Genomic DNA, 72,089 nt, shown 5'->3' with positions numbered 1-72,089 from the left:
GCTCAGAACTGCCCTCATGACCTGTCCCACCTGTCAATCTTCCTTCCAACCTATCCACTCCACCCTCCTCTCTGACCTATCACCTTTACCCCCATCTCCATTCACCTATTGCACTCTCAGCTACCTTCCCCTCCTCAACCCCACCCCCTCCCATTTATCTCTCCACCCCCTAGACCTCAGCCATGCCTATCTCTTTGTCGGCTACGTAGAACAGTCCATCTTATGGAGTTACACGGCACCTCTTCCTTTGCTACATTGATGATTGCATCAGGAGGTCGAACAGTTCATCAACTTCACCAACACATTACACCCCGACCTTAAATTCACCTGGACCATCTCTGACACCTCCCTCCCCTTCCTAGACCACTCCATCTCCATCCACGAAGACCAACTCAACATCGACATTTTTACAAACCCACTGACTCCCACAGCCACCCGGATTAAACCACTCCCCACCCTACCTCCTGCAAAAATGCTATCTCGTATTCCCAATTTCTCTGCCTCCGCTGCATCTGCTTCCAGGAGGACCAGTTCCACCACAGAACATACCAGATGGCCTCCTTCTTTAAAGACCGAAATTTCCCCTCCCACATGATTGAAGATTTTCCTGCTTCTCGGATGCTGCCTGACCTGCTGTTCTCTTGCAGCAACACACTCTCAACTCTGATTTCCAGCATCTGCACACCTCACTGGCTCCCACATGGAAGATAGTTCAATAAAGGGTATGTAGGTTAGTCTGATCTTAAAGTAAGATAAAAGGTCAGCACAACATCAAGGTCCGAAGGGCCTATACTGTGCTGTACTGTTCTATGTTCTATGTGCATGGAATAAAAGGGACAGTAAAAGCATCACCACAAAACTGGCTGATTGATAGGCAACAGAGAAAAAGTTGATGGCTATTTTTCAAGCTGGAGAAAGGTTTGCAATTGAGAATGTGCCTGGAGCTTGGACCAGGGGCCTGCCAGGAGCGGTGAGTCACTGATTTGAACCTTTAAAAAGTTACCTCCAGCACAGGAGTCCTCCATTTCTGTTTTTCAGCAACAGCAGCAGCTCAAAGGGCAGGAGCTTGGACCAGGGGCCTGCCGGAACGGTGAGTCACTGATTTGAGCATTTATATTTGAAATCAGGTAGCAGAGGTTTCTGGGAAAGGAGGGACTTCTTTTTATTTCGGTCCAGCTATATAAGTCAGTGTTTTCTAAACCCGAGACCCTACCTTTGTAGGGCCTCCCACCCAACCACCTCCTCTAACCTTAAAGACCAGGCACACATCAGGCAAGCATCTCTTCTTTTTTACTTTGTGATAAGAGGACTAGCAGGGATGGTAGTGCAGGGAAAGGAATGTTCCTCCTGCATGATTTTTGAGGTAAGGAATACCATTAGTGTCCCATCCAAGTACGCCTGTAGGAAGTGCACCCAACTCTCGCTCCTCCAAGACCGTGTTAGGGAACTGGAGCGGGAGCTGGATGAACTTCGGATCATTCAGGAGGCAGAGGCTGTGATAAATAAGAGTTACAGGGAAGTAGTTACTCCTAGGCATGAAGAAAGCTGGGTGACTGTTTGAAGGGGGGAGAAACAATCAGTGGAGGGATCCCCTGTGAACCAGGCCAGGTGTTTGATTTAGTTGTAGTTGAGCACTTTGGAGAGAGTGATCATAATTCAGTTGCGTTTAGTTTAGCGATGGAAAGGGATAGGTGCATGCCACAGGTCAAGAGTTATCGATGGGGCAGGGGCAATTATAATGCGATGAGGCAAGAATTAGGATGCATAGAATGGGGTAGTAAAATGCAGAGGATGCAGACAATGGAAATGTGGAGCTGGTTTAAGGAACAGATATTGCGTGTCCTTGATAGGTATGTCTCTGTCAGGCAGGGAGGAAGTGGTAAGTTAAGGGAACTGTGGTTTATGACAGAAGTTGCATCTCTTGTTAAGCGGAAGAAGGAGGCTTATGTGTTGATGAGGCAAGATGATTCAGATGAGGCAATGGAGAGTTACAGATCAGCGAGGAAGGATTAAAAGACAGAGTTAAGAAGATCAAAGAGATGACACGAGCAGTCTTTAGCAAATAGAATAAAGGAGAACCCTAAAGCTTTCCATAGGTATGTGAGGAATAAAAGGATGATTAGGGTAGGAATAGGGCCAATCAAAGACAGAAGTGGGAAGTTGAGTGTAGACCCTGTGGAGATCGGAGAGGTGCTAAATGAACATTTCTCATCAATTTTCACTCAGGAAAAGGAGAATATTGAAGAAGAGAAGAATGAGATTCAAGATATTAGACTAGAAAGGATCGAGGTTAGTTACAAACAGGTGTCATCAATTCTAGAAGGAGTGAAAGTAGACAAGTCCCCTGGGCCGGATGGAATTTATCCAAAGATTCTCTGGGGAGCTAGGGAGGAGATAGCAGAGCCTTTGGCTTTGATATTTGAGTTGTCATTGTCTACAGGTTTAGTACCAGAGAACTGGAAGATTGCAAATGTTGTGCTCTTGTTCGAGAAGGGCAGTAGAGATGACCCAGGTAATTATAGACCAGTGAGCCTTACTTCTGTTATAGATAAGCTTTTGGAAAGGATTATAAGAGATAAGATTTACAATCATTTAGCAAGCAACAATTTGATTTCAGATAGTCAGCATGGTTTTGTCAAAGACAGGTCGTGTCTCACAAACCTCATTGAGTTTTTTGAGAAGGTGACCAAGCATGCTGATGAGGGTAGGTCAGTTGATGTGGTATACATGGACTTCAGTAAAACTTTTGATAAGGTTCCATATGGTAGGCTGTTGGAGAAAATGCAGAGGCATGGGATTGAGGGTGTTTTAGCAGTTTGGATTAGAAACTGGCTTTCTGAAAGAAGGCAGCAAGTGGCGGTTGATGGAAAATATTCATCCTGGAGTCCGGTTATGAGTGGTGTGCCACAAGAATCTGTTTTGGGACCATTGCTGTTTATCATTTTTATAAATGACTTAGACGCAGGCATAGGTGGATGGAATAGTAAATTTGCAAATGACACTAAAGTCGGTGGAGTAGTGGACAGTTTGGAAGGATGTTGCAGGTTGCAGGGGAACTTCGATAAACTGCAGAATTGGGCTGAGAGGTGGTAAATGGAGTTCAATGCAGCTAAATATGAGGTGATTCACTTTGGGAAGAATGACAGGAAGGCAGAGTACTGGGTCAATGGAAAGATTCTTGTTAGTGTGGATATGCAGAGGGATCTTGGAGTCCATGTACATATATCCCTAAAAGTTGCCACCCAGATTGATAGTGCTGTCAAGAAGGCATATGGTGTGTTAGGTTTCATTGGTAGAGGGATTGAGTTCCGGAGCCACAATATCATGCTGCAACTATACAAAACGCTAATGCGGCCACGCTTGGAATATTGTGCACAGTTCTGGTCGCCATACTTTGGGAAGATGTGGAAGCATTGGAAAAGGTGCAGAGAAGATTTACCAGGACGTTGCCTGGTCTGGAAGGAAGGTCTTGTGAGGAAAAAGGCTGAGAGACTTGGGTCTGTTCTCATTGGAAAGAAGAAGGCTAAAAGGGGATTTGATAGAGACATACAAGATGATCAGAGGATTAGATAGGGTAGACAGTGAAAGTCTTTTTCCTAGGATGATGACGTCAGCTTGTACAAGGGAGCATAACTACAAATTGAGGGGTGATAGCTTTAAGACAGATGTCAGAGGCAGATTCTTTACTCAGTGAGTAGTAAGGGCCTGGAGTGCCCTACCTGCCAGTGCAGTTAACTCAGCCACATTAGGGAGGTTTAAACAATCCTTGGATAAGCACATGGATGATGACGGGATAGCATAGGGGGACAAGCTGAGAATAGCTCACAGGTCAGCACAACATCGAGGGCCGAAGGGCCTGTTCTGCACTGTATTGTTCTATGTTCTATGTTTTGATGTTGCTTTTCCTGGTAACTATGCATAATCTAGATCTTGGTGTCAGGGACAATTTTGACATTTGTGAACAATGCAAAGTTTGGAAACATTGTAAACAGTGAAGAGAATAGTGTAGAACTTCAAAAGGACACCGATAAGTTGGTGGAGTAAGGGGGAACAAGATGGGGGGGTGTAAATATGTGGCGGATGCAGTTCAATGTAGAAAAGTGTGTTTTTTGTAATTCATTGACTAGATGAGAGGATCACTGGCTAGGCTGGCATTTATTGCCCATCCTTTATTGCCCAGAGGGCAGTTAAGAGCCACCCACATTGCTGTGGGTCTGGAATCACATGCCTGCCAAGTAAGGATGGCAGTTTCCTTCCCTAAAGAACATTAGTGAACTAGATGGGCTTGTCCTGACAAATGGCAGTGGATTCCTGGTCATCATTAGATTATTAATTCCAGATTATTGAATTTAATTCATCTGCTGTCGTGGGATTCAAAACTAGTCCCCAGAACCTTACCTTTGCCTCTGGATTTACAATCCAGCAATACCACCACTAGGCCATCACCTTTGGCAGGAGGAAAATGGGAAAAAAATGGGAAAATGGAGGAAAATAAGATAAGGGATTCAATTCTCAAAGAGATGCAGGAACAGAGGGACCTGGGAATATTTCTGCCAGATCATTGAAGGTGGCAGGACAGGTGGAGAGAGCAGTTAAAGTATACGGTATACAGGATAAAATGTTCTTGATTTTATTAAGGAGGTGCTGCAGTTGTGTAGATATTTGCTTGACCTCAGTTGAAGTATTGCATATAATACTGGGTCAAGAGTGGGGTGCTGGAAAAGCACAGCAGGTCAGGCAGCAACCGGGGAGCAGGAGAACTGATGTTTCAGGCAAGAGCCTTTTATCAGGAACAAGATTTGTGAGCCAAGGGGGTAGAGAGATAAATGGAAGGGTGGTGGGGCTGCGGGGAAGGTAACTGAGAGTGTGATAGGTAGACAGAGATGAGGGCAATGGTGATAGGTCAGAAAGGAGGGTGGAGCAGATTGGTGGGAAGGAAGATGGACAGGTAGGACAGGTCGTGAGGGTGGTGCCGAGTTGGAAGGTTAGAACTGGGATAATGTGGGGAGAGGGGAAATGAGGAAAGTGGAGAAATTCACATTGATGCCGTGTGGTTGAAGAATCCTAAGGCGGAAGATGAGGTGTTCTTCCTCCAGGCTTGGGTGGTTAGGGGTGGCGATGGAGGAGACCTGCATGTCCTTGGCAGAGTGGGAGGGAGAGTTGAAGTGTTCGGCCACAGGGCAGTGGGGTTGGTTGGTGCGGGTGTCCTGGATATGTTCTCTGAAGTGCTCAGCAAGTACAATTCTGGGTGTCAAAGCGTGGAAAGATTTGAACGCATTGTCGACAGTGCAGAAGCGATTTACAAAAAATAGTTCCAGGAATGAGAAACATCAGTTATGGGGATAGAATCATCGAGCCATACATAGATGGGAGAGGTTGGCACTGTTCTCCATGGATAGAAGAAAGCTAAAGGGAGAGTTGATGGAATTTTTTAAAACCATGAGGGCCTTTGTAGACAGATAGGGAGAAACTGTTTCAGTTCACAGAAGGATCAAGAACAAGTGGGCAAAGATTTAAACTGATTTACAAGTGTTACAAATGTAATGTAAGAAAAAGCATTTTCACACGGTGAGAGTTTCAGTTCTGGAATGCACTTTCTGCAAGTGGAGGAAGTAGAATGCCTCAATTGAGGCATCCAAGAAAACACTAGATGATTATTTAATTAGAAACAAATATGCAGGATTTTGGGGAAAAGGCAGTAGAATAGAAGTGAGTCATAATGCTTATTGAGAGTTAGTATAGTCATGATGTGCTGAATGGCCTTTCTGAACGATGACACTTCTGTTATTTTGTGCTTACTACTCTGCAACTTCTTTATTCTCCTTGAATATGAGTTGAGTGTCTGAACCTGTTACCTCTCCATTGGAACATTTATCTTCTTCCATGACTGTAATATTGCCCATCTATGTCCTTGTCTCAGTTCCTTTGCTGCTGAAAACTGTAGCTCTGCCTTTGTTATCTCCAAACTCAAGTCTTACATGCTCTATTGGCCTCTAATTATACACCTTCACAAACTTCAGTCCATCCAGAACTCTGTTGGCCATACCTCATTCTCCCATATATCGCTTGTTGCCCTACATTGGCTCCCAGCCCAAAAACACCTCAATTTTAGAATTCTCCTCTTTGACATTAATTCTCACCATGGGCTAAGCTTTAAGAACTCAGAAAGAGTATGAAATGAAATGAAAATCATGAACAATCCCATTCCTTCAATGATGAATGTACTTTGCTGAATCCTGGCCTTTGGGTCAGTCACCATATTCTACTGCATAATTATTTATTTGTTTACAGGATGTGGGCATTTCTGGCTAGACCAAAATTTATTGCTCATTCCTCATTGTTTGAATAATGGTGGTTGTGAACTTCCTTCCTAGTCTTTGTGAGCCATCCACAATGCCCTTAGGGAGGCAGTTCCAGGATTCTGACCCAGTGACACTGAAGGAATGGTGATATATTTCCAAATAAGGATGGTGAGTGGATTGGAGGGGAACTTGCAAATGGCGGTGTTCTATATATCTACTGCCCACGTCCTTCTAGTTTATAAAGGCCATGAGTTTGGATGGTATTGTTGAAAAGTTTTGGTAAATATCCACAGTGCTACACAATCTGCTGCCACAATGTGTCGGTGGTGAAGGGTTTGAATGTTGAACATAGTGGATAGTATGTTAATCAGGCAGGCTGCTTTTATCTAGATAATGTCAACTTTCCTGAGTGTTGCTAAATCTGTACTCACCAGGTTAGTGGGGAATATTCTATTACACTATGACTTGTGACTTGTAGATGTTGGACATGCTTTGGGGAAACAGATTAATTCCTTACTGTGACATTCCAACCCTCTAACCTGCTCTTACAGACACAAAAATTGTGTATTAGAATATTTCTGAATAAAACAGTCTCAGCAGCAACAACAGGTTACTTTTAGCTCATCAGGGATATTGTTTGATGCTGTCACTGAGAACACAAAATTACAGGAAAAACCTGAAGAAGAACATTTATGAACATCTGGAGGATATTGCAGTGGAAATACACTGAGAAAGAAATTGAGATAAAATCCTTGATTGCAAACAATCGCAAAGCACAGACCACATGTGGCAGTTTCAACGAGTCAACGTTTTCTGCAGAATTTCTGACCCAATGTTGAGAGTTCACCAGACAGGTGTGGTATGGCTGAGAGAGATAAAGCATTCAGATAAAGGTGGGGCTGCTGAACTGTTGGTCTCACTATCAGCTTCAAGAACTGTAGATGATCAGAGGAACGTTGCTGACTAACAGACAAATGTTTGTGGTTCTTAAATGCATTACATGGAATTACACGTAATGTCGAGCCCAACCGGTCTACGCTGGTGTTTATGCAGCATGTAAATCTCCTTCCATTTTTCTTTGTCTAACACTATTAATGTATCCCTCTTGTTCTTTACTACATGTTGCTTCCCCGAAACCCTCTCTTAGTGTAACCACTAAATAATCAAATGGTTTCAGCTCCCTCTCTTTCCGAGAGCACTGAAGCACAGGTTTGGAACACACCAAAGGCCAATTACATCAGGCAGTGAGGGGCTATCTGCAAGTCACAAACTGCAGGTGTAGTGGAGGTAGATTCAAATGAAATGGTTGGCAGCTGTGGAGAAACAAAAATTGCCAGGCTGTAGGAGAAAGGTAAGAGTGTGGGACTGGCTGAGTGCTCTTGCACAGACCATATGAGGAGCTGAATGACCTCCTCCTCTGCTGTAGCCATTCAATGATGTAAAATTCTCTTTGCACAAGAACATGGGAAAAGAACGGACACTTGCTCATCTAAACCCGAGATCCTGTACAACTTGTTGCATGTCAGATCCTACCCTATCCAACCCTGTCCAATACATCTGCTTTAAAAGTTTTCAGATCCACAAATACAAAGCAGAAAAACTCCAGAATGCTAATCACCCCTCAATCCCAGCAAAGAGTTTGTAGAATTTAGAATAATGCAGCACAGATATTTACCATTCACAGCCACCTTTAGCCCTCCCAAAGTGTTTAGAAGTCACTTCTGATTTTGAAATGTAGTCACTGTTGAAATGGAGGAAACATAATAACCAATTTGTACTCAACAAGCTCCCACATAATTTATTGGCTGGGACGTCAGGGAAAATCCCCCTCCCTTCTTCAAAATAATGGCATGGGCTGTTTGACTTCTACCTGAGAGAGTGGAAAAGATCTCGGTTTAACACCTCCTGAGAGATGGATCTCCAATAGTGCAGCATTCCCTCAGCACTGCACTGGGATTCTCAGACTCCATGTTCTAGTGTGGCAGTTAATGCTGATCTCAAGAATTCTCCACGTTGTTACTATTATAATAGATTAATAGGAACTGGATTGTTTTACAAAGTTTTGTTCTCAGGCCTTATACTGGATCAGTATTTATTGTCCATCCCTAATTATCCTTGAGAACGTTGTGATGAGCTGCTTTCTGATGGTGGTGAATGAATAGTGTTGTTAGGCAGGGAGTTCCATGCTTTTGACCCAGTGACATTGAATGATATATTTCACAATGCTGAGTGGATTGAAGGGGAACCTGCAGATGGTGGTGTTCCTATCTCTCTTTTGCCCTTATCCTTTGTGATGGCAGCGGTCACAGGTTTGGCATGTTCTGTCGAAGGATCTTTGGTGAGATGCTCCAGTACATCTTGTAAATGCTACAGTGCCTTGGCGATGGGGGGGATTGAATGTTGAAGCTGATGGAATGAGCCAATCAACTGGGCGACTTCCTCCTGAACATGTTGAGCTTTTTCAGTGTTGTTGGAGCTGTAGCAAGTGAAAACATTCCATTACACTCCTGACATTTGTGCAATAAAAGAGCTTTTGGGAGTGAGGTTATCCACCTCAAAATTCTCAGCTTCCATAGCACCACAAACTGTGAGGACAGAGGTAGTCCACTCAGCCCATTCAGTTTATGTCACTTTTCAATGAGATCTTGGCTAATTTGATAATCCTCTCCTTCACTTTCCTGCCTTTTCCCATAACATTTGACCCCTGACTGGCTTTTGTAGGCTGGAAAGGGATTTATATCGTTGGCATGATGGTCAACCTAGGTTTTAAAAGTGGATGATTCAGCCATTGAACATTAAGAGGAGGCAGTGTCTTGTTGGAGGTTATCATACCAGCCCAACCCCTCACTGTTGTCCAGGGCCAGGAATGTTTGAATGGCAGGGTTTCCCTGCCTACTACCCAAAGACTCAATGGAAGATACATTGCTGTTGATATTGGCTGGCCCATTAAACTCACCAAGATGCTTTAACTGACTGGTTATGAGACATTAGCCCTCACTCGGAAGAGCTCCCACCTTAGCATTCTAGCAGCACTAGAATCTGTAGTGGCCAACACTGGGGCTACAAGCAGTCTTCAAAGTCTAAATGTCAGAGCCCAGGAACAGGTAGGTTTAGAGAGTCTCAGGGCAGTGAGTTGATGTGTGAGAGAGGAATGGGCTGTAGGTGTTGGTGGTGAAGCCTGGAGTGAGGCAGCACCCACAGGGGCTAGACATTGTCCAAGGTAGTTGGCACCTTATATAGAAAGGCAGTCATGGATGAAGGTGATGCCTATTCCCGCCTTTCCAGCAATGGTTTCAGCATTGTCTCTTTCTCCAAGTCTCCCTTCTGCTGAAGTCCTTAAAGCTTGGTAGAAAAAGGCCTTAAATGGTCATTATTTGGCCACTGAGGGACAAGGGTCAAATGGCTGCCTGGTCCAGGCCTCACCCAACTCTCCTTAAAATCGTGGAGAGTTTGGCAGTGGGCATGAGACTGGTGAGAAGGCCATCTGAGGTATTTATACAGGTCACCAACCTGTAAACCAACTGGTGGGGGCATCATACAATTCTGTCCCAGGTCTGATTCTGTTCATAAATTAGAATGAGTAACTTTCAGGAGTGAACTTGAGGGAGACTTAGACTCACAAAGACTGGGATGTGGAATGTGGAACTCTCTTCTGCTAGAAGCAGCCAATGCTCAATCAGTTTCAATGTTAAGACTGAGAATAAAATATCTCTGTCAACTAAATGCATTAATGGATGTGAGGCAAAAATGTGTATGAAATTGAGCTGCAGATCAACCAAAAAATCATTACCATTTGCCACTGGATGTGGCAATGAGTGCAGAACTCTGATCTGAACCAGTTCTTATGAGTTTCCTTTGCTCAGCCTGTTGTAAGCTACCACCACTGTTTAACACGCATGATATCTTTGATGTTGTCATTCCTCCACATTAGCACCACCCTTTTAGGGTGAGGTGTGATGTCACAGTGGCATGCTCTCCTGTTCCACCTCATTGATCCAGGGCATCTGACTCAGTAATGGCAAAATGAGGCATATGTTATGGACATGGTTACAAATTAGGTGAGAAGTTGAATAGACTTATGCTGCCGATGGCCCACCATACATCAGCTTGTAAGATCTAAATCTGCCCCATTTTGCACAATTTAGTGTATGCTTCATGTGAAAATGAGACTTACTTTCCACAAATACAGTGCGGCAAGTCACTCCTACAAATACTGTCATGGGCAGATGCGTCTAGAGAGGGTGAGATCTTGAAAGTTTTTCCCTCTTATTGGTTCCTGCACCACAGGAGCAGTCTGACAGCTCAGTCTTTTGGGATTCATTCAGCACAGTCCATAGAGGCGCTAATGAGTCATCCTTTGATGCACATCGAAGTCCGCAATCTAAAGTATATTCTGGATGGAACCTTATTAGGGTTGAAACAATGGGGACTATGGTGAGATTTTGGGGAAGGCATGTTGTGACATTGAGGTCATCTCACCGCATCTTTTTTTAAAATCTTTTTTTCTTTTTTTTCTTTTTTTTCTTTTCTTTTATTTTCCCCCACACTACCGCCTAACTGCGGTAGTGCTTATTTTTTTCCCCAGCACCCATGGTGTGTGTGTGCAGGTGTCAGACACAGTGAGAGACACAAGGTGTACGAATCTTTATTCAATTTCCACCACTAGGAAGATAGGAAAACACCCGAGTGGCCAGTGACAAGCACTGCCCTTTCTCACCGCATCGTAAACACTTTTCACAAATGGTTTGGTGAGATTCTCATTAGGTTCCCAATTGATACTCATTATTGCCACGGGTTGCAACTTCACCAAACTTACGAAGGTAAGCAGTGGCCAACTGACATTATCATTGGTCTATTAATCCAGAGATGCAGGTCCTGGGAACCTGGATTCTAATCCTACCATGGTAGATGGTAACATTTGTAGTCAAGTAAAAGAAAATTGGAATTAAGAGTCTAATGATGATCAAGAAATCATTGTTGATTGTTGAAAAATCCTTTCTGGTTCACTAATGTCCTTTAGGGAAGGAAACTGCCATCCTTAATTGGTCTGGACTACATGTGATCACTACATGAAGGGCTTAAGCCCAAAACATTGACTCTCCTGCTCCTCAAATGTTGCTTTACATGCTGTACTTTTCCAGCACCACACTTTTTGACTCTGACTCTGCATTCCTTACTTTCTCCTACATGTGACTCTTGACACACAGAGATGTGGTTGGCCCTTAACTGCCCTCAGGACAATAGGAGATGGGCAATAAAAGCTGGTCTAACCTGCAACATTTTAATTGAGTTAAAAAAAAATAACTCTCCATGGAAACCAGAGCAGGTTCCTGGTGGGTCCAACTCACCATTTGCTCCAAACATTGCACACATGGCATCAAAATCTCAGCCATATTCAAAGACAACAGCCACACCCATCCCACATCCATGGCATCTGACATGTGCCAGCCTCCATGAATCTTCATTGTACATCTCTGACCCATTTGCAGAATGCTGTCACTCTTCAGTGCTGTACTGTGAGCTGCACCAGTAACAATCATTGTAATATTGCAGCAACGACACAGTGTGCTCAGAGAAGCATACCCTGGCCTGCAACTCTAGGCTTTTCACTCACTATCATAGCACTCACTCACTCTCAACCTGTCTGGATGCTCACAGTATCCCTGTCCTGCATTGCCTGTCATTTTGTGCATTCTCCCCTCAGCAGGAGATGCCAGGCTCACATTACTACTCGATTACTACTATAGTGCAGACACAAAGCCAGGAAGCTTGTTATAGATGTCAGCAGCCCTAGGTCTAGTTAAGGGAGATAGCTTTCGCTCAGGGAATCCTGGCACAGTAAGTCCAAGGTAGCCTCCGATACCAGTCCAGGCTTGCTCAAGGTGGTCAGAGTCTGAATCTCCTAATGGTTGTTGATTGCAACAGAAAATGGGATCAGGTTTAGGCCATCCAGCCTTTGAGCCTATTCTATGATTTGACATGATCTTGGCTGATCATCCAAATCAGCACCCCGTTATAGAAACATAGAAAATAGAAGTATGCCATTCAGCTCTTCAGCCTGCTCTACCATTCAATATGATCATGGCTGATCATCTAACTCAGTACCCTGTTACAGAAATACAAAAAATAAGAGTAGGCCATTCAAATAACTCTTCCTCTCCTATAGTGGGCTGTTTTCAACCTAGAATGAGAGAGGCAGGTATTACAGCAGGTGAAAGTGGCTTGCACATCTGTTATTGCTGGTGAGATGGGGAGGTATCCAGAGCAAGTTAGTAGACAGTGCAGAGAGCATGTATGGTGAGTGGAGTCGTGTTGGGGCGGGTGACAGCAAGTGAGGAAATGAGGAAAGATGGTGTTGGTGAGAGTGGCAGAGCATGAGTCTAAGTGGGAGGTGGACACAGTAGCAGAGAAAGAGCACAAGGTATCAGAGAGAAGCTGGTGACACTTACACTGGCAAGGCCGTGAAGATAATTGATCTTTTTCTTACAAAACTGGGCATTCCTCCAGATGGCTGAGACAGTACTAACCCAGGTGGCAACCTCAGGCCAGAGTAGCACGGTCTGGAGTCATAGCCTCCACTGCTGGTCCCATCTCTCTGCATCACCCTGTCCAGAAAGACCTTCAGGAATATAACCACAAAGCAATATGGCAATGTCCCCTTGTGTGCTCTGTCAAAAGCAAATGTCAGGAACTGTGCAGTGCAACTCCAGATTGACAGAATTTGTCCAAGTGCACAGCAGCGTTTTAAAGATGGTACCAGTGCCAGGCATGCTGGTCAATTCAGGGATCTCCAGTGAGTATGGATTTGATCTAGGAATGGCGCCTGGTAAGATGGGGTGTAAATCAAACATGCTATTCACCATGTGGGGTGAAACACCAAATAATGCTTTGTGTTCAGTAAAATAAGGCAAGAAAACCTGCTCACCCCACCGAATTCGACATGACTCACGCTTCAACAAAATAAACATAAGATTCAGCCCAACACACGCTGATCACCCTCAGAGCTTCATCCAATTGGTGTTCAACATGGAGTAGCTGAGGCTGCTGGTATGTGGTAATCAGCAGGAGGTTTCCTTGCCCATGTTTGAGCTGATGCCATGAGATTTCATAGGGTCCAATATCAATGTTGAGGACTCGCAGGCAATGCCCTGCTGACTGGGTACTGCTGTGCTACCATAATGTCTAGTGGATCTATTCCTTTCAGAGAATCATAGATTTGGACAGCATGGAAACAAACCCTGTGGTCCAACCCGTCCATGCCAACCAAGTTTCCTAATCTCAACTAGTCTCATTTGCCTACGTTTGGCCCATATTCCACTAAACCTTTCCTAGTCATGTACCTGTCCAAATGTCTTTTAAGTGTTGTAATTGTACCTGCATCTACCACTTCCACTGGCAGTTAATTCCAACAGGAACTACCCTCTGTGTGAAAAAGTTGACTCTCAGATCCCTTTTATATCTTTTTTTTCTCACCTTAAAAATGTCTCACCTTAAAAATTTGAACTCCCCCTCCCTAGAGTAAAACTTTTGACTATACACCTTATCTATGGCTGTCATGATTTTATAAACCTCTAAAAGTTTATTCCCAACCTCCTATGCTCCAGTGAAAAAAGTCCCAGCTATCCAGCCTATTTTTATAACTCAAACCATCATTCCTATCAAAATTCTGGTAAATCTTCTCTGAAACCTCTCCAATTGAATCTATCCTTCCTATATCAAAGTGATCAGAACCATTCACAGTAGTCCAAAAGTGGTCTCGCCTGCTTTGTGTACAATCTCAATATGACGTCCCAGTTCCTATACTCAGTGGTCTAAGCAGTGAAGGCCAACATGCTAAATGCCTTCTTAACCATGCTGTCTACCTATGACACAATTTTCAAAGAACCTCTATGTCTGTCTGTTTGACAACCTTATCCAGGGCCCTACCATTAACTGTATAAGTCTTGCAATACTGCATGTTTATCCAACTTAAACTCCATCTGTCACTCCTCAGCCCATTGGCCCAATTGGTCTAAAACCTAGACAACTTTCTTCACAGACAACTACACCAATTTCAGTGTCACCCACAAAGTAACTATCGTACATCCAAATCATTCACATAAATGACAAACAACAGTGGACCCAGCACCAATCCCTGCGGAACACCACTGGTTACAGGCCTCCAATCTGATAAACAACCCTGCACACCACTCTTCTCCTCCTCTGTCAAGTCAATTTTGTATCTGGCAAGCACTCCCTGAATCTCAAGTGATCTAACTTTACTAATCAGTCTACCATGTGGAACCATGTCAAAAGTTTTACTACTGTCCATCTACCACTCTGCTCTCATCTATCTTTTTGGCCACATCTGCAAAAATCTCAATCAAATTTATGCGACCCGATCTCCCACACACAAAGTCATGCTGACTATTCTTAATCAGTCCTTGCCTCTCCAAATGAAAGTAAATTCTATCCCCCAGAGTCCCGCCAACCACTTACTCACCACTGAGTTCAGACTCCCCAGTCTTTTCCTTGCAGCCTTTCTTAAATAAAGGCACAACATTCGCTATCTTCCAGTCTTCTGACACCTCACCCATTAATGCCATTATTGTCCCATTATTGTCTTCCCAGCCTTGTATATTTTTTACTACATGAGTATATCTTCCAGCTCCTTTCAGGCAGTGAATTCTGGAGTTGGAAGCACTGTCTTTTCTGAAAAGGCCTGCGATATGCAGGACGTTTTAGCCAGGACTCTGACTATACAGGGCTGCTGGGACATAAACTGATGCTCCCCTTATTCAACCTTGAGTCAGTCAGCTGCTGTCATTGTGTCTCCATGCCAACTGTGAGAAACAGAACTCACTCACAAATCAATCAGCCTGAGACAAAGCCTTGGAAACAAGAACAATTTATTACAGCCTTGCAAGGACTGGACACTTCTGCAATCAAGCAGAAATGCGCGCGAAAACAGAACCTGTTAGCATTCTTATTTAGTTTACAAGTTGCGGAATCACGCCTCCCTTTTCCCATCCTATCATAAGCCGATTACCTCACTTGATAGTTATTTTCTTATCTGGCCATCCTGCTGTCCTTGTCTGCATTCTTTGTTCCTTGTTTGTTACAGCTTGTTCTTTTATCCAATTTCTCTCATCATACTATAAGCTTTATTGTGAAACGCCCCTGCTGCTTCTTTTTGTGGTCAGATACAACCCTTCATAGTTATTTCCTAGCTTAAAAACTATTTTCTTTAAAAGACCCTCTATATTCATTAAAGTCTTAGCCTTAAGTACGCAATATGCTACGTGCTACAAGAATTCCGCGACCGTTTATATAATGTCCCCTTCGCCTCCCCCCTCAACACCCCCTCACCCATCTGCAAAAACAACATTTCTAATCTCCCACAATTCCCCCTTTTTCTTTTTTAAAAACTGTTGTTTCTGCACTTATTAAGTCTCCTTTAATTCATTTTCTTATGTTCTGCCCTCTTATGCCTTTTGGCGATGAGGTTCACAATCTTACATTTTACATTTGTGTTGTTCATCCCTCGAACTCTAGAAGCATGCTTTGACTTTCTCTTTGTTGCATATCACCTGCTGATTGTAAAAGCATCTGATGATTTATTTGGGTTTCTTCCCCGAGGGATGTCATCAATTGGCTCATTACCCATTTTAGGACATTGAACCCTACCACCAGACCCACTAATATCAATAATCCATAGGTAGCTAGATTGACTAACCACCTTCCCCAAACAGTCAATCCCCAATTCCCCCATTCCCATCCTTTTTCGTTCCGGTACCGATTACCGGCCTCCCTTATCTTGGCCATTTTGTCTCGCACATGTTTGGAGATATCAGTAATGTTAGAGGAGACCTCAGGTATGTACGTACAACATTCCTCTCCAATTAGTGCACAGGTACCACCCTTCTCTGTTAGAATATAGTCCAGAGCCATCCTGTTCTGAAGAGTCATTAGCCTAGTGGCAATCATTTCGGTCATTATGGCTGCTACTTGGGATTGGGTTTCGGCCAACCCATCAGCAGTATTGTTGGCCAACTCTTCCAGGGAAGCCGCTAACTTTTGTATTTCTACTCCTGCTCAAGCGGTCCCATACATAGGTATCAAATTCCAGAGGAGGAGATCTCTTTCGGTTCCTTTCTGGGTTACTCGCCTTCCTCCCTGTTTATTCCGAGGTATTTTTGAGGCTCTCTTTAACAGCCTCAAGTGGGGAATTATATAGGCAAGGTAGCAGCAGCCACTCCAACCTTTCTGGTTTTGAGGTAGTGTCTGAACTGGATGGTCCCAGCACCCATTCCCGTTACATCCGCCACTCCAAACGTATTCTCGCCGGGATAAATGGGTAGGCCTTTAAGCCACCCACCCAATATGTCCCATTCAATACTTGGGGAATGGTTGTGGGAGTAGCTTGGCTGGTGTGGATACAAGATGAATTTCCTAATCGGTAGGGTGCGGTATCATTCTGATTACAGAAACAAGTGGTATTTACTGCTCCTTCGGTGGGGAAACTCTAAGGCCATCGATAGCACCCAGAGTTTTCGGGGCTGGTCGAGGGAACCACCCCACAAAGTTATAATTACCCCTGTCACATCTCCAAGTTGTATCACTTGAGCCCAAGTCAAATTGTTGTACATTGTACACTTCTTCTTTGGTAAGTGGTATTACCGTGAGAGGAATTCCGGATTCCCCATGGTGTGGGATCTCCGCACATACCCAACAGTCAGTATGCCCCTTTAGTTTAGCATAATTCTGACATAAAGTGGTAAAATAATTTTTCCCATCCCCCCTTGGCAGCTAGCGCCAATATTATCATGACAACATAAAGCTGACCATTCATTTCAGCTCACAACCCTATCTGTCTATTCCCTAACCATTTAAATACCAGGAAGGAGTGAGGCCATGCAACACTTACAATTGTTTTGGGATACAGTTTTTTTAACCAATACACAATAGTCTCTTACATCAGTCCATTCTTTTTGCTCAGCTTGACTTTCAGAGGGTTGTCTGTTGGATATGTTTACCACTCTGCCGGAGGGGAAGGAGCGTCCACCGGGCCCTTAACACAAGTGTGATGACTCCACCCTTTTTCAGCAGTTCGGACGGCTGTTTCAGTAGTCAGGAGGGTTAGGAACAGTCCCTCCCAGCTTGGGTGCAGTTTGGTATCTTTCCAGGTCTTTATCAGGACCCAATCATCCGGTTGTATCTGATGTACTGTGAACTCAAGTGGAGGTGTCTGGATCAATAGACACTTCTTCCTAAGGACAGACAAAGAAGAGCCGAGCGCCACAATATAGTTCTTTAAAAACTTATCATTGAACTCTACAGTTGGTAATTCCCCTCTTCCACCCAAGAAAGGTAATCCAAACATAATCTCATAAGGAGAGAGGCCTATATCACGTTTGGGTGCAGTCCTAATGTGTAGCAACGTGATAGGTAAACACTTTGTCCATGGTAATCGAGTCTCTAGGACTAGCTTAGGCAATTGCTTCTTTAAGGTTTGATTCATTCGTTCCACCCGTCCAGAGGAAGGCGGGTGCCAAGGAGTGTGGAATTCCCAAGAGATTTTTAATCCCGCCATTACTTCTTGTAGGATCTTAGAGGTAAAATGGCTACCTTGGTCTGAATCTATACTTTCCACCACTCCATATCAGGGAATTATATGTTCTAAAAGAGTTTTCACTACTCCCTTCGAGGTAGCTGAGGATATTGGAAATGCCTCCACCCACCCAGTTAGGTGATCCATTAGGACTAATAAGTACTTTTGTTTCCCTACTGGGGGTAATTCTGTGTAATCTACCTGTATTCTTTGAAAAGGTCTTACCCCAGGGTTTCTTCCACCTCTTGGCCCCCCTCTCGTTACTTTCTTATTAATCTTTTGGCAAGTCGGGCATCCTGCGCATACCTGCTTGGCTAATGTGTATATCCCTTTACGTCCGTACTTCCTTAACATTATGTCACACATAGCTTGGGAGCCCCAGTGACTGCCTTGGTGCAAAATGGCTAAGATGTTTCTCATGACTGGTTTACTTAATAACTCCCTTCCATCTGGGAGGATCCATCTTCCTTGGGTTGTCTTAGCCATCGTTACAGTTACTGCACTAACCTCCACCCCAATTTTTAAGCCCAGCAATATAATCAAATCCCTACCTAATAGATTACTTCCAATGTCAGGAATATATAGTAATTGTCCTATCACTTCCTCATCATTTCTTCTAATTAGGGTTGGTTCAAAAATAGGCACCAAGAATTCTTCGCCTTTTACTCCGGAAACCTTAAGATACTCCTTAGTCAATTTAACACTGGTAGGTCTAAAACTTAGGGATGATCGTGCTGCTCCCGTGTCCACCAAAAATACTGTCTCCTCCCCTTTAAATTTATCAAGGCTTCCTGGTGGGTCTTAGGAGGAAGGAACCCCTGACTCCCCTAATCTTCATCTAAGGTCATGAGGGAAACGGCTTCCCTTTCCCGTGCTAATTCTGGCATTCCCGTTTAAAATGCCCCACTTTCCCGCAATGGTAACACCCTGCCTGTTGCCTCCTTTCCCGGGTATCTGACCCTTGTCTTTCGTGTCCTCCCCTACCTTCCTGTTATCTCCTTTTTGTTATTTCTTCTACTGCCACCACCATCATTTTGGATTTCTGTTTCCGCTTCTTGTCTTCCCTTTTCACATACACTTTCTGTGCCTCACATAACAGTTCTTCCATCTGTCTTTCACTCCATCCATCTAATTTCTGTAATTTCTTTTGTATGTCCGGCCATGATTTAGTTACAAACTGGACCTTTAAGAGTCCCTGTGCTATCTGATTATCGGGATCCATTCCTGAATATTTCCTTGTGACCTCCTTGAGCCTTTTAAGAAATGCAGAAGGGGTTTCATCCTTCTCTTGTCGTACTTCAAAGGCCTTAACAAAGTTTTGTGATCTAGGTGCCGCCTCCTTAATTCCTAGTATTACCATTTCTCGTAGATCCCGCATTGACTCCCTATCTTCTCTGTCATTATTATCCCAATGAGGGTCAACATTTGGGAATTTCTGTTCTGCTGGGACCCCTTCTTCCCCAACTGGGTGATTCTTTTCCCATTCCTATAAAGCCGCTCTCCTAATCATACCTCGTTCTTCCCCTGAAAATAACGTTCCTAAAATTGCCATCAGTTCTCCCCAGGTATATAAATTAGGCCCTAGGAATTGCTCTAATTGTCCGGCTAGTCCAACCGGATCCTCTATTAAACTTTTCATTTCCTTTTTAAAGACTCTAATTTCACTGCTAGTTAAGGGAGCGTTTACATATCCAATTGTACCTTCCCCAATTGGAACCTCTCGTAAGGGACATAATTTTCCATTTTTCATTATCTCTGCCCCTCCTTTACGTGTGGTGGCTCGAGTGATTCTGAGCCCCCTAGGTTCTGCATCTTTTAGTTCAGAGTCCGTTCCCCTTTCTGTGTCTGGACTCGGTTCTACTTCGGGACCTGTAGGCTTGTTCTGGGGAGTAGTATATGGGGGCGGCAAATACGTTAAGGGATCCCATTGTGGCTTCCCTTTTTCATTCTTTTTTTTCTGATTCCTCCATATTCATGGGACATAATTTTACTCCTGCGCTCCCTATCCAACAGGCCACATATTCTGACTCTTCTTGACTGTATGTTTCTTTCCGATTGACGTATATATTTAGATCTTGGCACAACCAATCTTCATCGGACCCATATTTGGGCCAAAATAAAATTCCAGGTGCCTTAATACTTTCTCTAGTCCAAACGAAACAACAATAGTTTATCATTGTAGCCTTATCTTTCTCCCACGTCCGGGAGTTGTGTTCCCAATTACCCAACATTTTCCCCAAAGGACTGTTGGGCAGAATATATTCCCCTTTAACATTATTTACAGATCGATCGTTACACAGGCAACTCCCCGTGCCTCCCATTGTTGCTAATTTAATTAATCTTAACGAGGTCCGGTGTCACCTTCTTCCACACCCCCTTCAGGGTCCTGACTAGACACCTTACTTGTCCAATTAATCTGACCAATCTGACTTCGTAACTAATTTATGGCCAGACATCCAGAAAAATATTCAAAAGCTCGAGGAGTCGTTGTGGGAAGCTCAAAGTGTCTGTGAGACACGGTGTGTGTGTGTGTGTGTGAGAGAGAGAGAGAAAAGAGCTGTATAGCTACCAGAAAGTTTAATCCTTTGTGATTTGGTTTGAATGCACATTTGTTTGTTGGTGATTGAATGTTTGTGCTTTGTTCCCTGGAGCTTGAGATCCAGGACTGTTTTGAATCTGATTTCTACAATGGAAATTTTAACATGATTTCTTTTAAGGTTAAGGATTTTACAGATTATGAAATAAAATGTTAACTCCTGTTCTTTTTACAGGGCATGACTGCCTTACTATCAGTTTCTAACTAATCTCTTTTATCCTTTACTGTCTTTGCTGGCAGTGCATTCCACACACCCACCAATCTCTGTGTAAAGCACCTACTTTTGACATCTCCCTAAACCTTTCTCCAATCACCTTAAAATTATGTCCCCTCATGATAGCCATTTTTGCACTGGGGAAAAAATCTCTGGGTATCCACTCTATCAATGCCTCTCATCATCTAGGACACCTCTATCAATTCATCTCTCATCTTTCTTCGTTTCAATGAGAAAAGCCCTTGCTCCTTCAACTTTTCTTCATAAGATATGCCCTCCAGTCCAGGCAGCATCCTAGTAAACCTCCTCTGCGCCTTCTCTAAAGCTTCCACATCCTTCCTGTAATGAGGCAACTAGAACTGAACATAATATTCCAAGTGTAGTCAAACCAGGACTTTACAGAGCTGCAGCATAACCTCACGGCTCCAAAATTCAATCCCCCGCTAATGAAAATCAACACAGCGTACGCCTTCTTAACAACCCCATCAAACTTGGTGGCAACTTTGAGGGATCTATGGACATGGACCCCAAGATCCTTCTGTTCCTCCACATTGCCAAGAATCCTGCCTTTAACCCTGTATTCTGCATTCAAATTTAACCTTCCAAAATGAATCACTTCACACTTTTCCAGGTTGAATTCCATCCGCACTTCTCAGACCAGCTCTCCATCCTGTCAATGTCCCGTTATAACCTACAACAGCACTCCACACTATCCACTATTTCAAAAACCTACATGTCATTGGCAAACTTACTAACCCACCCTCCCACTTCCTGGTCCAAGTCATTTGTAAAAACCACAAAGAGCAGAGGTTCTAGAAGTTCCAGAAGAGATCCCTGCAGAACACCACTGGTCACCAAGCTCCAGGCTGACTAATTTCCATCTACCACACCTTCTCTCTTCTATGGGCCAGCCAATTCTGTATCCAAGCAGCTAAATTTCCCTGTATCACATGCCTCCTTACTTTCTGAATGAGCCTACATGGGCAACGTTAATAAATGCCTTGCCAAAACCCAGGTATACTACATCCACTGCTCTACCTTCATCAATGTGTTTTGGCACATCCTCAAAGAATTCAATAATGTTTGTGAGGGATGACCTGCCCCCCATAAAGCCATGCTGACTATCTCTAATCAAACTATGCTTTTCCAAATAATCATAAATCCTGTCTCTCAGAATCCTCTTAAATAATTTGCCCACCCCATACGTAAGACTGACTGGTCTCTGATTATCCGGGTTATCCCTATCCCTTTGAACAAGGGAATACCATTTGCCACTCTCCAATTATTTGGTACTACTCCAGTTGACACAGGGGACTGCAAAGATCATCGAGAAAGGCACAGCAATCTCTTCCCTCATTTCCCATAATAACCTTGAGTATATCCCATCTGGCCTAGGGGTCTTATCTAACCTCATGTGTTTCAAACTTTCCAGCACTTTCCTCCTTCATAACATCAACCTGTTCAAAGATATCAGCCTGTTTCACGCTGTCTCACAAATGACAAGGTCTGTCTCACTAGTGAATACTAAAGCAAAGTATTCATTAAGGACCTCCCCGACCTCCTCTGACTCCATTATCCATAACTCCACAAGTTCCCTCCACTATCCCTGATTGGGCCTACCCTCACTCTGACCATCTTCCTTTTCCTCACATCAGTGACAGAAACTGAGTGGTAAATTTTATGTACGTTGTTGTTGAGATAAGATGGAACATATTAGATATTTGACTGAGTCCTTCATCTGTTAGGATACTGTCATAGTCACCAGACGGGTCCACCAAGTGGTCAGTGAACTATGGATTAATATGATTCCTGGAGACCCATCTTAATCTGTAATGATTCAAGTGTGTTATGGACCAAATCAAACCTCCTCAAAATATTTGGGTGACAGCCTAGACCCTAACTTTTTGTTAAAATGTAAGATGTTTCATTCCAGATGCTGTTCCATTGGTCAAACTACCAGATTTAAAGCAAAACACACTTTATTCATCCACTATAGTTAAATACAACAAAAGAAAGAAGAAATTGGAATAACTTAATTGTATTGGAAAACTTGCAGAACAATAGATACAGTCACTATTACTAATTAACTATCCCAATATAGTGCTCTGGACCAGGCCAGATCTCCTCAAAGTATTTTAAGAAGGTAACCTAGACCCTAACTTGCTTTTATTTTGAAGGTGGATATGAAATGGTGTTCCAGGTGTGATGCAATTGGTCAAACCACTCAGCTTTAAGCAAAACACAATTTATTTAAGCACTATAGTTGAAACATGAACAAAAGAAAGCGGAATTTAGAATAACTTAACTATTGGAAAATTAAACTGATCCAATACAGCAACTCAACTAAGAAACTGTTCCAATAAAGTAACATCCCATAAACATACCCTTTGGCAAAAAGATAAATTCAACTACAGGATTCTTACAGGTAGGAGGGAACAACATCCAGAGAATAACACAAGGTCAGTGAAGAAGCATTTATTGAAACTTGCAACCCTTTTGGTACTTACACATCTTGCAACCGCTACAGCTTAAAAAAACTAGATAAACCTGAACTGGGAGAACTGGCCACTCCCCTTCAGTTAAACTGTTTTTAAAAAAGTTATAAAAGTCAAAACAACAACAGTTTTAAAAGGAAAAAGAACAGACAAAGGAAGCACATGGTGAGGTCAGTGCAGGAGAGAGAGAAAGAAAGAAACTGACACTGCCTTTGCTGTTGGATTCATGTATCGCTGGACATCGGAGTGCATCTGGGAAAATTAACAAACAGTGAAATTCACAACTAATCTTGGAGGAACTGTTGGATGAAGTTCACAGCACAGAAGCAGGTAAGTGTATTGTTGTCTTAGGTGTGACCTACAGAAAGGCTGCAGTAGTGAGTAGAGTGGGTTCTTTCTTGATTATATGCTTTTGGAGATATGTCTCTTGATTAAACTTAAAATATAAGCCATAACTAATAATTTAACCTGGGGCAGTGTTTGTAGAGGAATAAGACAGTGTTATTATCTGGGTCTGTAGATTGTGAAAAAGCAAAAATGGCCTTTAATAGAGTGAAATATGCTTCTTGTCAGATGTGGGAGTTTAAAGAGAGTTTAAGGATTACAGTGGATTATATCTGCCATAAATGCTGTTGGTTGCGAATCTTATTAGATCAAATAGATCAGTTAGAGAGACAGAAGCAATGAGGAATTTGCAACAACAACAGTATGTGATGGATGGCAGTTATAGGAATGAGAGAAAGTCTCAGATACAGTCACATAGATGGGTTAACTCCAGGAAAGGTAAGAGAGGTAGGCAGCTAGTGCAGGAGTCTTTTGTGGCTATCTGCATTTCAAACAGGTATGCTGTTTTGGAAAATGTAGGGGTGATGGATTCTCAGGGGAACGTAGCATGACCAGCCAAGTTTCTGGTATTGAGACTGGCTCAAATGCAACAAGGGGTACATTGGGTTCTGAGAGATCAATTGTGTAAGGGGATTCTGTAGTCAGAGGTACAAACAGACTTTTCTGTGGCCAGCAGCGAAAAATCAGAATGGTGTGTTGCTTCCCTGGTTCCTGGATCAAGGATGTCTCAGAGAGGGTGCAGAATGTTCTCACGGTGAGAGGGGCCAGCAGGGGATCATTTGTACACATTGGAACCAATGACATAGGAAGGGAAAAGGTTGAGATTCTTAAGGGAGAATACAGAAAGTTAGGCAGGAATTTAAAAAGGAGGTCCTCGAGAGTAGAAATATCTGGATTACACCCGGTGCTACGAGCTAGAGAGGGCAGGAATAGGAGAATAGAACAGATGATTGCACGGCTGAGGAGCTGGTGTATGGGAGATCATTGGAGGCTCTTTTGGGATAGACGTGACCTGTACAAGAAGGTCAGATTGCACCTAAAGTAGAAGGGGACTAATATACTGGCAGCGAAATTTGCTAGAGCTGCTTGGAAGGATGTAAACTAGTAAGGTGGGGTGAGCTGTTGGGGTTGGGGTGGGGGTGGGGGGGGGGTGCTGGGTTACCCAGGGTGATAGTGAGGAAAGAGATCAATCTGAGACGGGTACAGTTCAGAACAGAAGCAACTCAAATAGTCAGGGCAGGTAGGGACATGGTCGGACTAATAAATTAAACTGCATTTATTTCAGTGCAAGATGCCTAACAGGGAAGGCAGATGAACTCAGGGCATGGTTAGGAACATGGGACTGGGATATCATAGCAATCACAGAAACATGGCTCAGGGATGGGCAGGACTGGCAGCTTAATGTTCCAGGATACAGATGCTACAGGAAGGATAGAAAGGGAGACAAGAGAGGAGGGGGAGTGGCGTTTTTGTTAAGGGATAGCATCACAGCTGTGCTGAGGGAGGATATTCCTGGAAATACATCCAGGGAAGTTATTTGGGTGGAACTGAGAAGTAATAAAGGGATGATCACCTTATTGGGATTGTATTATAGACCTCCTAATAGTCAGAGGGAAATTGAGAAACAAATTTGTAAGGAGATCTCAGCTTTCTGTAAGAATAATAGGGTGATTATGGTAGGGGATTTTAACTTTCCAAACATCGACTGGAACTGCCATAGTGTTAAGGGTTTAGATGGAGAGGAATTTGTTAAGTGCGTACAAGAACATTTTCTGATTCAGCATGTGGATGTACCGACTAGAGAAGGTGCAAAACTTGACCTACTCTTGGGAAATAAGGCAGGGCAGGTGGCTGAGGTGTCAGTGAGAGAGCATTTTGGGACCAACGACCATAATTCTATTTGTTTTAAAATAGTGATGGAAAAGGATAGACCAGATCTAAAAGTTGAAGTTCTAAATTGGAGAAAGACCAATTTTGACAGTATTAGGCAAGGACTTTCGAAAGCTGATTGGGGGCAGATGTTCGCAGGTAAAGGGATGGATGGAAAATGGGAAGCCTTCAGAAATGAGATAACGAGAATCCAGAGAAAGTATATTCCTGTTGGGGTGAAAGGAAAGGCTGATGGGTATAGGGAATGCTGGATGATTAAAGAAATTGAGGGTTTGGTTAAGAAAAAGAAGCAAGCATATGTAAGGTATAGTCAGGCTAGATCGAGTGAATCCTTAGAAGAATATAAAGGCAGTAGGAGTATACTTAAGATGGAAATCAGGAGGGCAAAAAGGAGACATGAGATAGCTTTGGCAAATAGAATTAAGGAGAATCCAAAGGGATTTTATAAATACGGTTAAGGACAAAAGGGGAACTGGGGAGAAAATAGGGCCCCTCAAACATCAGCAAGGCGGCCTTTGTGTGGAGCCGCAGAAAATGGGGGAGATACTAAACAAGTATTTTGCATCAGTATTTACTGTGGAAAAGGATATGGAAGATATAGACTGTAGGGAAATAGATGGTGACACCTTGCAAAATGTCCACATTACAGAGGAGGAAGTGCTGGATGTCTTGAAACGCATAAAGGTGGATAAATCTCCAGGACCTGATCAGGTGTACCCTAGAACACTGTGGGAAGCTAGAGAAGTGATTGCTGGGCCTCTTGCTGAGATATTTGTATCATCGATAGACACAGGTGAAGTGCAGGAAGCCTGGAGGTTGGCTAACGTGGTGCAACTGTTTAAGAAGGGCCGTAAAGATAAGCCAGGGAACTAGAGACCAATGAGCTTGACGTCAGTGGTGGGCAAGTTGTTGGAGGGAATTCTGAAGGACAGGATGTACATGTATTTGGAAAGGCAAGAACTGATTAGGGATAGTCAACATGGCTTTGTGCGTGGGAAATCATGTCTCACAAACTTGATTGAGTTTTTTGAAGAAGTAACAAAGAAGATTGATGAGGGCAGAACAGTAGATATGACCTATTTGGATTTCAGTAAGGCATTTGGCAAGGTTCCCCATGGGAGATTGATTAGCAAGATTAGATCTCATGGAATACAGAGAGAACTAGCCATTTGGATACAGAACTGGCTCAAAGGTAGAAGACAGAGGGTGGTGGTGGAGGATAGTTTTTCAGACTGGAGTTCTGTGACCAGTGGAGTGCCACAAGGATCGGTGCTGGGTCCTCTACTTTTTGTCATTTACATAAATGATTTGGATGCGAGCATAAGAGGTACAGTTAGTAAGTTTGCAAATGATACCAAATTGGAGGTGTAGTGCACAGTGAAGAGGGTTACCTCAGATTACAACAGGATCTTGACCAGATGGACAGAGAAGTGGCAGATGGAGTTTAATTCAGATAAATGCGAGGTGCTGCATTTTGGGAAAGCAAATCTTAGCAGGACTTACACACTTAATAGTAAGGTCCTCGGGAGTGTTGCTGAACAAAGAGACCTTGGAGTGCAGGTTCATAGATCCTTGAAAGTGGAGTTACAGGTAGATAGGATAATGAAGAAGGCATTTGGTTTGCTTTCGTATATTCGTCAGAGTATTGAGTACAGGAGTTGGGAGGTCATGTTGCGGCTGTACAGGACATTGGTTAGGCCCCTGTTGGAATATTGCGTGCAATTCGGGTCTCCTTCCTGTCGGAAGGATGTTGTGAAACTTGCAAGGGCGCAGAAAAGATTTACAAGGATGTTGCCAGGGTTGGAGGATTTGAGCTACAGGGAGAGGCTGAACATGCTGGGGCTGTTTTCCCTGGAGCGTCGGAGGCTGAGGGGTGACCTTATGGAGGTTTACAAAATCATGAGGGGCATGGATAGAGTAAATAGACTAAGTCTTTTCCCTGCGGTTGGGGTGTCCAGAACTAGAGGGCATAGGTTTAGGGTGAGAGGGGAAAGATATAAAAGAGACCAAAGGGGCAACTTTTTCACACAGAGAGTGGTACGTGTATAGATTGAGCTGCCAGAGGAAGTGATGAAGGCTGGTACAATTGCAATATTTAAGAGGCATTTCGATGGGTATATGACTAGGATGGGTTTAGAGGGATATGGGCCGAGTGCTGGCAGGTGGGACTAGATTGGGTAGGGATATCTGCTCGGCATGGACCAAAGGGTCTATTTCCATGCTGTACATCTCTATGACTCTATTGATTCAGACTGGCTCTCTTGCCACTTCAGCACCTTTGCCTTTATAACCATTCTTCAATACATCCCAAGACAAAATAACATTTTTAAAGTGATAGCACCCTCACACTAGTAAGATGCCATAAACATACGCAAAAGGCTAATTCAGAACACAGATGGTCTCACCTGCAACTGCTGTAGCAGGTAGAAAACCCCCAGCTTTTGGCCAGAATTGAGAAAGGAATGAATAGCTTCCACTTCTTCAAGACCTCAACAACATTCGCAGAAAACTAAAACTAAAACCCCTGGTTCTGTGGGGGTTTAACCCCAACCATTCAGGCTGCTTCTATTGTTGCAATTTTGAAAAACATACCCAAGGCCTAACAAGTTGTTTACTCTAGTGGTTCTGATAGATTACTTGGTATCTCTGTCTTAAAACCTCTCTTCAAAAAAAGCTCAAAATATCCTCTAAAAGCCACAGCAATGTCACAAGTGAAAGTAGACTAACAGTCAACAGGTTAAAGATTAGTTTATTACAAGTTACTACTAGAGGTTCCTTAGGGGTAAAGATAATGCTATGAACAAGGAATTGCAGGGTTTTATAAAGCACAAATAAGACAGAAGAAAATGTATAAGAGGAAAGTCTCAATCAGTCTCTGCGACAGATCATTGGGGCCTGTTGCTTTGGATTCTTTTTTGTTAAAATGAAGGTATTAAGACTTGAAGTCAGGTTCAGGATTGCACTGGCTTCTGTCTTTGGATAGCTAGTGTGATCTTGTACAGTGGTGGACTAACAGAGAGCAAATTTTAGAAGATTACTCAAGTTTTGTACAGTTATTTTACAGCAGATCAATGTTTCAGATGTCTTTCTCTTCCTTTCTCTTTCTTACACTCTCTCTCTACTTGGACAAGTATTTAATTCTGGAAGATAAAATTTCCGAATGTTAGCGAGTTTTGAGAAGATTTGTAGCTCAGGTTGAGGTTCTGGATGTAGGTTTGCTTGCTGAGCTGGAAGATTCATTGCCAGAACGTTTCGTCACCCTCCTAGATAACATTTTCAATCCTACTAATAAGAGAGGGTCATGTCGTTTTGTAGCTGGTTGATGTTCATCCTTACATTTTTGCTTACATACAGATGAGGAAGTACACTGCTTCGACTGGGACAACACATCCATTCTAGGACAAGCCAAACAGAGACACGCACGATAATTCCTAGAAGCATGGCATTTCAACCGGAACTCTATCAACAAACACATCGAGTTAGACCCCATCTACCACCCCCTGAACAGGAAATAACATCACCACAGGAAATGATGTCACCACAGGAAATGACATCTCCAACCCAAAGAAACCCAAACATATAAATAGAAAGCAGGAATTATAAACAGTGCTTTGCCCGGAGGTCCGGGGTGACGAAACATCTGGAAATGAACTTTCCAATTCAGCAAGCAAACCTACATCCATTTCCCAATGTTTGGGCAGCTTGCCTTTCTGAATCTTTCTCAACAAGCAAGCTAAGATGGTAAAGGTTTCTCTCTCTACCACTAAACTGAGCAATGAATTCCAAACACCCACCACCTTCTAGGTGAAAAAAAGTTTACCTCATGACCCCTTGTCATTCTGCCAATCACTTTAAATATGTACACCCCTTGTATTGGACCTCTATGCTCAAGGAAACAGGTCTTTTCTGTCTACTCTTTAAAGGCAGCTCATTGTTTTGTACATGTGAATTAAGTCACACCTCAACCACCTCTGTTCTAAGGAAAACAACCACATTTATCTAATCTTTACTCATTGCTGTAAAACCAAGGCCTGGCAAACATTCTTGTAAATCTCAGTACTCCCTCCAGAGTGTTTGTGTCTTTCCTGTAATGCTGTCACCAGAACTGCAAACTAAACTGGAGCTGTGGAATGAGCAGTATTTTATACAATTCCAGCAATGTAGTCCTGCTTTTCTGTTGGCAGTGAAGAAGGTTATCTCAGAGTACAACAATCTTGATCATATGGGCCTATAGGCCAAGGAGTGCAGATGGAGTTTAATTTAAATAAATGCAAGGTGTTGAATTTTGGTAAGACTACTCAGGACCCTGGGTAGAGTTGTCAAACAGAGGGGTGCAGTGCATAGTTCCTTCAGGGTGGCATCATAGGTAGATAGGGTGGTGAAGAAGGCTTTTTGCATGCTTGCCTTCACTGTTCAGTGCATTGATTTTATGAGTTTGGAGAGGCAAAAGTGAGGACTGCAGATGCTGGAGATTAGAGTCGAGATTAGAGTGGTGCTAGAAAAGCACAGCAGGTCAAGCAGCATCCAAGGATAGGAAAATCGACGTTTCAGGCAGGAGTCCTTCATCAGGAAGTTTGAAGTCATATTGTGGCTGTACAAGACATTGATGAGGCCATTTTTGGAGTATTGAGTATAATTCTGGTCACCCTGCTATTGGAAGGATGTCATTAAACTGGAGAGGGTGCAGAAAATATTTACAAGGATATTATAGAGACTGCAGGGCTTGAGTTGCAGGGAGAGGTTGGATAGGCTGGGACTACTGTATATTCCCTGAAGTGTAGAGCTCGAGGGGTGACCTTATAAAGGTTAATAATATCAAGAGGGGCATTGATAAGGTGAATAGCCAAGTTGTTTTTCCCAGGGTAGGGGAGTCCAAAACTAGAGGGCAAAAGTTCAACATGAGTGGGGAAAGATTTAAAAGAGAGCTGAGGAGCAACATTTTCACACAGTGAGTGGTGTGTATATTGAATGAACTACTAGAGAAAGTGGTAGAGGTGGATATGATTACACATTTAAAAGATATTTGGACAGGTACATGGATAAGAAAGGTTTAGAGGGATATGGTCCAAATGCAGGCAAATCTAGAAATCTGGCTGGCATGGACGAGTTGGACCGAAGGGTCTTTTCCATGTCATATGATTCTATCACTCTGTAACTATAAAGGAAATAATTCCATATGCTCGCTTTACTACTACATCTGCCACCTGCAGACATTCACTCCAAGTTCTCTCAGTTTCTCTACCAATTTTAATCTCCTCTTGTATACAGTGTGGTCCCTTACTTTCATTATCCTCCCCAAATGCATTATCTTACTCTCTCCAGACTGAATGTCCTTTACCACTTCTCCACCCACTCAACTGGACCATTGATATCTTTCTGCTGTCAATAACCGTTCTCTTCATTTCAACCAACCAACTTCTGCAGTGCCATCTGCAAACATTCTTGTCATGCCTCCCATAACTTGGAATTAGATTACACAAGAGATAAACTGGTGAGGTGATCATAAAATTCTTATAGTACTGAAGTAAGCCATTCAGCCTATCAAGTTGATAGAGGAATCCTCCAAAAACATCCACCCAGACACATCCCACTCCCCTATCCCTGTGACCCTGCACTTCCCATAGCCAATCCAACTCAACCTGCACATCTTTGGACTCTGGGAGGAAATTGGAACACCTGGAGGAAGCCCACGCAGACATGGGAAGAATTTGCAAACTCCACACCGACAGTCGCTCGAGGGTAGAATTGAAGCCAGGTCCCTGGTGCTGTGAGGCAGTAGTGCTAACCACTGAGCCACCATGACACCTCTAATGTTGTAGTGAGAATGTCACTGGACTAGGAATCCAGAAATCCAGGCTAATGTTCTGGGCACAACAGTTTGAATTATAGTGCTGGAAGATGGTAAATTTGAAAATTATGGAATTGAAAAACAGCTAAATGTGACCACTGACAATTGTTGTAAAAATCCATCTGGTTCACTAATACCCTTTAAAGAAGCAACTGTCATCCTTACCTGGTCTGATGTGCATGTGACTCTAACCTACGCCAACATGGTTCACTCTTATTTTGTCTTTTAGGCAATTAGGCTTGGGCAATAAATGCTGGCCTAATCAATGACATCCAAATCTTGTTAATTAGTTTTTTTAAAATACCTGAATTAGCAGAAACCAGAATTCCTAGACGTTTGCAGAGCTGAAGGTCGATGTCTGCTTTGTTACCAGAGATCTAACTGCCACGTTGTCCAAATAATTAATTCTCCATTTCCTCTTCACTCAGGAAGCAGTGACAAAGAATAAAAAGTAGATTTATTTCTTTTTTTTCCCATAGACCTGTAATGACCTCTTTTTCCCTTCAAGAGTTTATCCAAAATTTTAGTTGGATATTTCCATTTAATCTGCTTCCACTAAATGTTCCGACTGTGCTTGCTCACTCACGACAATACACTGTGTGGAAAATAAATAGTTTCTTCATGATGCTTCCAGTTGTTTTGGCAATTGTCTTAAATATGTAACCTCCAATTACAGAGACATCTGCCACTGGAAACAGTTTTGCCTTGTTTACTCAAAACCATTCAGGATTTTGATTGCCTTTTAACAGATATCCTCTTAAAGTTCACTTAGGACGAACAGCTGATGATCAGACAAACAAGGAATAAGGGAAAACCACTCAGCCCTCCATGATTTTATTGTCATTCAATAAAATCATGGCTAATCTGATTTTAAACTTAACTCTACCTTCCTGCATATCCAGATAATCTTTCACACCCCTCGTAGTCAAGAATCTATTACCTCTGCCTTAAAAAATTTAAAGAATTTTGAGAAGAGAATTTGAAAGACTCATAACCCACTAAGGGAAAACATATTTCCTCATTGTATCTTAAATGGACACCCCCTGATTTTAAAGCTATGACCCCTCTTCTAGATTTTTCCATATGAGAAAACATTCTTTTGACATCACCTCAGGATCTTATACAGAGTCATTGAGTTGTACAGCATGGAAACAGACCCTTCAACTTGTCCAACTTGTCCTTGCCAACTAGATATCTTAAATAAATCTAGTCCAATTTGCCAGCATTTGGCCTAAATCCATCCAGATGCCTTATAAATGTTGTAATTGTACCAGTCTCCACTATTTCCTGTGGCAGCTCATTCCATACACACACCACCCTCTGCAGGAAAATATTACCTTTTAGGTCTCTTTTAAATCTTTCCCCTCTAATCTATGCCCTCTAGTTTTGGACTCTCCTACCCTGGGAATAAGACCTTGACTATTCACCCTATCCATATCCCTCATGATTTTGGATTAGATTAGATTCCCTACAGTATGGAATCAGGCCATTTGACCCAACAAGTCCACACCGACCCTCCGAAGGGTAACCCATCCAGACCCATTCCCCTACCCTATATTTACCCCTGACTAATACACCGAACACTATGGGCAATATAGATTAGATTAGATTAGATTTCCTACTGTGTGGAAACAAGCCCTTCGGCCCAACCAGTCCGCACTGACCCTCCGAAGAGTAACCCACCCAGACGTATTTCCCTCTGACTAATTGACCTAACACTATGGGGCAATTTAGCATCAGAATTCACCTGACCTGCACATCTTTGGACTGTGGGAGGAAACCAGAGCACCCGGAGGAAACCCAGGGAGAATGTGCAAACTCCACATAGACAGTCGCTTGAGGTGGGAATCGAACCTGGGTCCCTGGTGCTGTGAGGCAGCAGTGCTAACCACTGAGCCACCATACCACCCAAAGTTTTATAAAGTTGTATAAGGTCACCCCTTATACAACATCCTTTATTGCTTCAATTAAGTCACTACTGACTAAATCCAGAGGATACAGATGTCTTCTCCAGTATGTCTTCACAATTGAAATTGCTCACTCCCGGCATCAATTTGCCTTAACATCCTCTCTAAGTGCAGCCCAAAACCGAGCTCCATATTCCAACTGATGCTTACCCCATGTTTCATAGAGGTCTTGTGCAACTACTTTGGTTTTGAATTCATTTTACTGTCACATGTACTCAAATGAGTACAGTGAAAATAGTACAGTCATTGCATTACAGCGCCATCTTAGAAACAAAGGTACCTAGGTATGGGTACTCAAGTACAAGTTTTAGAAAATGAGTAAAAATTAGAAAGGTAAGGAAATAAATATCCCAGCATTATGGGTCATAGGAAAACAAAAAAAAATTGTTCAGAATATCAATCTCTTTAACTCAGTACATACAGGCACCTAGCCTCAAAGGAGACCGTCACCACCTCGCTGCCACTTTCACCAGTGCCACTAACATTGGATTGCCCCAGTTTAGGCACCATCTCTTCACCACTAGGCCCACTTCATTTATGCCACTGAACCCACACTCACCCCTCAACCAAAAGCCCCTTGCTCTCCTGCTAGGCAAGGCCGCCACTGGGCCATGAGTCCTGCTTTGGCTGCAGATATTGCCTTGTCAGTGCTGCCATGTTGAAGTGTCTCCTGCCACTGGCGCTGCCATACCCGATTGCTGGAGGAGCTTTGCTGCCACTATCGCTGGCCCCCAACGTGAGAGAATGACCTGCAATCTCTATTGATTGAGTTAAGGATTCTGTGTCTGCTTTTAGCATGTCTTAATCTGCTACCTTCAAGGTGTTCTCGAGAAGCTGTTCCAGCTCATAAAGGAGAAAAGAACAGGAAGACATAAATTTAAAGCGATATAAAAATAAGCAAGGGTGATGTGAGAAAAACATTTTCACACAGTGAGCATTTGGAGCCTGATATGCACTGCCAGGAAATGTGGTGGAGGCAGGTTCATTTGAGGCATTCATGAGCACATTGGATAGAAATGGTGTACTGACATTAGGTAATAGAACCAGTGCAGGCAAGAAGGCCCAAATAGCCTCCTCCTCTGCTATAATAATAATTCTATGATTCCATGATTCAAAGATGCGTGTGTGCATTCACAATCAACTCGCATGTACTCTAAGACACGGATTTCTGAAAACTGACAAGATTAACGATGCTACATTGCTGCCATTTCACTGATGGAAATGTGTTGCTGGAAAAGCACAGCAGGTCAGGCAGCATCTAGGGAACAGGAGAATCGACGTTTCGGGCATTAGCCCTTCTTCAGGAATTTCACTGAATAGAGTTAAACATTGCAATAAGTTTTCAGAGCTCTGGCATTTCTGAAAGACTATGTTTCATTGTCAGGAGTAAATTCCTCAAGAATTCTGCAGTGAGAAACAGAAAAGAAATAATAGTTGTGCATTTGTTCCCTGAGCTCAAACAGACTGCTATAACCTTCTTCTCAGATCTGAAAAACAATGTTACGAGTTTTTATTTGATTTGGAACCTGTGTCTTGCAACTCTCAGTGGAAGGCAATAATGTCTTGCTGAAGGCTGGGTTGCCAGGTTAGTTTGTTTCTTCAGCATTTTTTCAATCATCATTGTTCCTTATGGACTCCATCAAGGATCTAGGCCTTTTGTTGCACAGTGGTAGAGTCCCTACGTCTAGTAGGAACTCAGTGGTATTATGTCCCTACCTCTAAGCCAGGGTCCCACTTGCTCCAAAGGTATGTAATAACATTTCTGAATGGGTTGATTAGAAAATATCTAACTACTCTTTGTAATCATGGCTGGTGTATTCCTCTTCTGGTGTATTCATTGACAAATCAGTCACTATTATGATCTCTCTACATGCAGTACATTATCTTTTCAGTTCACTATCTTTATATGACTGATAACTGCTTGAAGATTGCTGTCTGTGATTATTGTTTCCCCTATGAATGCAAATCATTCAACAGATTTTTCTTTTTTATTCATTCATAAGATATTGCTGGCGAGGTCAGCATTTATTGACTAGAAGGATCAAACAGTAAAACTTGCAAATGACATATAATAGCCCAACATGTCTTCTATACCTCAAAATAGAATTCCAATATGTTTAGTACATTGATTTTCAAGTATAGCAGTTTTCTTTCCTCTGAGTGTCTATCTCTAATTGCCCCTGAGTGGCTTGCTAAGCCATTTCAAAGGACAATTAAGAGCCAACCACATTTCCGTGACTCTGAAGTCAAGTGTAGGCCAGATCAGGTAGGGGTGGCAGTTTCTTCCCTGAAGGACATTAGTGAACCAGATGAGTTTTAAAACGAATCATAAGTAACTTAAAAGCACCATTAACTAAGACTAATTTCATATTTACTATGACCAGTAAATACTAGTTTCTATATTACTAGTTTCATATGTCAGATTATTATTGCTTGTATTTAAATTCCAGTAACTGTCATGGTGTGATTTAGATCCATGTCCCCAGACCATAAGCTGGGGCCACTGGCTTGACACTCCCACCATGTCACTGTGCCCCCCCCACCCCCACCAAATTACTAATGTGCTTTATCTAATTGGTTCAGCACATCCTTGTACTTTATTCTTAGTTTCTTAGCTGAGTTAGAATTGGTCCTTCGATATGCTTATTGGGCTGTTTCTGTCTGAGGGCTGGTATAATTAAGTCAGTTATCTGGAGATAGGATTCAGTGGGAATTGCTGAGGGCATCTATATGCACCAAAAGGTCCAAAAATGCCAGGCTTTACCAGTTTATATTTCACCAAAATAATGTCAACAAATGGGTCTTTGTTAATCTTCACTACTTTCTGTCACAGCGCCATTTTGAAAAGGAATTATTAATACATAGTCTTCTCCTGTCTCCAGTTCGCATACATTCTTCTCTCTTGTGTACAGTGAGCATCACAATTTGTGCCTTCCAACCCAATTTCTATCCTGGGCTGAGAAGAGTAACTGCTGAAGCCTTTAATTGGGAAATACTGAGCATAAAAGATCCCATTGTATTAATTTTGGAGTCTCTCCATGTCCAGGCCAATATTTATTCCTCAATGGATACCACAAAATATAGCCTTCAGAGCTCGATCGTAGAGGCAGTGTTGTTGACAGCAGTGACTGGGTGACTGTCATGGTCACGAGGCAGCTGATCGCCATCAGCAAGCATCGCGGCTTCATTGATATCCGAGTAGAACCAGAATGGGACTTTACAGCAAGGCGGCTAATACAGAACGTGGCACAGTCTGGGGCTCATCACGATCCAAGCTGGCAGCAGCAGTAAGGAAACAGTCAGTGGCAAAGAATGATGGTGGCAAAGTGGCGATCATGGCCAAAGCCTGCTGTGCCTGATGGAGGTCAGCAACAGTAGTCAGTGTCGAGGGTGGCTGGCAAAGACAGGCAGGTCTTAGCCCAATGCGAGTTAAAACATGCCCAGCACAGCAGGGAACAAGCCCTCTTGAGGAAAGCCCAGCTTGGAGTATCTGCAGGCCCATGGCTTAAGAAAGGACTGGAATGTTTGACGTTTTAGCTTTATTTCTTTATTTTTCTACTTCTGTAACTAAGATTTTGTTCCTGAGATGGTGCCATGTGTGGCGACATTGTACACTTTTCACTGTACTCCTATACCCAATACTTAGGTACACATGACAATAAAACCTAAATCTAAAAAAAAAGATACTCTAGTCATTATCACATCGCTACTTGTGGGACCTTTCTGTGCACAAACTATCTTTCCTATACTACAATGAATGAAGTGTTTTGTGAAATACAGAGATGACAATAGTTCACATTCTAAGCACGAGTTTATTGGCAAGTATTTTTTAAAATTCTGCTCTCATGCTTCTTGCTTCATTTTTTCACTTCTTTCTCTCTGTGTGACCACATGCAGGCCTGACTCATGGCTCACAGAGAGACATTAATAGAAACATACAATCATCACTGAACAATTGATTCTGCTAGTGACTACTACAGTTTAGAACTTTGTTATTGGCTGTTAAATGCTTTGGGGTATCCTGATGAAATGAAAGACCCATTAAACCCCTTGTGTATGTTGTGTCAGCATATTAATGTCCACTATACTATCTTCAGATTTGTGTCATTGTTGGCCATTAGTGTGCCAAGGAAGAGCAGTGTAGATTTTGACATGGTATAATACTGTGAAAGAGGTGACAGCAAATCAGAAGCTATTTTACTTGTCTCTCAGTTTCTATTCATATAGATTAGGTTAGATTAGATTAGATCCCCTACAGTGTGGAAACAGGCCCTTCAGCCCAGCAAGTCCCCACCGACCCTCCAAAGAGTAACCCATCCAGACCCATTCCCATAAACTATATATATTAATGCACCTAACGCTATGGGCAATTTAGTATGGCCAATCCACCTGACCTGCACATCTTTGGATTGAAATGTAAAATAATTGCTGATTCAATAAAAGCCTTTACTTTCACACCACCTCACAAACTGAAAAATCACCATGATGCCTGATGGTGAATTTTAATGTCAACGATAATTGCTTTAACTAAGGGAGGTTCATCAATGCTGTCTGCATGTTTTATTATATCTCAGACTGCTATTATCTTGGACATGTAATAAAGTGATTGCAGACGCACAGATACTTGCTGATTTAGCAGATGTGAGAGGATTATCACGTTTCCTTCCTCATTCCAGGCCAAAACAATGACTTTCACAGAATAACAGTGAACTCCTCAGTTGACCCCAGCTTCCTAATGACTAGGCAGTGAACAGTAATACCCAGCATGAGTTTTGCTTTCATTCACCATTTCTGGTCTCGCTTTTTGTTGAACACAATCCCTTGCTGAGCAAACTCAGTTTACCACAGTTCAAACTCTCAGTTTTTGGGGAGTTTCAGAAGTTTAATAATTCCCTGACACTCTGAGTTACATCTGGTCAATGATAATGCCTCTCTCCCTGTCGCCATCAAAATGTTATTAGTTGAATATTTTCTTTTCTTGCTCGTGGGACATGGGTGGCGCTGGCTGGCCAGCCTTTATTACCCATCCCTAGTTGCCTTTGAACTCAGTCAGAACTTGCTCGGCCATTTCAGAGGGCAGTTGAGAGTCAATCACATTGCTGTGGATTTGGAGTCATATTAGGCCAGACTAAGTGAAAATTGCAGATTTCCATCCCTGAAGGAAATCAGTGATACCAGATGGGTTTTTCCCTAACAATGGTTTCATGGTCATCATTAGCTTCTTAATTCCAGAATGTTATTTTGATATTCTAGGGCATATTGATATTAAGGATGAGATGTTGGGAATCTTGAAAAACATTAAGGCAGATAAGCCCCTACAGCCTGATGGCATTTATCCCAGGATACTGAGGGAGGCAAAGGAGGAGATTGCTGGAGCCTTGACAGAGATCTTTGTATCCTCTTTAGCCACAAACAAGGTCACAGAAGACAGGAGAATAGCTAATGTATTGCCTTTGTTTAAAAAGGGCAACAGAGATAATCCAGGAAATTACAGGCCAGTAGTAGGGAAATTATTGAAGAAGAATCTCAAAGACAGGATTTCCTTGCATTTGGAACAGAATGGACTTATTAGGGATAGTCAGTGTGGCTTTATACATGGGAGGTCTTGTTTCAATATTTTGATTGAGTTTTTTGAGGAAGTAGCAAAAATGGTTAAGGGTAGGTTACTGGATTGCATTCATGGACTTTACTAAAGTATTTGACAAGGTTCCTCATGGTAGGCTAATCCAGAAGATTAAGTCACATGGGAATTATGGTGAATTAGTAAATTGAATACAAAATTGCTTGGTCATGGAAGACAAAGTGTAGTTGTGGGGGGGTTATTTTTCTGAACAGAGAGCTATGACCTATATTGACACAGACTATAGGAAGGATGTGGAGGTTTTTGAAAGAGTACAAAGCGGTTGAATAGGATGTTACCATAACAGAAATTGCTGGAAAAACACAGCAGGTCTGGCAGCATCTATGCAAAAAAGCAGAGTTAACATTTTGGGTCTAGTGACCTTTCTTCAGAACAGTTCTGACCTGAAATGGGAACTCTGTTTTCTCTCCACAGATACTGTCAAACCTGCTGAATTTTTCCAGCAATTTCTGGGTTTTTTTCTGTTTTCCAGGATCTGTAGTTCTTTTTTTCTCTCCAACAAGGATGTTGCAAGGATTGGTGTGTATTAGCTACAAGAAAAGGTTGGACAAACTTGGATTGTTTTCACTAGGGTGTCAGAGGCTGGGGTGGGGGGGAGGGGTGGCAACCTGATAGAGGTATATAAAATTATGAGAGGCATGAATAGAGTGGATAGTTGGAGTCTTTTTCCAGGGTGGAAATTTCAAATACTAGGGGGCATAGGCTGAAGGTGAGAGGGGGAAAGTTTAAAGGAGATGTGCGAGGCAAATCTTTACACAGAGACCTGCTACCCCATGTACTAATTTAAAAACTATTACTCTTCCAGGGAAGGTTATTATGTCCATGGGCAATATTTCTTGTCCCTTAAAAAAGATACTTGGACTTAAAATGATGGGGAGATGGGGGCGGGTGTGGGGCAAGGGCTAGGGAAGGGAAATCAATTGAAAGAGAGATGCAGAAGGACCTTGGTTGAGGTTCATTCCTGTTAGCCCACTCTGTGAGTCATTTTTTCCGGGGATTTCTGTGCCTCTTGCATCGAAGTTGCATTGCAAAAATATGCAGAAGCTCACCAGCTCTGCATTTCACCAGCTCTGCATTTCTGCATCTTGTAAGCCAACTCGACATCCAAACTGCACACAGCAAGATGTCTCAAATATCTGCTGTTCTGATGTTTCAAAAATGAGCATTGGCTTTTGAACACAGGGGAAGAATCTTGACCCTTTTGCAATAAATAATCATGAAACTTTTAACATCCACCTTACAAGGGCAGGCAGGCCCTCAGTTTGACATCATATCCAAAAGATGGCAACTGTAACAGTACAGCAGTCCCACAGCTCCACTCGGAAATTTACAACAAATAGGGTTACTTTGAAATCTAAGCTTGATATAGTTTATGACTTCAGCTTCTCCTTGATCAATCTGCCTCAAACTCAAACCAGCGCTAGACAGCAAACCACTCAATAAAAGATTATTGCATTGCTGTTTGTGGGAGTTTGTGATGACATGCTTCCTATATTCAAACAGTGACTACACTTCTGAAAGTGCTTCATCAGCTGTAGAGTGCTTTGCAAATTCTTAGATCCTGAAAAGTGTTGTTTGAATCAAGTATTTGTTTTATCTTTATCTAAATTATCCAGCCACATTCCAGTAGGACTTTCTTGCTTATGTTGGGAATTCTCCAAAAAAAGCCTATCAAACACCAAGTAAGGCATTCCAGAGTGACAAACCTTCTCCCTACTAGGTTAAAAACTTTCATAGGGTGAGGGAAAGAAAAATAAAACTCATGACCGATTCAAATAGAAATTGGCAGGTATTCATTAAAATATACTAGTTCAGCTGAATTCACTGGGAATGTTTACCACGCGCTGTTATTCATCAATGAGACAGAATGGAAAGAATTGTTTTCACAACATTTCCCCTGGTGGGAATTCCTATTAATGGGGTCACAACCCTGCCTACACCCTGCCCTTCAATTGGAGACTATTTGAATTCTGCCCTGGATGAAACTGGGACAAGTGCCCCAGTGGAATTTGTTTAAACAGGAACAGACCCCCTGCCCTTCAATAGGACACAATCTGAAGTCTGCCCCAATCAAATCCAGGAAACTGACCATGGAGGGACCACAACTTGCACTCACGCTCTTACAAACATCGCTCACTTTGCATGCTGGGAACTTTTTAAATGGAGTCACAGCGTAATCAGCAGACTTTGACTCTGACTAATTCAGGAGTTTTACAAGATTCACAAAGACAGCAATGTTACAAAAGAGTTGTTTCAATATGAGATAGAAGCAACTTCCTTCATGGAAACACTGTTATCTCTCAACCAGTTACCTACTCCAGATTTAAGCACATAATTTATTATTAATAACATTAATACTAAATGGGCAGTGGCAAGAGATAGATTGCCATCCAAATTAAGAGCAAGATATCACAATAGGAAAGTAAACATTGTTATGCCAGACTCTGGCTTATGATTTCATTAGATAAGGACTAATCTATCTTTGTGTGTTCACATTCATGTGTTCATGTGAGAATTTCAGTTCACAATGTTGTAGTCTATCGTAGTTTCCTTCAGTATTTTTAACTGTACCCATACTATTATTTATACTCAGAGCTGTGCAGCTCCATGGTTACATCACAAAGTTGCTCTAGGGTCCTGAAGCCCACATAGGGATAAGTCAGACGTTGGTTGTGTGATAAATATTGCATCAGGATATTTAAGTCATAGATACATGCCTGAAAGACTGCAGGACTCTACAACATAGCATGATAATATTTGGGAACTGGGGGTTGAACCTATGTAGACGATCAAATTGGAGAATTTGGAAGACACAACCAGTCACTTCCACTCAGCTTCTTTAACTCCTTGTGTAGCAACCTTCCAGCTTTAGTTTCTACCAGCACCCAGTGAGAATTTATATGAGAAGAGTTTGTGGTTAACCTCAGCTCACATCTACCCACTATTGCTTTTTGGTTTAGGAGTCAGACAATGGTGCCACCACATTATCCAACATGTTTCAGACGGCTGAATCCTAACATTTGCCAGCAAGTTCAACCCCAGTCAAGTCAAGCTCATTTTGAAGTGTGCATTTATCAGCTTAGGATAGGGACAAAGGGACAGGTGGAAAAGAGAATGCCCACATCATAACATCGGCTGTGCGTTCAGTTTTATTTCATCATGCCTTATTCCTTTCAGAATGTTGCTGTGACTAGTGCTCCTAGAGAAGGAATGTGTATACTGGGAGAAGCAGTGTTGAAACAGGGTTGCCCACCTCATATCCCTGACTGTACCCACAAACTGAGAGGGAGTGCCCTCTCTACGATGGTGGCCCAGCTGCTGAGGAGATTTTTCATACAATAGTTGGAGATAAGGCACTTCCATTTGGAGGGTGACAAATCTCTTGTTCTAAAACTATAAAAGCAAAAGACGGCTTCAGTTTTCAGTGCTCAAGACTCTCCCATGACCCTTCAACATCAGGATCCTGCTCACCATCTTGATTTAGATAGCAATCCATCTCTGGCCACTAATTGCTCATTTCATGGAATCATAGAATCCTTACCATGTGGAAACAGGCCATTCCGCCCATCGGGTCCACAATGACCCTCTGAAGAGGATCCCACCTTAAACCAACCCCCACCCTATCCCTGTATTTCCCATTGCTAATCTACACACCCCTGGCCACTATGGGCAATTTCCCACGGTTAATCCACCTAACCTACTCATCTTTGGACTGTGCGATGAAACTGGAGCACATGGAGGAAACCCATGCAGACACAAGGAGAATTTGCAAACTCCACACAGACAATCGCCTGTGGCTGGAATTGAACATTGGTCACTGGTGCTGTGGAAACCACTAATAACCACTGAGCCCCATGTGAATTATTTCAAGAATAATCACTGCCAGTCAACTGTTTCCCACACAGTATGGACATCTAATCACCTCCACCGCCAACCTCAATTAGATTCTGGTGGTAGGAACCTGAAACTCACCTCAGATAATCCCCACACTCCCATATCACTGCCCCACTCTGGCTTTCACAATCTTCACTGAGGATTCGCTGAATTGTCAGAGTGCAGTCTTTCAGATGAACCAAAGCCCTGCCAGTCAGTTCAAGTTTCTCCATCTCATAAAGCATAGAGCATAGAACAGTACAGCACAGTACAGGCACAGTACACTACGAACAGATCCAAGAACAGCTTCTTCTCTGCTGTTGTCAGAATGTGAAATGGAATTCTTTAATGTTAATGTTGATCTCTCTCTCTCTGTGCACCTTCTTGGCAGCTGTATCCTGCACTCTGTTCTGTTACCCTGATTCACTTCTATAGCATGACCTGTCTGTAAAGCACTTACAACACATTTCACTGTACCCTGGTACACATGACAATAATACATCAAATCAAACTTCAGAAGACCTTCACTGGTTGTGAAGCTGTTTGTGAGATACACTGTATAAATTATTTTCTTTATAAATTATTGAGATTATCAGCAACAGTGTATTTACATCTCTTACTGTGAACACAGACCTTGTGATGGGAAGTGGGGGTGGAGTGGGGTGGGGCAGGAGCACAGATGGAACTAGTACATTCTTGTTAAATCAAAGCTTTAAGAAATGCAGGAAACTATAAGTGTAGAGGAAGCAAGTGTCGAATATAAATAACACAGAGTGCCTGACACCCTGCGAAAGAAACTGGGGCACAGCAGCAGGGACCGAGATTCAACTCAGAAGGTAACACATAAGAGAACTATCATAAGTGGAACTATCATTTTAAGATTTATCCTTTATCATTAGAACGTTGGTTGCCATCAGTAAAGGTCTGGCACATATGTTTAAGTCAGTGTTATAGCATTTTGCTCTGAAGTAAAATTTCATTCACTGGTTTACTCACTGAGTAACTCAGATGTAACACTCAGTTAGGTGTGTTGCTTTATGTGCATTAACTGTGATAAATTGCTGCTGATTGTTTTTGCTTGAATTTAATGATTGTGCATGCGGATCTAAATTTTTGAACATCTTCTGTTTGTTGGCAGTCATTGTAGGGACTGAAGAATCAGCACCCCACCCTACGCTGTTATTTGACAAAGGTAACCACTCTTAACAAATTTCGTCATTCATTTCCATGGGATTAGACAAGGCTGATGGTGGGATAGCAATCACTGTCACTACGGATGATGTAGTAAAATGTCCTAAGGTGTTTAATAGGAGCAGAGAATCAGAGATACATTACAGCAAAAAAAGAAATGGCATACTGGCTCAGTGGTTAGCGCTGTGCCTCACTGTGCGAGGTACCCAAGTTTGATTCCACCCTCTGGCAACTGCCTGTGTGAAGTTTGTACATTCTCCCTGTGTCTGCTTGGGTTTCCTCTGGGTGCTCCAGTTTCCTCCCACAGGCCAAAGCTGTGCAGGTTAAATTAATTGGCCATGCTAAATTGCCTATAGTGTCTAGGGATATGTAGGTTAGGTGAATTAGCCATGGGAATTACAGGGATAGGGTTGGGGCATGGGTCTGGGTGAGATGCCCCTCAGAGGGTTGGTGTGGAACTGATGGGCTGAATGTCCTGCTTCTGCACTGTAGAGATTCTATGATTCTACCCTAATTTTGAGCTGTAATCACATATATAATGCTCTCTGACTGATGGAGTGTGAGATAGAATCATATTCCTTTATTCCAGGATGGTTTCCAGCAACAAAAATACTAGATTAAGAAAATTCAAATTAGGCCAATCTCTCAGGAGCAAAAACAGTCTTAGTCAAAAGATGTGGGAATTGCTGATAAAAGTAATGACAAATCCTATCAGTCAAAAACTAAACATTTGTTAACACAAAACATACAAGTTCAACAGGAGAAATTGACTAAACAGGATGATTGAAATCTTTCTTCAAAAAAAGTATGTATTCAACTACAGAGAATAATATAAAAGTTGATCATTGAGTTGGCAGGTGGATTCTATATTGTCAGTCACTAGTAGCACAAGCTAGTCCATGTCCATTCAGTCATCATCACATCAAGACTGGACTGCAGTGGTTCAACAAGGCAGCTCACCACCACCTTTTTAAATGTAACTAGAGATGGGCAATAGATGCTGGGGGCCAGCCAGTGATGCCCACTTCACATGAGTGAATAAAACAAATTAAAATTAGGAGGATTCCAGGAATGTATCCAGTGAGAGAATACTACGAATTTCTACCAGACCCATGAAAGGGTCACTCAACCCGAAACATTAACTCTGGTTTCTCTCTACAGATCCTCCGAGACCTGCTGAGTTTTTCCAGCAATTTTTGATTTTGAATACAACAAGGCCTCTGGGCAATAAACCACCCTATTTGCTATTTTGCTGTACAAGTTATGTAAAACAGTCCCATATTATAACAACATCTGGTGATAGATTAGCTTGTGGGCGGCACGGTGGCACAGTGATTAGCACTGCTGCCTCACAGCGCCTGAGACCCAGGTTCAATTCCCGCCTCAGGCGACTGACTGTGTGGAGTTTGCACGTTCTCCCTGTGACTGCGTGGGTTTCCTCCGGGTGCTCCGGTTTCCTCCCACAGTCCAAAGATGTGCAGGTCAGGTGAATTGGCCATGCTAAATTGTCTGTAGTGTTAGGTAAGGGGTAAATGCAGGGGTATGGGTGGGTTGCGCTTCGGCGGGTCGGTGTGGACTTGTTGGGCCGAAGGGCCTGTTTCCACACTGTAATGTAATCTAAAAAAAATCTAAAAGAATCTTTGTATGACAGAAATTTGCTTCAAGAATTCTTCTATTTTTGTTTTGGTTCCTGTTTTTGGAGGGTCCTGGTGTTGCTGATGCGTAGTGACAGTCTGACAAAATGAGTAAAGATCATGTAATTTATTGTGATACATAAACAATTTGGTTCCCTGGAAACTGAACAGCTGAACAAGTTAAATGGATGAAAATGGAAGTTGCTGGAAAAGCTCTGTGAAGAAAAATCAGACTTAACATTTTGGGTCCAGTGACCCTTCCTGAGGAAGGGTAACCAGACCTGAAACTTTAACTATGATTTTTCTTCCCAGATGCTGCCAGACCTGCTTCTTCTGTTCTTATTTCTGATTTACTGCAATCACAATTATTTTGGTTTTTATCTAGTTAAATGGCACCTTGATAGAAAAACCATTTGGACCCTGAGGCTGGAACTTCTGTGAATGAAGATAGTGTCTCAGGCAATTCCCATGGTTACCCCAGTCCAATCCCAGCTTACTAGCAGCTGCTAGCCTTTAGTTCTCTAAAGAGCTGCATACTTTGCCAGGTCTCATATGGGGAAGGGATGACCTAGTGGGATTACCCAGAGACCTACGTAACTGGGTTCAAATCAGCTTTACAACAAATCTGAAATTGAGAGTCTAAAGGTGGTCATGAATCTGTTGTCAGTTGTAATAGAGTCATAGAGCACGGAAACAGCTCCTTTGGTCCAACTCATCCATGCCAAACAAGTTTGCCAAATTAGATTCCCCCACTTACTTGCATTTGGCCCATTTTCCTCTAAACCTTTTCTATTCATATACCTAGCTGAAAATGTGTTGCTGGAAAAGCGCAGCAGGTCAGGCAGCATCCAAGGAGCAGGAGAATCGACGTTTCGGGCATGAGCCCTTCTTCAGGAATGAGGAAAGTGTGTCCAGCGGGCTAAGATAAAAGGTAGGGAGGAGGGACTTGGGGGAGGGGCGTTGGAAATGCAATAGGTGGAAGGAGGTTAAGGTGAGGTGATAGGCTGGAGTGGGGGTGGGGGCAGAGAGGTCAGGAAGAAGATTGCAGGTTAGGAAGGTGGTGCTGAGTTCGAGGGTTGGGACTGAGACAAGGTGGGGGGAGAAGAAATGAGGAAGCTGGAGAAATCTGAGTTCATCCCTTGTGATTGGAGGGTTCCTAGGCGGAAGATGAGGCGCTCTTCCTCCAGCCGTCGTGTTGCTATGGTCTGGCAATGGAGGAGTCCAAGGACCTGCATGTCCTTGGTGGAGTTGAAGTGTTGAGCCATGGGGTGGTTGGGTTGGTTGGTCCGGGTGTCCCAGAGGTGTTCTCTGAAACGTTCCGCAAGTAGGCGGCCTGTCTCCCCAATATAGAGGAGGCCACATCGGGTGCAGCGGATGCAGTAAATGATGTGTGTGGAGTTGCAGGTGAATTTGTGGCGGATATGGAAGGGTCCCTTGGGGCCTTGGAGGGAAGTAAGGGGGGAGGTGTGGGCGCAAGTTTTGCATTTCTTGTGGTTGCAGGGGAAGGTGCCGGGAGTGGAGGTTGGGTTGGTGGGGGGTGTGGACCTGATGAGGAAGTAACAGTGGGAGTGGTCTTTTCGGAACGCTGATGGGGAGGGGAAGGAAATATATCCCTAGTGGGGGGTCCGTTTGGAGGTGGCGGAAATGACAATGGATGATATGATGTATATGGAGGTTGGTGGGGTGGTAGGTGAGGACCAGTGGGTTCTGTCCTGGTGGAGATTGGAGGGGTGGGGCTCAAGGGCGGAGGAGCGGGAAGTGGAGGAGATGCAGTGGAGAGCATCATCGATCACGTCTGGGGGGATATTGCGGTCTTTGTTTGTTGTAGGTACTGGTTGTCCTGGTTGGGTCCAAATTTTGTTGGTCTGAACGCAATCCAGAATCCGTGCGGGGTCAGTCGGTTCCGTAGGCAGGTGCTGAGGAATGAGATGTGGCTGTGGTAGCGAGTCTGTTTGAGAACATGGCTGAAGAGCTCCTGGGCAGAGGAGATGACCTGGGGTGTGCAGTGAGAGAGGGACTCACTGAAATCCTTGTAGAGGGAGGAAGAGAGCTTCTTCAAGGAAGGCATCCTATTCATATACCTATCCAAATGTCTTTTAAATGTTGTAGCTGAGCCTGCATCTACTACTTCCTCTGGCAATTCATTCCACATACAAACCATCCTCTGTGTGAAAAAGTTGCTCCTCGGGTCCCTTTTAAATCTTTTTCCTCTCACTTTAAAAATATGCCCCCCTAGTTTTGAACTCTCCCCACCCAAGGGAAAAGACCTTTGCTGTTCACCTTATCTATGTTTCTCAAGATATATGAACTTCGATAAGATCCCCTATCAACTCCCATACACCAGTGAAAAAGGTCCCAGCCTATCCAGCTTCTCATTATAACTCAAACCCTCTAGTTCCAGGAATATCCTGGTAAATCTTTTCTGAACCATCTCCAATTTAATATCTTTCCTAAAGCAGGGTGACCAGAACAGTCCACATTATTCCAAAAGTGGACTCACCACCATCCTTTACAACCTGAACTGATATCCCAACTCCCATACTCAATGGTCTGAACAATGAAGGCAAGCATGTTAAACAGAAAAAGCCCTTACCTGTTCTGGCCTACATGTGTCTTCAGACCCACAGCAACATGGTTGACACTAAGCTGCCCTCTGGGCAATTAAGGATGGACAATAAATGGCCCAGCCAGTGATGTTCATATGCCATGAATGAATAAGAAAACCCTCCGTCCTCCCACCCACCAACTGTAGAGATTAGCCCCAAGACCTTACAGGAATCACATTCCTTTTCTGTGACTTTATTTCTTGCTTTGGAAAGGAGGGATGTGAACATTGACCTACGTCTAGAGAGGGTGGGGTGTGATGGGATGCGTCCAGTTTTTAATGTTCTGCTCCTCAGTGTGTAGTGGGTAAGGATTTAAAAACAAAGTCAAATTGTCCATTTTAGCTTCAGCCTTTATCGCCAGTGTGGGTTAGATCAGAGGGTTATTGTTGACCGTTGACCTTCCCTCCATCATAAGGTCAGAGATGGGGATGTTTGCTGATGCTTGCTGTGTACAGCATTATTTGCAACTCCTCAAACTGTATAACCTCCATTCTGGACCGAGTTGGACACAGGACACAAGGTAGACTCTGATAAGAGCAAGGTCTGTTCTCCCATTCTCATTGTCTCGCATTGAATCAGTCCCGACTTCAGGAAAGGTAGTGACAGGGCCGTTCTTACTGCCTGCCATCAGGTGTATTGTAAGGTTGGCAAGATGACAATCAGGTTGCTTGGCCATGTTACAAATGCACTTTCCATGGTCAACAGGTCCTGTTGGAACGTGGACCTGGAGCTTCTCATCGAATGGTATTGCTACACCATACCTCACTCAGATCAGAGCACTACTTGGTCTAATTATGACTTTCTTTGTCTTTTATTTTACACTTTTTACCAAGGAGTTCAATACTGTGTTGACTTTACTCATAACTTGACTACATTTATGTCTTTGGCCGTAGTCTAGAAAGACTCCTAAGTTCTTATGGACCTGCTCAACTGGTCATGTGTTTTCAACATTTCCCCTTCTCATTTCCAGGACAGTTGTCTGCTTCAATAATACTGCCTGCTGCTCCTTGGGTAGCACATATGCCTTTATGTCAGAAGATCATGCCTATAAGTCTGACTTCAAAGCTTTATGTAGTAAATTTAGGAAGTTAATGCAAGGAGTGCTGTAATATGGGAGGTGTGACTATTAGATCAGATGCTAAACAGAGACTCTGTCCTTTCAGATGTGTGTAACAATTCCCATGAAAGAGCTAAAAGACATATAGTGAGAAAAGGAAACCCAGTTTCTGTCAATTCTTAATGAGTGGATAATCTAATCATTATCATGTTGCTGTTGGAAGACCCTTTGTGGAGGGAAGTTGGCTGCAATGTTTGTTACTTTTAAGAAGAGTTTGCATTTATATAGCATCCATCACAACATCAGGTCATCTCAGAGTGTTTTACTTCAAAATAATTTTGAGGTGTTGCTGGAATGTCACTGTTGAACTTTCTGTTTCTAATTCCTGGTCCGCCTAGCTTGTTTTTTTCTCCTCTGGAGTGATAGCCATAATGGGTTCAAAGCTGCGTCAGGGTCGGATTGCCAGATTTATTCTGACATGGTTGCGTTGCTAATTGGACAACATAAGATAAAAGCATCAGTTTAATCGTGCTCTTCATTATAGCATCAAGAGAGAGCTAACACAGCAACGAGTTCGATTTGCTTAATTACTAGCTCAGTGGTTGTTTTGACAGGCTCTGTGCTGTGTATTGAGTTAGAGAGCAATAGAGAGACATGGAGTTGGAAAACCTAAGTCACAACTTGCACTTACAAATTATGTTTGTACTTTTCAAAATTATTTTGGATAAGTTTAGAATGTGGAGTTTATACTGGAATTTTCCACTCAAACTTTTCTCTCTGGAAAAAGATCACGATTGCAACACAACCCCAGCATGTTACATAACCATGGAAACATTACTGTGCTGAGTTCCAATACTTTTCTTTCCAAAGCTGAATCCAGTACAAAAACAGAATTCCAAAGTTCAGCAAACTGCAAGAGTGTGTGGAAAAGAGATCTGGACAGTGCAGTTTCACTTTTGTCAAAGAAGGTTTTGTTGGGTAAGGAGTTATTCATATTGACCACATCCATTGCCTTTTTAGTGCCTTTCCTGGGGGTAGGGGTGTTTGGAGGAAGGAACCACTTAGATTAGGAAACCTCAAAAAGTGACTGGACAGCTATTAGTGCCTGAAAAGAACTAGCCTTCACTGGGAAGATCACCTGGTGCATTCCCCAGAGACTGAAAGAGGTGAAGAGTGAGGATTTCTCGGTGAATATGTTGGGTGGGGACAGTGAAGTCATTAAAGGGTAGGGAAGAGGTGTGGAAGCAAGTTAGGAGGAGGATCCAGAACAGCAGACCGAGCAGTGATTTGGTGAGAGGTGTCACGTGGGTCAGGGCGATGGTTAGAATGGGGGCGAGCTCCAGAAATTGTAGCAGATTGTGTGACTCCTATAGGATAGAGTAGAAGGTCGCAACCCAAGTTTCAGTCAATGCCAGGATGTCAATGGTGTTTGTGAATGTCTAGAATGGGCATTCTAGAGAGTAACACGGAGAGAAGCCGCGATCATACTCATGCTATTTAATCCCTGTTTGTTCCCAATTAAAATAAGACTGTTTAAGTACAGTCAATCACCCAATAAGTAGTGAAATTTTGCCATATTGAGTACTTGAGGTGAATATCTGAATTCCATTCCTTTAAAGAGGAGCTAAGCAATTGGTTAGAGAAAAAGGAATAGAAGGTTAGAAATAAAGTGGCAGGAGGTTTAATGGGCAGCACGGTAGCACAGTGGTTAGCACTGCTGCCTCACAGCGCCAGAGACCCGGGTTCAATTCCCGCCTCAGGCGACTGACTGTGTGGAGTTTGCACGTTCTCCCAGTGTCTGCGTGGGTTTCCTCCAGGTGCTCCGGTTTCCTCCCACAGTCCAAAGATGTGCAGGTCAGGTGAATTGGCCATGCTAAATTGGCAGTAGTGTTAGGTAAGGGGTAAGTGTAGGGGTATGGGTGGGTTGCGCTTCGGCGGGGCGGTGTGGACTTGTTGGGCCGACGGGCCTGTTTCCACACTGTAAGTAATCTAATCTAATCTGGAGCATATGTGCTGGCGCAGATCTTTTGGGCCCAATGACCCGTTTCAATGCTGTAAATTCAGGGAAATCAAGACAATTATAATCACCAGGGAATTGGTACTGGAGCTGTGAGCCATCAAGATTCCGAATCCGAATGGAAACACAGGGTCTAGTGAGAAATTTGATGCATTGCTTTTAAAATTGAAAATTCTCTAAATTCAGGGAAGATGCATTAAATCATAAAATGGTCAGTATAACTCCTTTGTTCAACAGGGGAGGGAGACAGAAGCAGAAAATTATAAGACCATAAGATATAGAAGTCGAAGTAGACCATTTGGCTCCTGAAGCCTGCTCCGCCATTCAATAGGATCATGGCTGATCTAACATTTCTTACGTCCACTTTCCTGCCATTTCCCTACACCCCTTGATTCTCCTACTGATCAAGAATCTATTTCAGCCTTAAATATACACAAGGACTCTGCCCCCACGGCTCTCTGTGTGAAGGAGTTGCAAAGATTCACAACCCTCTGAGAGAAGAAATTCTCCTCATCCGTCTTAAGTTAATGCCCCATTTTCTGAGACTGTGCCCTCTGGTCCTAGACTCTCTCATGTGGGGAACCATCCTCTCAGCATTTGCCCTGTCAAGCTCCTTACAAATCTTACATATTTCAATGAAATCACTTTTCATTCTTCTAAACCCATTGAGTACAGTCCCAACCTGTTTACCCTTTGCTCATTAGATAATCTCTCCATACCAGGGATCATCCTAGCGAACCTTCACTGTACTGCTTCCAATTAAATTATATATTTTCTTAAATAAGAGACTAAAACTGCTCACAGTACTCCAGATGTGGTCTCACAAGTATGTTGTACAGTTGCAGTAAGATTTCTCTCCTCTTATACTCCAACCCCCTTGAAGTAAGGGGTATCATTCCACTAGCCCTCCTGATTACCTGCTGAACCTGTGTGCTAGCTTTCTGTGGAGACAGTGAGGTCTGCAGATGCTGGAGATCGGAGTTGAGAGTGTGTTGATGGAAAAGCACAGCAGGTCAGGCAGCATCCGAGGAGCAGGAAAATCAACATTTCGGGTCGGAGCCCTTCATCTGGAATGAGACCTGGGAACTTTGGGGTGGAGAGATACGCCTGAGGCTCCCAGCCTCATTCCTGATGAAGGGCTCTGGCCCGAAACGTCGATTTTCCTGCTCCTCGGATGCTGCCTGACCTGCTGTGCTTTTCCAGTAACATACTCTCAATTGCTAGTTTTCTGTGTTTTGTGTACAAGTAGCGCCAAGTCCCTTTGTGTTGCAGTTTGCTGCAGTTTTTCTCAGTTTAAATAATATGTTGTTCTTTTGTCCTCACTTCTAAACTGAACAACTACAGGACAGTTAGCTTAATGTTTGTCAATGTGAAGATGTTAGAAGTTATTATTAAATATGTTATAACAGGGTACTTAGCAAGATTCAAGGTAATCTAAAACAAAGAACTGTGGGTGGTGGAGATCTGAAACAAACAAAAACAAATTGCTGGAGAAACTCAGCAAGTCTGGCAGCATCTGTGGAGAGAGGAAGCAAAGTTAATGTTTTGAGACCAGTGATCCTTCTTCATGACTGATAGCAGCTTGGAAAAGATGGCATTTACGCCAATGGAAGGGTGTGATGGAGGTGAAAAGGAGTGAGTATCTTAGTGGATTTGGAGAGAGAGAGAGAGAGAGAGTGCAAGAATAGGAAAGATGGCAGACAAAGAGATGGTTGATAGTAAGCCAGGGAACGAGACAAGCTAATATTAGGAACAATGAGTAGGTGAAGTGGCAGACAACTGGAAGCTCAGGGTCATTTTTACAGGCAGAACCCAGTCTGTGCTTCATCTTCCTGGTGGAGAGACCATATCATCAGCAGCAAATATAGTAGACTAGATTGACTGAAGTTCAGGTAAAGTACTACTTCACCTGGAACATGTGTCTGGCGCCTTATGCTGAGGGGGAAGAAGATAAATTAGCAGGCATTACACCTTCTACAGTTGCAGGGGAAGTTGCCATGGTGCTGTGGGGAGGTGTTGGGAGTGAGGGAGGAGTGGACCAAGGTGTCCCAGAGGGAATGGTCAATGCAGAAGACTGACAAGAGAGGGAAGAGGTATATGGGTTTGATAGTGGCATCCTACTGGAGACGGCAGAAATGGCAGCATATGATCCTTTGGATGTGGATGCTGGTGGGTTGGTTGGTAAAGACACGGGACATTTTTGCTGTTGTGGGAGGGAAGAGCAAGGGTGAAGACTGAAGTGCAGCAGATAGTTCAGACATGTCTGGGGGTCCTGTCAACATCAATGCTGGGGAATCCTTGGTTGTGGAAAAGGGTTGACATTTCTGAAGCTCCTTGTGGATGGTAGCATCATCACAACAGAGTGATGGAGACAGGGAAAATGGAATAGGGTCTTTACAGGAAGCTGGGTGTGAGGATGTGCAGTCAAGGTAACTGTGGGATTTGGTGGGTTTGAAGTGAATATTGATGGCCAGCCTATCCCCAGAAATGGAAACAGAGATGTCAAGGAAGAGAAGGGAGGAATTAGAAATGGACCAGGTGCAGATGAGAATGGGGTGGAAATTGGAAACGAAATTTATAAACTTTTAAGAGTCCAGACGAGAGAGGGAAGCAGCACCGATGATATCATCTATGTACCAGAGAAAGAGTTGTGGGTAGGGGCTGGAGTAGGATTGGAACAAGGAATGTTCCACATATTCTACAAAGAGACAGGCATAACTAGACTCATGTGGGTACCAATGGCTACCCCTTTGACCTGAAGAAAGTGAGAGGAGTCAAAAGAGAAGTTGTTCAAGGCGAAGACAAGCTCGGCCAGATGGAGGAGGCTGGTGGTGGGTGGGGATGATTCAGGCATTTTTTTTCCAGGAAGAAGCTGAAAGCCCTGAGACTATCTTGATGGGGGCTAGATGTGAAATTAAGATCAGATTAGATTACATTACAGAGTGGAAACAGGCCCTTTGGCCCAAGTCCACACCGACCCGCCGAAGCGCAACCCACCCATACCCCTACGTATTACCCCTTACCTAACACTACTGCCAATTTAGCATGGCCAATTCACCTGATCTGCACATCTTTGGACTATGGGAGGAAACCGGAGCACCCAGGGGAAACCCACGCAGACATGGGGAGAACGTGCAAACTCCACACAGTCAGTCGCCTGAGGCGGGAATTGAACCCGGGTCTCAGGCGCTGTGAGGCAGCAGTGCTAACCACTGTGCCACCATGCCGTCCACTAATGTGTAAGGGGATTGTATTTTCACGGTAAAGAGGAGGCAGCTGGAGCCCGCAAACTGGAAGTTCTGAAACTGATGTAAAATGTCAGAGGAGTTGCGGATGTCAGTGGGAAGGGACTGCACAAGGAGAGAAAAATTCGAGTCGAGGTAGGAGATGAGTTGTGTGGAGCAGGAGCAGGCAGAAACAATGGGTCTCCTAGGGCAGTCCTGTTTGTGGATTCTGGGATGGAAGTGGAAGTGATTTTAAGGGATTGGGACTATGAGCTTGGAGGCAGATAAAAAGTGATGAATTACCAGAGGGGACACAATAACCTGGTGTTCCATGCTGGGATCCTGGTCCAGCAGCATATGGGAGGAGGTGTCTGAGAGCTGGCACTCAGTCTCCGCAATGTAGAGGTCAGTCTGCCAGACAACAACAGCACTTCCCTTGTCAGTGGGCTTGATGACAAAGTTAGTATTGGATCTGAGGGCATGAGAGGGAGATAGGTTCAGGTGGGTTAGGGATGGCAGGGCAGAGAAATTAAGGTGACCGATGTCATGTTATCAGTTCTTGATGAAAAGGTTGAGTACAGGTAAAAGGCCAGAGGGAGGGGTCGAGGTGGATGGAGAGTGTTGGAGGTGGGCAAAGGGATCTGTGGGATAGAGGGATGACTCCTGTCCAAAGAAGTCAGCACGGGGGTGACAGAATAAGAATTCAATGTCATGTCGTGCCTGAAATTCATTAAGGAAGAAACTAAGACCTGTGCTGAGTACAGAATGTTCAACATCAGAGAGCGGAAGGTCAAAGGGATAGTGCATATCTAACAAGTAGTTGGAGAGCAGGGGTGAAGACTGAAGTGCAGCAGATAGTTCAGACATGTCTGGGGTCCTGTCAACATCAATGCTGGGGAATCCTTGGTTGTGGAAAAGGGTTGACATTTCTGAAGCTCCTTGTGGATGGTAGCATCATCACAACAGAGTGATGGAGACAGGGAAAATGGAATAGGGTCTTTACAGGAAGCTTGGTGTGAGGATGTGCAGTCAAGGTAACTGTGGGAGTTGGAGGGTTTGAAGTGAATATTGATGGCCAGCCTATCCCCAGAAATGGAAACAGAGATGTCAAGGAAGAGAAGGGAGGAATTAGAAATGGACTAGGTGCAGATGAGAATGGGGTGGAAATTGGAAACGAAATTTATAAACTTTTCCGAGTCCAGACGATGAGGGAAGCAGCACCGATGGTATCATCTATGTACCAGGGGTTGGAGTCAGAGGGAAGGGGAGGTGAGGAAGGTTAGATTAGATTAGATTACGTACAGCGTGGAAACAGGCCCTTCGGCCCAACAAGTCCACACTGACCCACTGAAGCGCAACCCATCCAGACCCATTCCCCTACATTTACCCCTTCACCTAACACTATGGGCAATTTAGCATGGCCAATTCACCTAACCTGCACATTTTTGGATTGTGGGAGGAAACCGGAGCACCCGGAGGAAACCCATGCAGACATGGGGAGAATGCGCAAACTCCACACAGAGAGTCGCCTGAGGCGGGAATTGGTGCTGTGAGGGAACAGTGCTAACCACTGTGCCACCCTGCCACCCACAAAGCTGTTACAAAGCTGTTACTGCAGTTTGAGTTCCTTAATACCTGAAAGAGAAAGTTTCTTGTCAGAGTGTTAAATGAGCCAGAGAATGAAATGGGACTGGGAGGGTCTGGGGCAGTTCAGAATAGTTCTGAGACAGCGTGAGACAGTGCTGATGGAGAGAGGGGGCGAGAGTGTGTAAATGGCAGTGCACGGCACTGAGTGTGGATCTCAGGATGTATTGTTGAAGGGAAATTTAGTTTAACTGATTTATTTTAGGAAATAACGTGCTGTAAATAAACATGAACAATTGAACTTACTCAGGTTTCAAGAGACATTTAAGAAGTTGTCATATCAAAGTTTATTGTGGGCAATAATATCTCATGGATATTGGCGCTACTTGGCATGAATAGAAGATTGGCTAGCTAACAGAAAATCATGAGTAGACAATAATTGGGTCATTTTCTGATTGGGAAGATGTAATGAGTGGTGTACCATAGGGATAAGTGGTGAGGCTTCAAAGTTTTACAACTTACCTGAAATAATACCTGGGATCTCACTTGTCTAGTAGTAATGTCAGCTGAGATCATAATGTGTGAATCCAAAGTAGAGCATAAAAATCATGGAATCAAACATCATAAATATTAACTGGTCACGAACAAATCCTGCAAGAAATTCTGGAGGACCGTCTTTACCCAGAGAATTGGAGAATGGGAAATACATATTGAGCAAATAGAATTTCTCATCCAAAAAATAGCACGTATAACATGTATAGCAGCATTCAGTGCTGTGCTGAATTGTCAGCCTAGCTGTGCAAGTTCCCAGGCTGACGTTTAGATCCATCTAATTCGGACATGTAATGGCTATTGACTGAGACACAATTTATACCATATACAGAATATTTTGTGTATGAGGTAAGCTGATGAAAATTAAAAGCTTTGACTCTTTGATCCCATAAAGACCAATTAGGACTTTGTTTTCTTTGCCTAAGTGCTAATTCATACATATAAGGGAGGTGTCCCCTTCAAAGATGGGGCACAACTTTCCAATTTGCTAAAAAAAATTGGCTTTATTCTAGTTTTATAGAGAACAGTTTTGCAATAAAAGGTTATATATTTACACACTCTTATCTGTAACCAACAGTTCATTCTACACTCCAAGTTAGCACACATGACTATATTACCCAATTGTGTTCAAATCTGTACAAATGATTTGTACATTTTGTAAGTATGATTGCTTTATCCAATCAAATCATGATATATTCATGTTTACTGACTGTAAGCATGCACATTGTGTTTACCCAAACTCTTTACTGTGCTCTTATCCCCTTTCACTGAGATGGATATTCTGGAATGTTACATATTTTACTTATGTCAGATTGCACCTCAGGACGTTAATTGGACTGGGTAGAGCCAATCATTAGCAAAAAATTCAAATATTTATGAAAGTTATAGCGCAGAGGGAGTCTGCTCAGCTTGGATTGGGTTACATACATCCACATCCGTGCCAGAATTATCTCACCATGACCTCTTGAAATATCGAAAAAGACCTTTGGTTGCTGTCAAAGTCTCTACTCTCCAGCCACTGGTAATACCCTTTTGTGATAATTTTTCATCTGATCCAGACTGTCCACAACCTCACCATCTTAAATGAAGCTTTGCTGAGCTTCTGACCCATAACTTCTCCTCCAGCAGTGCTTTATAACTCCATTATATTGACTCATCACAGCTCAACTGGCCTAGAACTTTCATCCACTCCATTGTCATCTTGAGACAGCAATATTCCAATACCCTCCTGGTCAATATCAAGTCCATACTCAAACTTGAGTTCATCCAATCGAGGCCCATTCACTCTTTGCTCCTGTGCTCATCGGTCTAAATCGCATGGAGCCTGTCGCTCCTTGATTTTAAAATTTGCGTCCTTTTCAAATCCTCCATATCTTTGTTCCTCCACCACAGCTATATAATCTCCTTAAACCTCTGTGTTCTCCACATTTACCTGATTCTGACGTCTTGCAAACGATCAAATTTAATTGCTCCATCTTTGGCACAGCCTTCAGCTGCCTTGGTCTTAAACTTTGCAACTCCCTCAGTAAACCTTACTGCCTCTCCCTCTCTCTCTCTCCCTCCCTCACTCCTTCTTTGATGCTCCTCAAAATCAATCTACTTTTCCAATCTTTGGTCCTAAGATCTTTGCCTTTTGCTCAATGTTAACTTCTGTCTGCTTAACTCATCACTCCCTGAGACACATTTCTTACTTTGACAGTCTGCACTTTTACAACATGGATATAACTGGCTGGAAATTGTGTTTGGAACTCCGTTTGTGCTTTATTTGAAATAGTGATGTTGAATCTTTTACATTTACTTTTGAGGGGAAGGAGTTAAATGCCTGATCCAAAAAGTGACACTTCCGACAGTGATGCACTCCTCAGCAATGCACTGGAGTGCCAAACTCAGTTTTCTTGTTTGAGGTTCAGTGCTATTCCAACCAAAAATTTTTTTTTAAGTTTGTGAAACATTGAAGAACTCTCAGAACCTACTTCCTCAGGTAAGGAGACCAAAACTGCACATTATATACCCGATGTAATCTCACCAAGACCATGTACAATTGCAGCAAGACATCTCTAATCCTGTACTTGAATCCCCTCACTGTGAAGGCCAACATCCAATTTTCCTCTTCATTGTCTGCTGCACCTGCACGCTTAACAGTCCATTATAGAATCCGTGGTTAAGTTCAATGTCTCTTTATGGGAACAAGCTTTAAGGTGGAAGTGGCACATCTGTCGAACTAAACAAAACGTGACTGAAACAAAAGAGAAAAATGCAAACTGCATTCTTTATTTAAGAGCATTTTGTCCCCATTCATGTTGCATTCATTGCCTCTGCAAATGTTTTTTGGCATCATGTACAAATATTGTTCCCCATCCTTTATTCATTTACTCATCGTGACAATGAGTCCAATCACAACTACAGTTCCAAATCCATCTACCAGTCAGCTGCCCATTGAGCTTAGAATAGCAGCTGTATGTTTCTTCCTGAGGCACAGCTACAAATACAAACAATAGCACTGATGGTGGGAAGGAAGCAAATTTCAATTAATGTGAACAATTGGATTGAGAACCAGAGCAGTGGACAGTGTGAATCACCAAAGCTGTGTTTGGTCTGCTCCACTGCCGAACAAAAGCAGCAGGTGCATAGGAACACCACAAGTTCCAACATCCGTCCAAGTCACACACTGCCAATCCTTCAGCTTCACAACCCTGTCAGTCCCTGACCACCAGCACTTCATCCCATTGGGTGCAGCTCTTCAACTTTGGTGACTTTGGAGGGGGGGGGGGGGGGGTTGCTTAGTTTGGTTTGCAGTGCAGTGTGGCATTGATAGTACAGGTTCAATTTCTGCACCAGCTGAGATTACCATGAAGGACTGTCCTTCTCAACCTCTCCCCTTGCTTGAGGTGTGCTGACCCTCAGGTTAAACCACTACCAACTATTCTTCTCTAATAGTCTGGTGAGACTATAGTAAATTTACATTCTTATGACTATTTGAGGTAAAATTATTATCTGCTGGCATATAATTAAACTAAAATTAGTTAAAGCTCTAATCCCCACACAAACTCCCACTTAAACATACACACTTGCATTCACACACACTCATATTTGCACTCACACACAGGCACACACGCAGACAGACATATAGACACACGCAGAGACACACACAGATAGACATACTGACACATGTGCATAAGCACACACACTAATACAGGGACAGAGGGAATCTAGGAAAACAGTTCAGTCATCTTTAGCCACAGTATCTGTTGATTTGATTTTTGCTGATCAGAAGGTTTCTTTTGAGCTTTCCTTACCCAGTTCTTTCTCATTCCAACCCCCAATTTCAAAAACCACAATAAATAAAAAGACAGTCTTTACACAAGAAATGTCTGCTTTGTCATTGACATAGAGAATCTGGGAATGAATTTTGTTAATGTCTCTCGACTGCTACAGTCATAGCAATTGCAATATGAAGAGGAGATTGACAATGCAGCAATAGGTTCTGACAGAGAACATCAGCACATTCAGTGAGTAGTCAGTGGACGTAGTGAGGCAGTTAATCTCCTGTAGTGTTGCTGCTGCTGACGTCAAGCCTCTAAACTTGCGAAAGTCAATTTGTGTACACCTTTCCTGTAATTCTGAGTTCTAAGGATCAGATCATAGAGAACGCTTCAGAGAAGCTGGGAAGAATAAATATAGATTAAAATCCAAATCCTCTTCTCCATTCTGCAATTTCATTCTTATTATTGTCCCATTAAAAGAACAGGAAAAAAACTTCTGGGTAACTTTCAACATGGATCAGCATTCCATGCAGTGATCTAACTTGATTTGCAGAATTGTATTTGCAGATACATTCTAATTTGTTCAAAAAGCACACAATCTATAGGCAGTCAATTTTTTTTCATCCATGTGACACATTATAAATTCCTACTTTGGAAACAGAACCAATCTGACTCAAGATTGGAATACAGACAGACTCTAACCTTTAATGCACTGACTGAGCTGAGATGTCACCTTTTTTTCTCAAACTTTAAGGTATCTCGGGAAAGAGACTTGAAAGAAGTTCTGGGATTTACATATTAATGAATTGAAATCTGTAATCCATTTTAAAAGATGAAAGACTTAACAGAGATTTAGGTTTGTTCAATATATCGCATCAGTTGTATGACACTATGATCTTTTGCTATAAATTCTGTGTCTTTTGATCCTGCTCCACTAGCTATCTGACAAAGGAGCAGCTCTCCGAAAGCTTGTACTTCCAAATGAGCCTGTTGGACTATAACCTGGTACTGCGTGATTTTTAACTTGATGTGGATAATGACTCTATCGGGCTATTTAACACAGCATCATGGACAAAGTCAGACACGCATACAAGATTCAGAAGCTCACATCCTGATTTGCTTTAGCCCAAAGGCATTTTTCCTCTCAGTCATATCTCAGTATTTAGGAATAAGAAGATTTTGGGTTCAAGCCTCACTCCAGAGACTAATCGCTTTTTGCAGCATGAATTTGTATTTCCTACATTACAATAGTGATTACACTTTAAAAATCTCTTCACCAGCTGTTATGTGCTGTGGGATATTCTGAGATAATGGTACTGCTGTGTAAGTTCTGTCTTTGATTTGATTTGATTTATTATTGTCACACGTACCTATGTACAGTGAAAAGTTTTGTTTTGTGTGCAGTACAGGTGGATCATAATATACAAAGTGCATTATAGGAATAGAACAGAGAAGAAGACAATGTTATGGTTGCAAAGAGGGTGCACAAAAAGCGAGACCAACATTAAATTGAAAATTTAAGGGATGATTAGTTTCAAAACCAGGGACATTCTGGTTGTACAGTAGAAATGTTAATTTCCTGCAGAAAATAATGTTAGATTCTGAGTTTAGGAAGAAAATAAATATTTTTGGACCTCTTCAAAAACCTTAAATGCTTGTAGATGGCTAGAGTATGTTATTGTATTATTTGTTGTCATAAATTCACTGAAGACTTGTTCTTTTCTTCTTCAGTTAGGCCTTTTTGCCCTATCTCTGACAATGGACAGTGTCAATCTGGACGGTACCTCCAACAACTCAAGCTACTATGATGAGGACTATAATTATACTGACTTTGATCTCACTCCCTATCTTCCTTGTGGGAAGGATGAAGTCAGAGCCTTTGGGAAGATCTTTCTCCCGGTCCTGTACATCATGATTTTTGTTTTCGGAGTGCTCGGCAACAGCTTCCTGATCCTCATGATACTCAAGTACCTCAAGTTGAAAACGATGACTGACATCTACCTTTTGAATTTGGCCATCTCCGACCTATTATTTAGCACGTCACTTCCCTTCTGGGCCACCTATGTGACCTCAGAATGGATCTTCGGAGATACCATGTGCAAAATAATAAGCGCCCTCTACAGTGTGAATTTCTACAGTGGCATCTTCTTCATAGCCTGCATGAGCTTGGACATGTACCTTCACATTGTCCACACTGTTTCCTTGAAGAACCACAGGACAATCCACAAGAGTGTTGTCATCAGTGCTGCTGTTTGGACACTGTCAATAATTGTTTCAATCCCTGAACTCATATTCAGTGTGTCCAAGAAAATTGGCGATAGACATACTTGTCTCAGTCATTTTGGCGATGAGCAACTGGTGATCTGGAAGACAACGATACAACTCCAGGTCAACATCATTGCGTTCCTCATTCCATTTTTTGCCATGATCTTCTTCTATGCTCGGATTGCCTCTGTTCTGCTTCACTCCAAATCCTTTGGTAAAGAGAAAGCCTTGAAACTGGTCATCATATTGTTTGCCGTCTTCTTCATCCTGTGGTTCCCCTATAACATTGTCCTTTTCCTGCATTCCTTGGAAGACCTTGGCATCATTGGTAACTGTGAGATGAGCAAGAGGCTGGATTATGCCTTGCAGGTAACTGAGTCTATTGCTTTCACCCACTGCTGTTTCAATCCACTCCTGTATGCTTTTGTGAACGAAAGATTTCGGAGACATGTGAAGAGTATTTTAGTGAAGCTAATTCAGAAGGTTGGCTGCAACAAGGATTTGGGAGTCATGGTCCCCACTGCAGAGCGCAGTGAAACCAGCAAGCAACAATACGGCGTGTATTCCGATGTGGAAATGACTATGGTACAGTAGTGGTCTCATAAAGGGAGACATTACATCAGTTATTATGCTTTGAAGTTTTAAATAACTTTATATTGAATCCTCTGAAATGTATTCAAACCTGTTAGAATGTAAAAATGCTTATGAAGTGGTCATCAAGCTGACCATATCAAACACATGAAGCAAATTACAAATTGACGATTCAAAATCTCAAACTTTTTCTCGACACAAACACCATGTGGCTGTCCATTATACAATTTCTGTACGTGTTCTCAAATCTAGCCTTCTTCAACTTTTCCCAACTCTTGCCTTATCATCTACTCCTCACCTAAGTTTTGTCTTTGAAGTGCCATTGTTGGGTGGCAGTAGTGTAGTGATAATGTCTCTGTGCTAGTAACCCAAGTATCTACGCTGATATTCCGGGTTCAAATCCCACCACAACTGCTGGTGGAACTCACTTAATAAAAGTCTGGACAATAAAGCTGGTCGTCTGTGGTGGCAACCATAACAACTATTGCTGATTGTTGTAAAAACTCATCTGGTACATGAATGCCCTTTAGGGTAACAAATGTGCCATCCTTACCTTCAGAGTCAAGATTAGAGTGGTGCTGGGAAAGCACAGCAGGTCAGGCAGCATCCGAGGAGCAGGAATATCGACGTTTCAGGCAAAAGCCCTTCATCAGGTTCCTGATGATGGGCTTCTGTCCGAAATGTCAATTTTCCTGCTCCTCGGATGCTGCCTGACCTGCTGTGCTTTACCAGCACCACTCTAATCTTGACTCTGATCTCCAGCATCTGCAGTCCTCACTTTTGCCATCCTTACCTTGTCTGGCCTACATGTGTGACTCCAGAGCCACAACAATGTGGCTGGCTCTTAACTGCCCTCTGAAATGGCCAAGCAAGCCACTCAGTTCAAAGAACAATTCAGAATGGATATCAAAACAACTTGATGGTTACTCCCACATGAAAAAGTAAAGGAAAAGGTATTGAGTACAGTGGATGTTTGGGTACGCTGATTGCTTAAGTCCAGTCATATAGAAACCACAGGTTTAGTCAGAGACCAGGATAAGAAATAGGAGCAGGAGTAGACCAACTGGCCTTCGAACTTGCCATTTAATAAGCTCCACTTAACTGTCCACTCAACATAACCCCTAATTCCTTTACTGTTCACTTTGCCTTAAAAAAATTCAATGAGGTAGCCTCAATTGCTTCACTGGGTAGGGAATTCCACAGATTCAAAACCCTTTGGGTGAAGAAATTCTTACACAACTCAGTCCTCAATCTGCTTCTCCTTATTTTGAGGCTATGCCCCCTAACTCTGAAACATTTCATACGAATTTAATCAGGCAAAAAATTAATCACTCATCAAACATTTGGACCTGTGACCTGCTTTGTCAGTGACACAGGTTTTAAGCAACTTTTCAAAGGAGGGGAGAGAGATGAAAAGGCAAAGAGGTTTGGTGAGGAAATTTTAAAAAATAGACGGATGAAAACACCCTCGTTGATGATTGGGTAGGGGAAGCAGTTCAAGCACAAAAAGCCAGAGTTGGAGGAAAACAGGAAGTTGCAGAGAAGGGCAGGGTTGATTCTTTAGTTTGTGGAGTTGGTATCCTCTGGAGAAAACTAATTATCATGACACTCACAAGACAGCTACACCATTATTAGAAACTTAAAGGATTAAATCGTTTATATTGCTACAATCAATGGCCCTCTTCATCTATTGCTATCCTATTAACTATCCTACATTCAAATCCTTTACAGTTGTTCATTCTCAAATAGTTCTTCCTTTAACTGATGCAAGAGTCTGCCTCAAAAATGATTCATATTCTAATAACCGTCTATGCAAACAAAATCTCTGGAATTGTTCACGCAGCATAGATTTTCACAATTACTACATCATATAATGTCAGTCTCTGAGCCAATATACCTTCTCTGCTCAGCTGGATGTGCAGAGGATCTCCCTGTGGATGTGCTTTTCCATTGGTCTAAAACTTTGCAATGTGGCGAAATGCACAAGGAAGCTCCAAATCAGTAAATTGAATATTATTAACAATTATTTCGACTGGATATTTTCTTTTCATACTGCTTCTATGAATTATTATAAAGCTGGGTATTATGCCAAGTTCATAAATATATTCTCAAGCATTAGCAAGAAAGAAAATAATTTATAACCAAACGATCGCCTGTGTACTAGCCAATTCCAACTAACCGTGCTTTTGGATGTACCCTAAACATACACAAGTTATATGTTACATATACACATGTTATCCAAAATGAATACATCTACATGTACAAAGGAGTTTCTTGCACAAAATGTATATTAGAATGTATCTCTTTGAGAACTCAATAAATCTCTGAAGAAATACATAAATGCAACATGGATCTTAGGCTCTTTATTCTTAGATTAGAACTAAACAGAAAATGACCTGGTACTAGGAATTAGAAGCATTAGGTTGAAAATTAAGTGGTGACTAATTTATTGCCTTTTCCCCACCATCTACAAGTTGGGAATGTAATAACTCCTCACTTGCCTGGATAGGTGCAGCTCCAACATCACTCAAGAAGCTTGACACCATCTAGAACAAGCAGCTCACTTGATTAGCACACATTTGCCACCTTCAACATTCGCTCCCTTCACCACTGTGGAAGAAGTATATTCCATTTACAAGATGAACTGTGGTAACTCACCAAGGCTTCTTCAATAGCAGCTTCCAAACCCACAACCACTTCCATCTAGAGGGACAAGGGCATGGGAATATTGCCACATGCAGGTTGCTCTCCAAACCACTCACCATCCTGACTTGGAAATATGTCACCATTCTTTCACTGTTACTGGGTCAAAATCCTGGAATTCCTTCCCTTAGGGCATGTGGGACTGCCCACAGCACATGGACAGCAGTGGTTTAAGACAGCAGATTACCACAGTTGGGCAGTAGATCCTGGCCCATCCTGTGAAAGAATGTAGAAAAACTACACTGAATGTCTGTGACTGGTGTTCTGTAGTAATCTGTTAGCTGCATTTATATTGTTTCACAACTGACCATGACATGGGTCAGAGGAGGCTAGTAGGACATCAATACATGAGCAGTCTGCATTTTATCAGACAGAATGAAAGTGGCTTGAGCGTGTGCTCAGGAAGAATCCTCCTGCTTCTTCCAGTTATGCAATTGAATAACACCTGGTCAAAGCAGCCATATTTTTAGTGCTACTGATACTATTTGGGTCCTGTGAGAAACAAAAGCTCACTCACTTTAATAATTTCAGTCCGAGACAAATATCTGAATCCGCCATTTATTTATACACCTATAGGTGGGTGCCCTGTCTCATCACCCGGTAAGGTAATGACAAAATGCACACCAAATCCAACAAACTCTCGAAATTTATACAGTTTGAATCCCCATATTTTTCCTTATTCCATTGTTTGTTCCCTGCTTCGCTTACGTCACTCATTTCCTTAAGACTGATCCCACAACTTCTGTTTATCCTGTTTTGTCCGTGACAAACTCTTATCTCTGACTCCCATAAGGGTGTTTGACGTCAGTCTATTATAGATTATTGATTAGGCATATCTTTTCTTCTATCAGCATCTATTTCCATTCAGAGGCCACTTTGACCTCTTTAATTAGGGTTTGTTCCTGTGTCTCTGTACAAGCGAGGAGAACAGATGTTTTCCTGTTTGCCCATATATCCACCATTGTTCTGTATTCATGTCTCATGCTCACATATCCTTTCTTTTTGCTGAATATGTATTTTCTCATTCCTATTCTGTATCAGAATTTATACTTGCAGAAATAACATTAATTCATTTATATCCCACAATTTCCCCTTTTTCTTTTCATTACTATCTGTTATCTTCTGCATTTTTGTCTCTTTCTTTTTTAAACATTGTTCCCAAAATTCGCAAGCATCATTTCAGAGATTTCATCCATCTTAGTCTCACTCACTTCCTTATTATTTAGTTGATAAAGTTCCTCTGTCTGATTCCCCTCAGGGGCATTCGTTTCATCAAGGCTGTTTCAATCAGCCTCTGGGTGAGCCCTCGTATACAGGGTATGACACAACAGCCAATGGCCACCAATACCCCGACTACTACTATCAGGGAAGTAAGGATAAAAACCACCACCCCCTTTCTCTGCTAAAATCATATCAAGGGCTATTCTATTTTCCCATGCTATCCTACTTGTCGCATCAAGCTGTTCTGATATTCCTTTAACCGCCTCTCTTGTATCATTTATAAATCGCTGTTGATTATAAAAAATGTAATTTATCCAGTCTACATTTTTATTAATTGTTGCCCACCAAAAGAGAGCTGACTCAAAGCCTGCTGCAATCTGGTTACGAGCCTTGAACTCAGGTACTCCCCTAGGGACTCCTACCGAATCAAGATAAATCCCGTCATCAAAAGAATTATCTAACAGTAATCTCTTACCCCTTCCCTTTTTCCCTACTATCTTTTCCTTCTCAAATGCCAAGGTAAATGGAATTGCCAATTGTACAATTGCGCATATCCCTTTCCAATCCGGAGGTAGGGTGGGTCTCAATATTTTTCCTCCACAGTACCACCACAGATCCGCTCGGGGAACCTTTAATGCTGAGTAGTTCCCTCCCTTCTCCGTTTCGGTAACATTCTTAATCTCTGTACATAATTTCAGCTCCCCCAAATGTCTCGACCGACTCGTACCTCGCTTGTGCACACACGACGTGTGATTTCCAACTGCGGCGGAAAATGTGGGGGGAACTTTTGCATCTTTCTCCTCCAAGGGAGGGAACATCAGAGATAGGGAGGTACAATTCCTATCATTCCATGCAGTCTCATCCTGGTACAGGGCTATCATACATTTCATGCCCTTCCTGTCTCGCTTCCACCCAAGCGGAAAGGGAACCACCTGGGCCACTGACCTACCGGAGGCACATGCATAGCAATTGCTTTTGTTCAGACTTTTTACAGTATACTTTACCCATTCAACCCAGGCATTTGCATCCCCGTACCCAGTCTCTATCTCGATGGTCTGTTTCAAATCCTTTACCTCTATAATTTTTACTACTGTAGGATCATTGGGAGGGGTGAAAGGTTGTATCTCATTACCCAGTAATTCTACCCATTTTTCCCTGTCCTATGCTAATTCGAAAACAACAGCCCACAAACTCCTTCCTATTTGCTTTCATTTCAATCCCAAATGTTTCATTTAATTGTACCTCATAAGTGCCACCTCCCAAAACCGCTCCGTGCCATGTGGTTTTTCTTATCGTTAAATATATGGGGTTACACTTTTTATCGGGACAATCAGTGCTGGTCGAAAGGGGGCCCGGTGTATTGTGACAAGACCATTATACCAGGTACCATCCCCGAGGCCATCCCCATAGGACTTAAGATGTATCTCTGAGTTGCGGTATTGTCTCTGATTAGCTACATTCCCACAATTTACTAAGCTACATATATCAGTGTCTATTACTTGTGGATTATCAGACTCAGGAACCATTAATAATACATATGAAAATGATATGTGACAAAATCCTAATACCAAGAGGGCTAGCATCATAACTCTAAGCATTCCCAGTATTCTGATCATTATGCTAGAACACAAAAAGGCTTAATATACAATCTTACAGAAATAATCCCGCGCTCGCATCGCCACTGTATAGTCAATTACTCAAAGTCTCTTTAGTCTGAGTTTCAGCGGGTCTTGCGTTGATTCGGCTGTCCAGACTTTTTCCTCAACTGGAGGGTCCACTGGCCCTTTGATCCGAGTATAATGAGTCCAGCCTTTCTCCACCGTCCTTATTGCCGTTTCGGTAGTCAAAAGAGCCTGGTACGGCCCTTCCCAGTCTGGCTGCAGCTTAGTCTCTGTCCATGATTTTATTAAGACCCAATCTCCTGCCTGGATGGGATGAACAGCAAATTCAAGGGGCGGAGTCTGTGCCAATAGACCCTGTTTTCTGAGGAAAGATAAAGAGGAGGACAAGCCCAGGATATACTTCTTTAAAAACAAATCTTTAGTTTCGGGAATTGGCAATTCTCCCTGTGTTCCCAGATAAGGTAATTCAAATAAGATTTCATAGGGGGATAGTCCCAAATCTTTCCTCCGCCAAGGGACAAGCCCAAAAGGCATCCTTTAAATCTATCACACTAAACCATTTGTGATCATGAGGGATCTTACTTAATAACATATAGGGGTTTGGCACTACTTGGTGCCTGACCTGCACTATCCGATTTAATGTTCTCAAATCCTGCACCAATCGATAAGTTCCATCAGATTTCCGTACTGGTAGAATTGGGGTATTATAAGGAGACATACATGGCTCCAACAAACCATCTCTAATCAGTCCCTCAATTACTGGCTGCAGTCCTCGTTTACCTTCTATGGAAATAGGATATTGTCGCTCACAGACAACGTCCCCTTTCCGTTTTAAATTTATTGTAAGGGGAGGGATCTGTAGTTTTCCACGATTCCCTTCTCTAGCCCATACAATAGGGTCTATCTCTCTCTCTGCATCCTCTGTCAATATTGCCAGTTGTACAACTAATTCTTTTTCCTGAATTTCAATCTCCAGTCCTATAAGGATAATTAGGTCTCTCCCCAGTAAATTACTTCCTATATCAGGGATATACAGCAGTTCCCCTGTGATCCTATCCTTAGAACCTTCTATCATCATAGGTTCAAATACTGGAACAGTAAATCCTTCCCCTTTCACCCCCGAAACAGTAATTGACCGTGTAAACATTTCTACTTTCTTTGGTTTAAAATTCAACGATGACCGTGCTGCCCCCGTATCTACTAGGAAGACTACCTCCTCCCTACACGGTCCCACCTTCAAGTTTATCAAGGGTTCCTGGTGGGCCCCCGAGGGCAGGAACCCCTGAGACCCCTATTCTTCATCATAATTCATAAGCGGAATTGCCTTTTTCTTCCCTTTGTAGATCAGGATACTCCCGCTTAAAATGCCCTATCTTTCCACAATAATAGCATCCTTCCTGTAGCGACTTCCATCTCTGCCCCTATCGCTCAAACCCTCTATCAAATGTTCCCCCTTGTCCTCTCCCTCTTTACAAACACTTTCTGTGCCTCTCTCAACAATTCATCTAATGGTTTTTCGCTCCATCCTTCTATCTTCTGTATCTTTCTCTGTATGTCTGGCCATGCTCTTGTCACAAAATGTACTTTCAAAAGACCCTGTGCCACTGGGTCCTCAGGGTTCATTCCAGAGTATTTCCGCATTGAGTCCCTTAATCTTTGCAAGAAAGCTGAGGGAGTCTCATCTTTCTCCTGTCTAATTTCAAAGGCTTTAATCAAATTCTGTGACTTCGGAACTGCCTCCCTTATTCCTTTTAGAATCAGGTCTTTCAATTCCCTCATTTCTTCTCTATGCTCTGGGTTTTGGTTTTCCCACTAGGGGTTTCTGAGGGGAAACTTCATCTCTCCCTGTCCAGCATCCCCATCTCCAATCGGGTGTTCCCTGTCCCATATTTTAATGGCAGTTCCTCGTACAAGTCCCCTTTCCTCCCCAGTAAATAATATATTCAAAATAGACATTAATTCAGCCCAGGTATACAGACTGGGCCCCAAAAATTGAACAATTTGTTCAGACAACCCCACCGGATCCTCAACCAGGACCTCCATTTCCTTTTTAAATGTTCTGACCTCCCCACTGGTGAGGGGGCACTTACAAACCCAATCTCTTTGTCCCCTATGGGCACCTCCCAAAGGGGATAAGTCGTTACGTTTTTCCCCTTTATCTTTTTTTTAAAGAAATATTGCAATATTTCTAGCTCCCCATAACTTCAAACACCAATTCATCAATTACTGCTTGACTAACCTTCAAAGCCTGTTCCTAACTTATAAATATATTTATATATATTTACGTTCATTTCTTCAGTATTTAATAGTCAAAATGCAAAATGCATACAGTTCCCAATTTTGCAATTCACTGTAATTACAGTGTTAGTCCTTTAATTTAGATCCAGAATTAGTTTTCCTAAATAGTCCTGGCCAATCATTGCTCAATTACAATACTATAGGTCGTAAAATAATCAGAACTTGCCTTAAAAGAATTTGTCTACTCAAGTTTTTTTAAAAAAAAACTTCTAATGCATGAACAATGGCTGAATCCAAGGTCACAGATATTAACCATAGAATTTTGCTTTTACTACAATCTAATGTTGAACTGAAACTTCAACTGTCCTCCATAAATCGCTTTTATGTAAAGATAAAAGAGATTAGTTAGAAACTGATAGTAAGGCAGTCATGATCTGTAAAAAGAACAGGAGTTATCATTCCTTTTTTTTTTCATAATCACAATAGAATCCTTAACCTTAAAAGAAATCATGTTAAGTTTCCATAACAAAATCAGATTGAAAACAGTCCTGGAACACAAGCTCCAGGGAATAAAACACAAACATTCAATCACCAACAAACAAATGTTCACTCAAACCAAATCACAAAGGGTTAAACTTCCTACCAGCTGTACAGCTCTTTTCATTCTCTCTCTCTCTCTCTCTCACACTCTCTCTCTCTCTCTCTCTCTCTTTCGCACATTGACATATAAACTCAGATATTCACAAACCCAGTCTTCGTCCGATCTGTACTTTGGCCAGAAGACAGCGGGACGAAGAATGGAGTCCTTAGTCCATACAAAGCAACAATATTTAATCATCTTTCTCCCTTGCACAAGTATTATTTTGCCAATTTCCACAACATCCTGCCCAAAGGACTTTCCGGAGGAATGTTGTAAGGGACCCCGCCTCCATTTCCATTGCCTTTTCCTTACTTTGTTTCCCCGGAGGCTTTTTCCTAACCCAAAGCGCAAGCCATATTGAGTTCCTTCGTTAGTCCCTTATTAACTACTAAAACTCAATCCCGGCCACCAAGGCAATACTTAAAAGTCAATTTTCTTACCTTGGTCTGTGCACAGAGTTGCCTGGCCCCTTTTGTCACCGTATTTTCTATCGAGCTCCTATCACTGTCTGATTCAGATGTCTCTCTTATAGGATTCACATCAGTCACCCAAGGGAGCAGACCAAACCGGGACACGAGACCGCTCCTCAATGGGGAACGGGACGCGTCTTCCCAGTGTCCAAGGCCAGCCACTCCCCCCGGTGATGGAAGAATATCCCGGACGAGCCCCCAATTGTGAGAAACAAAAGCTCACTCACTTTAATAATTTCAGTCCGAGACAAATATCTGAATCCGCCATTTATTTATACACCTATAGGTGGGTGCCCTGTCTCATCACCCGGTAAGGTAATGACAAAATGCACACCAAATCCAACAAACTCTCGAAATTTATACAGTTTGAATCCCCATATTTTTCCTTATTCCATTGTTTGTTCCCTGCTTCGCTTACGTCACTCATTTCCTTAAGACTGATCCCACAAC

The 72,089-nt window shown here is 42.7% G+C and overlaps 1 protein-coding gene and 1 pseudogene across 2 annotated transcripts; one reads left to right on the top strand and one right to left on the bottom strand.

Annotated features, from left to right (window-relative positions):
• Positions 1–15,818: 15,818 nt before the first annotated feature.
• Positions 15,819–17,133, bottom strand: LOC148150016 (uncharacterized; annotated as a pseudogene).
• Positions 17,134–43,899: 26,766 nt separating this feature from the next.
• LOC122550149 (atypical chemokine receptor 2-like) lies at positions 43,900–63,351 on the top strand. 2 transcript variants are annotated; one of them, XM_043690806.2, is made up of 2 exons: positions 43,900–43,953; positions 61,621–63,351. In XM_043690806.2, the coding sequence occupies exon 2, from the start codon at positions 61,648–61,650 to the stop codon at positions 62,746–62,748; it is 1,101 nt and encodes a 366-aa protein (XP_043546741.1). In that variant the 5' UTR covers positions 43,900–43,953; positions 61,621–61,647; the 3' UTR covers positions 62,749–63,351. The 2 variants fall into 2 exon arrangements, with proteins under 2 accessions (XP_043546741.1, XP_043546742.1); XM_043690807.2 differs by lacking the exon at positions 43,900–43,953 and adding an exon at positions 50,131–50,227.
• The last annotated feature ends 8,738 nt before the right edge of the window (positions 63,352–72,089 follow it).

This window comes from Chiloscyllium plagiosum, unplaced genomic scaffold (genome assembly GCF_037043375.1).
Source record: "Chiloscyllium plagiosum isolate Xiang-an unplaced genomic scaffold, Cpla_swu_hap1 HiC_scaffold_5, whole genome shotgun sequence".
Classification (NCBI taxonomy): domain Eukaryota; kingdom Metazoa; phylum Chordata; class Chondrichthyes; order Orectolobiformes; family Hemiscylliidae; genus Chiloscyllium; species Chiloscyllium plagiosum.
The sequence above is the reverse complement of the archived record's forward strand: the minus strand, read 5'-3'. Positions and strand labels throughout refer to the sequence as shown.

Coding starts and splice junctions, on each gene's coding strand:
- LOC122550149 (XM_043690806.2), top strand. CDS start 61,648: ATGGACAGTGTCAATCTGGACGGTACCTCCAACAACTCAAGCTACTAT.